The 72,089-nt window shown below is 34.2% G+C and overlaps 4 protein-coding genes and 1 long non-coding RNA gene across 30 annotated transcripts; 2 read left to right on the top strand and 3 right to left on the bottom strand.

Annotated features, from left to right (window-relative positions):
- Positions 1 to 1,739: 1,739 nt before the first annotated feature.
- On the bottom strand, positions 1,740 to 9,272 carry LOC112277227 (uncharacterized). Of its 3 annotated transcripts, none has more exons than XM_073531217.2 (8): positions 9,086 to 9,272; positions 6,336 to 6,529; positions 5,993 to 6,061; positions 5,328 to 5,468; positions 4,801 to 5,137; positions 3,789 to 4,653; positions 3,414 to 3,543; positions 1,740 to 3,283 (listed from the first exon to the last, which is right to left on the bottom strand). In XM_073531217.2, the coding sequence occupies exons 6-8, from the start codon at positions 3,922 to 3,924 to the stop codon at positions 2,089 to 2,091; spliced, it is 1,461 nt and encodes a 486-aa protein (XP_073387318.1). In that variant the 5' UTR covers positions 3,925 to 4,653; positions 4,801 to 5,137; positions 5,328 to 5,468; positions 5,993 to 6,061; positions 6,336 to 6,529; positions 9,086 to 9,272; the 3' UTR covers positions 1,740 to 2,088. The 3 variants fall into 3 exon arrangements, with proteins under 3 accessions (XP_073387318.1, XP_073387319.1, XP_024365089.1); XM_073531218.2 differs by lacking the exon at positions 9,086 to 9,272 and adding an exon at positions 6,746 to 6,959 and having other exon boundaries at positions 6,007 to 6,061; XM_024509321.3 differs by lacking the exon at positions 9,086 to 9,272 and adding an exon at positions 6,746 to 6,959.
- Positions 9,273 to 13,617: 4,345 nt separating this feature from the next.
- LOC112277423 (uncharacterized) lies at positions 13,618 to 21,875 on the bottom strand. 9 transcript variants are annotated; one of them, XM_090247680.1, is made up of 15 exons: positions 21,734 to 21,875; positions 20,536 to 21,110; positions 20,385 to 20,434; positions 19,791 to 19,982; positions 19,406 to 19,478; positions 18,972 to 19,068; positions 18,532 to 18,615; positions 18,135 to 18,275; positions 17,704 to 17,889; positions 17,287 to 17,342; positions 17,005 to 17,092; positions 16,446 to 16,554; positions 16,222 to 16,344; positions 15,361 to 15,966; positions 13,618 to 15,111 (listed from the first exon to the last, which is right to left on the bottom strand). In XM_090247680.1, the coding sequence occupies exons 2-15, from the start codon at positions 20,810 to 20,812 to the stop codon at positions 14,305 to 14,307; spliced, it is 2,889 nt and encodes a 962-aa protein (XP_090103806.1). In that variant the 5' UTR covers positions 20,813 to 21,110; positions 21,734 to 21,875; the 3' UTR covers positions 13,618 to 14,304. The 9 variants fall into 9 exon arrangements, with proteins under 9 accessions (XP_090103806.1, XP_090103805.1, XP_073387280.1 ...); XM_090247679.1 differs by having other exon boundaries at positions 17,005 to 17,095; XM_073531179.2 differs by having other exon boundaries at positions 20,364 to 20,434.
- Positions 21,876 to 22,103: 228 nt separating this feature from the next.
- LOC112277426 (BTB/POZ domain-containing protein At3g56230) lies at positions 22,104 to 24,460 on the top strand. 2 transcript variants are annotated; one of them, XM_090247695.1, is made up of 3 exons: positions 22,104 to 22,593; positions 22,907 to 23,417; positions 23,713 to 24,460. In XM_090247695.1, the coding sequence occupies exons 2-3, from the start codon at positions 23,070 to 23,072 to the stop codon at positions 24,154 to 24,156; spliced, it is 792 nt and encodes a 263-aa protein (XP_090103821.1). In that variant the 5' UTR covers positions 22,104 to 22,593; positions 22,907 to 23,069; the 3' UTR covers positions 24,157 to 24,460. The 2 variants fall into 2 exon arrangements, with proteins under 2 accessions (XP_090103821.1, XP_024365464.1); XM_024509696.3 differs by having other exon boundaries at positions 22,120 to 22,587.
- A 1,552-nt stretch (positions 24,461 to 26,012) lies between these two features.
- LOC112277425 (protein trichome birefringence-like 25) lies at positions 26,013 to 30,777 on the bottom strand. 15 transcript variants are annotated; one of them, XM_073531182.2, is made up of 8 exons: positions 30,139 to 30,777; positions 29,597 to 29,639; positions 28,578 to 28,842; positions 28,199 to 28,475; positions 27,739 to 28,016; positions 27,348 to 27,585; positions 26,888 to 27,214; positions 26,013 to 26,709 (listed from the first exon to the last, which is right to left on the bottom strand). In XM_073531182.2, exons 3-8 carry the CDS (start codon positions 28,788 to 28,790, stop codon positions 26,480 to 26,482), a joined length of 1,563 nt encoding a protein of 520 aa, XP_073387283.1. In that variant the 5' UTR covers positions 28,791 to 28,842; positions 29,597 to 29,639; positions 30,139 to 30,777; the 3' UTR covers positions 26,013 to 26,479. The 15 variants fall into 15 exon arrangements, with proteins under 15 accessions (XP_073387283.1, XP_024365453.1, XP_090103818.1 ...); XM_024509685.3 differs by having other exon boundaries at positions 28,166 to 28,475; positions 30,139 to 30,601; XM_090247692.1 differs by having other exon boundaries at positions 28,166 to 28,471; positions 28,574 to 28,842; positions 30,139 to 30,601.
- Positions 30,778 to 59,415: 28,638 nt separating this feature from the next.
- On the top strand, positions 59,416 to 63,215 carry LOC149986289 (uncharacterized). The gene is made up of 2 exons (XR_016501050.1): positions 59,416 to 60,777; positions 60,901 to 63,215. It is a non-coding gene; the product is annotated as an uncharacterized LOC149986289 (long non-coding RNA).
- The last annotated feature ends 8,874 nt before the right edge of the window (positions 63,216 to 72,089 follow it).

Raw genomic sequence — 72,089 nt, forward strand, 5'->3', positions numbered from 1 at the left:
TACAATTTTCACTATGCTTTGCAGAAATCTATTTAAGATTCTCAATAAATACATTATTTTTTGTTTAATCAACTCATTAAGATGGAATATTTCAATTGAATATCATTACAAAATATCTCATATAAAAAATCAGACCTTCATTTCACATCCATCAACTCAACCATCACTATTATTTTTCACTTTTCAAACCAGTAGAAAAAAAACATATACATATATTCAATGTATGTTATTCACAATTCAAGCATTAAGATAGTCACAATCAAACTGCTTCAAAAATATTCCATTGACAAGAGGGTTGTTAAAGTACAACAATAATTAAATAAATAAATCCCATTTGCTAATCACCCAAAAGCTGGTTTGCAAATTCTTAATGGCAGAAGAGGAAAAAAAAAAAAAAAAAAAAAAAAACTGGGGATGTCGGAATAGCTCAAACATGTACTTTCTCAAATTAAAAAATCAAAATTAAAATTAAAAATATCAACTGTTGATGGGTGGGGCAGCGCTGTCATCACGCCTGCTCCACTCCAAATATGCCACCTAAGCTCAGGAGTTCATTCATGATTTTATAATCAAATCACATCAAGTTAATAAAATATATAATTTGATCAAGAGAAATATATATATATATATATATACATATATATGCACAAAAGAATTTAAAGAGGATATAGTACACCCATACCTGTCCAAAAGAACGAATGGTGGAAGCGAATGTTGGAAAGCACTATAAAACCAAAAAACTAAAAACTAAAAACAAAAGTTGAAAAATAAATAAAAAGAATGCAACCTTTGGAGGTGACGGCAAAGTGAATTATTTTAGAATGGACAACCCAACCCACTGTCGGTATTTCCATTTATTTTATTTATTTAGTTATTTATTTATTTTGTCTCTCAGGTTCCATGTATTGTTATCTTATTGTACTTCTTCATTCCTGATATGAACGCCCAGTACCACTATTTACTACCATTCTTCTATTCGTATACATCCCTGGTAAAGGAACAATAATCCCCCATTGCTTTGAATGCCCTTTCGGTGCTTTCCACCCTTTTGTGGAGTGAGCCTGCCAGTACATCCCATTCCTGCAGCCACAGAAAATAAAACAAAGCAAAACAGGGATGAAGAAGAAGAAGAAGAAGAAGAATGAGTCCAAGTGGTGGGTACATGGGCACTGGGTGCTGTCGATGCTGTTGCTGCGTCCATGTACTCTCACTCTCTCGATGAGACACACTGCCTGCCTTCAAGGGAGCTCAGAACTCCACACATGCTTCTGTCAGAAGATAATATATATATATATATATATCTATATATCTATATACCCAATTACACATACACATACACACACCCTAATTGAGACAGACAAACACACACACATATATATATATATATATATATAAATATATATGTGTGTGTGTGTGTGAGAATGAGAGAGTGTGTATGTGTATGTGTATCTATATATCTATATATATATATATAGATATATTTACGTGCTCGAAGTGCCATGGCAGTGAAGAGGACCCACCAAGGAGGCAAGCTGCCCCGGTCAGGATCAATGAAGACAAAGCTGTTACCGAATGCAACCACCAGCATGGGACCAAAAAGATGAGGGGAAAGGATGCCACCAATAAGCGGCATCATGAATCGGTTGCAACAGGGCAATTATAACACTGTCTCACAGAAGAAGCACTAGCTCAAGCACACACATACACAGCTCATCAAAACCTGAAAACGGCACGCCGAGTGGTTTGGCAACGTTGGGTTATGATTTTTATTTTTATTTTTATTTTTTTCCGTCTAAGGAATTCGACCGAAGACTCCATGGCTGAGAAAAGTAATTACAATTGGGTGCATTTGCATGCGATGGAGAATCTCGGCGTCGTCTACTACAGTTCCCGCTGAACGGGATATGAAGGTTGTTCTACAAAAAAAATTCGACGCAGCTTTTGCATGTGACCCCAGCCTGGCCAGTCTGCCGCAGCTCAGGCTTTCGAGGGAGAAATGCATGCTGAGCTCTGTAACACTTTAGAAATCATATGTCTACGTTGGTTTTTAATTATTGTTTTATTAGGGGGAAACAGAAACTGACACATTCAAGGGATGTTGTCGCAGACTGCAGGGTCTTGCTGCATGGGCTCCTCCTCCTCCACCTCCTGACACAAGGACTCAAACTGATGGGAGAATTCGGCGGTGCTGAAGTCCATGGGGATGATTAACTCCAAACCACCTGATTCCGGAACAACTCCATCCGGGGCGACGTTGTGGATCTGCAACCTGCCGGAATCATGCTGGTCCTCGTGCCAAAATGTGTCCGGGATAGTGGACATGGGAGACTCGTCCTGGTGATCGGCGCCCCCAGGGAGGGGTGGGAAGCTGTGGAAGAAGCCATGCTGCTGGTGCAGAGCGAACTCAAAGTAGTCGGATGTGGATTCGTCAGCGCTGCCGCATGGACTGCCGGAATCGGAAGGCGTGAGATCGGAGTCAGGCCCGTGCAGGGTGCTGTTGGGGGAGAAGTAGTCCTCGGGTGCCACACCGTCGTCCAGGTCAAAGCCGTCTGACCGTGCCGCCTCTGCGGCCGCTGGGAATCCGGGAGTTGAATCCGGACTCCTTTGATGATCAATCCCTGTGAACATTATCTCCGCTAAGGACGACGACATCGCTTCACCCGAGGCACCGAACGAGTTCGACCTGGCCTGCGGGGGTGCTGCGGGCTCTACCCGAAAACTGTTCATTCTCCCCACCGAAAATTGCTTCAAGGCGTGGGTCAGTGCGAGTGCTCCCGAATTTTGCCAAAACGGGTTGGGCAGGTCGTGGCGAGGACCGAGAACGGAGTCCCAGTCTTGTAGAATCTTAGACGGTCGACTGACAGGCTTGGGAATGGGAGTTGAGCAGTTGATCCTCACAGAGGAGAAGGATTCGAGCTTCACTGGCCCGAACTGAGGCTTGAGTGTATCTTCCACCCCCGTTTTCCAGGAGCGCATGAAGTAGGCGGAGGGGTGTGTTGCAGCTGGCGTCGTGTCGGATTCCTTGGACAAGAGCTTGATTGAGGATGTCTTGGAGAGCCGTGCTTCCGCCTCCGCTAGAGCACAGTCCCACTGGGTGGTGTGAGTGAGCTGGGTCGACACCAAGGGTCTCCATGAGGACGCAAGCGCCAGCCCCGCGCTGCTTGTTTTGTGGCTGACGGGGTCGATTCCCCTGTGTGCCAAGCGTTTCTTCAAATGCGTGTTCCAATAATTTTTTATCTCGTTGTCTGTTCGCTGGGGCAGGTGGCCCGCGATTGCTGACCATCTAATCCAACCAAAAAAAACGTGCAATGCTTTCGGAATCAAATATTTTCAGAAAGAAAGTGTACTGAGAAATGTGCCACATTTGCGGGGCATGGGTAAGCTAAACTCAATTCTTCGAAAATGCTTTATACCTGTTGCCCAAAATGGCGTGAAGCTGGATAATCATCTGGTCCTCCTCGTGAGAGAATCGTCCTCGCTTGATGTCAGGTCTCAGATAGTTCGTCCACCGCAGCCTACAGCTCTTGCCGCACCTCGCAAGCCCTGAAAGAAAAAAAATGCGCACTCAGAATGGGACTGCAGACAGAAACTCTACTTTGTCGCCCTGAAACATGACTCAATTCCATTGATCTCACTGCCCATTATGGCCCACAGCGACATGATCTGCCGTTTTAGCCCTTCTTTTTCAAGAATCCAGTTGATTCAAGCGTGAATTGACCTGAACATACAACCACAAGAACGTCGCAGCCAAGCGCGGGCACACTGAGAATCAGCAGAGTGCGACGTACCAGCTTTCTCAGGGAGTGCGCGCCAGCTTCCATGACCGTGTTCCTGAATGTAAGCCACCAGCTTCTGATCCTCATCAGGTGTCCACGGCCCCTTCTTCAGGGATAGCTTCTCATCGCAGCATGGAGCCCTACCCATGGTTCTCAACTACCCAATCACACAACTTCACTACCCCAAAAAGAAATGCAGAGCCTCGGCTCCCACAAAATTCCTACCAAGTGCCCACGAAGGTCTACACAAGCTGGACAGCCGAAAAGAACGACCCCACCTCGCTCATGCGATTTCTGGCTGTGTCACCTGCAAGCTGTGCCTCGAACCCTGTGATGTTGTCCAACCAACCGCTCTCTTCACAACAACCTAGAAAATGCCTGAAACCCAAAGTAATCGATATGTGGTGTATTATCACACGGAGGCATCCGCGAAGGGGGAGCGGCAAAAAGCGGGCGACACGACGCGGGGTGAGTCAGGCGTACCAGAGAATTGGATGAGAGAGAGAGAGAGAGCATGAGAGAGAGTGAGAGAGAGAGAAGGTACTACGACGCGCTTGTGCTTGAACGTGGTGCAATGAAGGCACACAGACCCCAGAACCCTCTTGACAGAGGAGCTTTCTTTCCACAGGGATCGTGGCAAAGCGACAATGCAGAATTGTGCGTGTACCAGTCACATAAAGAAGCCGGGCTGGTTGCGGTGTTTATAACCTCCTCTAGGGCCCTTCTGCCCGGCAGGGCTGGGCAGTAGTAGTTGTAGGAGTAGCAGCAGAGCAGCTGCAGTTAATGGGGATCCGTAGTCAACTCCTGCAGCAGCAGCAGCTTCAGCAGCCTCGCAGCACGCAATTGATCGACGGCACCCACAGGGCCGTCGGGTGCCCTGACAGCCACATCCCGAGTCGCCAGTCATGCGCCCTCACAGTCTCAGAATAGCAACTTAGGGAACACACACTCCCAAATTCACAACAATCTCACACACACTCTCTCTCTCTCACACACACACTCACACACACTTCCTCGCACTTACCGGGATTGTGCTTGCGGATGCATGCTTCGCTTCCATCGATTCATTTCGTCGGGCTCAAGCAACAGAGCCAGGGCAGCTTTCCTCCATAACCAGGAAGGACTCTCTCACCGCAGACGATGATGAAGGAAAATTGTAAACGAGTTCATGTGAATGGAGATTTTTGTTTGTTTGCACTACTCAAAAGGCTTGGGTCTGTGTGTCGTTGTAAAAAGTAACAGATGGTGAAAAAACTTGAGCTGAATTGGTTCAAGTCTTGGTTGTGAAGTTTTGGAATAGAGCACCAGGAGAACTTGTGTTGTTCCATCACCATAAGGAGTTTTTTTTTTTCTTCTTCTTTCTGTGGTAATAGGTGCGTTAATATAATTTCTGATTTTGAGAAGAGTTCCATTGCATGAAGTATAAAACTGTTCTACTCCATTGAAGGAAAAAATTAACAAACTTTAAAAAGTTGGCACAGGCACCACAACTAATTGATATTACTAGTGTTTGCATAGTTTTACATGATTTGTTATAACATTAACTCTTACGTCTTTATTCTTTCTTTATTGTGTTTATGTATTTTCTTCTTATTTTTCCCTTGTCTTTTTCTTGTTTGTTTGTTTGCTTGCTTGCTTGCTTCAGTTGTATTGCAAATTGATACGTTGCTTTCATTTGTCTCATTCATGTACCTAAATATAAATTCTAGTATGTTTAGAGGAAATAAATTAAAAAGCTAAAATGTTTGCACAAGACCATATCTTAAATATAAATACCATCATTTTAGCTTATCAAATCCTCTCACACATATTTTAGATGCAAAATTGTTTTACGTAACAGACGCCTTTCCGTGGCAAACAAGTATCATGGGTTTACTTCATGTTGTCACACAACGTTACTAAAATTTTATTTTTTGGAATTCATTCAAAAATCAGAATGAAAATGACTCACACGTAAATACATATGTTATCATGCAAACTTTACAATGCAATTTCATCGATTAATGCCTAGCAATTTGACTATTAATGTAAATGACTATCTTTCAGACCTCTAATTGACCTTCAAAATATATATCTGTCTCTCTCTCTCTCTCTCTCCACATACATATAAATATATATATATATATATATATATATTATTTACTCATTCATTCATTCTGCACATCCAATCAATCCATTAATCCACCTAGAAAAATCAATCTGTGAGAAAGATTTACTTCAAAACAAATACCCGCTGCTGTGCAAAGTCAGCCTGTCCAAGCTACACATCCTCACGGTCTCTGCCTCTGAGCAGCAACCACAGCATCAATCATTTGAACATGCACTTTGCATTACTCACCTCGCAGGTAATCCCACTCTGCAAAAGATTATTATACCTCCTGCGCACTGGGTGCTTTCACCCACGCACAGATTAAAAAGTGAAAGAAAAAGGCATACACAAAGAAGGATGAAGAAGAAGGACAAAACAAACGAACAAACTGGCATTACTGTCAACCCTGAAGACATTGAAGCTTTCGGAAGCAACTGCCTGAATGCACTCGGGGAGCAGATGGTGCTTACCACGGCGCAGATCAGGGGCACCTGCAGGTGCACGAAGCTGTGTCAGTCAGGGACAGACAGCATCCATGGAGCCACCAAATGGTGGAAGCTTTGACACCGCAGTTGGGAGGAGGCTTCATCTGCCGCCGGGAGGTCGGCGTGGCCCCGCATCACGACGATCCGGTGCTACTAGCCTCGATCCAACGCTTCGCTGCCTGTGATGCAGGTATTACGACAACAACCCACAGGTTAGTCTTGTCTCGATGTACCTTTGTGCCGATCATCGGACCCCTGCTGCCAGTGCCCGCAAAACTCTCTATCTCGTTGAATGCGGCACCAGATCAACGAAATGAATGTCTGGTATTCACATCAAACCTTCACTATACACAACATATACAGACAGATAGATAGATAGATGGGGAGATGGATACATGGCTTGTTTTTATGTTTAAGATTGTGGGTGTGGTTACAAGATGTTCCGAATTAGAGCGTAAAATTGGGTTCTTGAAGAAATGTGTGGATTGAAATGTTAATACTATGTGACAAAATTGACGGCATTGAATTGTCTAGTTTGCATTTAGAAGTGTATAAGCTTGTAAACAAAAGTTAAAAAATATGAAAACCTAATTTCATTGTCACACTTGCTAATCTCTTTTTCATTTATTTTAGTTTTTTGAAAATTTATGACATGAGAGTCTTTTTGCAGTTGAGTACGGTTATTGGAATGTATTGATTTGCGTTAATAGAATTTTGCAGTGATGTATGATGAAACTAAATTTTTGATATTCTGCAATTTAAAATTGTAAATAGTAAATTAAAGTTTCAAAATGCCCAATGGTAACTTTGTGTTAAGTATTCAATATTACTCATATTAACTTTTTTCAATTCATAACATGTAATTTGTAATAGTGTTTATTTATTTTACATTCATGTTCAATTATTGTATGTTTTATGTTTGTATTTGTATATAATTTTAACAAACTGTGCAATGCTCAGAAACTAAATCTTTTTAAGATCAAATTACTTGTTTTTATGCTAAAAGAATTTTATTTTTATTTATTTTTCATTTCAGCTGTACAAGGACTTCAATTAATCATCTATATAAAATTTAACAATAAAACTTCGATTTTTTTTATATCTTTAAAAAAGCATTGTTACTGATTGGATATGTTTTGTCATAAAAACTCATGATTTAGTTGCAAGAATAATTTTAGTAATTTTTTAAATGATATAGATATCCTAACGTATAATTTCTAATTTTATAAAGTAGATGATTAAATTTATTTACAAATGTCTTATATTATATTTTTATTTTAAATCACAAATAGCTACTTTCAAAACAATGCTACTAAAGACCTCCATATGCATGCAAGCCAAAAACGTATCCATTCTCATGAAGAGCTTTTCTACCTAACAAGATAACAATAAAATAAAAATTAAATTAAATTAAAATACGAAATTTAGTTAAATTACTGTAAATTCTAAACTATTTATTTTATTATTTTACATTATTATTTCTTTCATAATTATATTAAACTATTGAAATCATATTTGTTGATATATATATATATATATATATATATTAAACAAAACTATTAATTTCTTTAAAAGATTTTTAGTGTATAGATAAATAGAAATCATCCTAAATATATATATTTTGATTTATGTTATGTATAATATTTTTTTTGTTAAAAATATTATGTGAAACGGGAATAAAAATATGCACATATTTTTTAAGTTTTTACTTATATTTATTAGTTTTCTTTTAAGTAAACTTCTCTTGTATGTATAATAATTGTTATGAATGTGATTAGATTTTTCTTTTGTAATTAATAATGTGTTTGTATATATATATATATATATATATATACATATACATATCTATATATGTAAGTTCACACTGAGTTCTACATTAAATGACATTTCATTTTTATAGTTGCTAATGGACGTTGTTTACTTGATTTTAGAAACAATTTTGCAAGGAGCACAGTAAAAAAATGAAAACATGTTGATATATCTTAATTTAAATTTAAAATTCAGGTAAATTTAAATTTATTATCAATGTAGTACTTGTAAAAATTAGTCTGTTTTTAATGATGTACGGTTAAATTAGATTACGATGGTGGAGGATTATGAAAATTTAAAGACAAACCAAGTCAAGCAATAGAACTAAAAATAGTATCAGTTGCTTAATAACAATGAATATTTTCTAATAAAACTAATATAAAACAAATGTTTAAAGGTTGAGGCATTAAAATGTGGTAATATGCTAACAAACAAGTTGATTCTGTAGCTCTCAAAAACAAAAGATGTGCTTAATTTACTTTCAAATTCTCAAAGATATTGAAACATATTCAAAACATAAATAGTTAAACAAATGAGAGTATTCCTTTCAATTTCCCCTTTATTTCTCCCCTGGTAAAATCCTCAACTTTTTTTCTCATTTAGTGCACTTGTAATCAACCAACTTTGACTCATTTGAACTTCACACCAATTTTCAGTCACCCTAACCAACTCCTGAAAAAAAAAAAAAAAAAAAAAACCTTAAAAAAACCTTTAAAAAGTATAAAATGTAAATAAATAAATAAAAATACCTACATCTCCATTTATGCCTACCTGCCCCTAACAACAACTACCACTTCTTAGGCCAAGAATGAAAGAAGAAGAGTGAAACTTGTACAACCCCAACAATCATATATATATATATATATATATATATACACACACATTTATTTAATTTTTATTTAAATGAATAATTAATTAGTGGGTACCTGAATGTGACCCTGTAAAGTGGCCTGCAAATGTGCTCTCATCCTGCTTCTGCCATGGCCTGACTCTCCCCACAAACTCCTCTTTGTCTACATTCCCCACCTTTAAAAGAACCAAAACCCTAAAAGTCATAGACAAGGAAAGAACAGCGAGCAAAAGAAAGAACATATACATGAAAGGAGAGGTGCTTTTTAAAGTGATGAATATGGAAACATAAATGAGCCACAAAGCTGCCTCTCAGCAGTTAAGATATGAGAGGAGTAGAATTAGTGTTAATGAAACTCCCAAAGAGTATCTTACTTCCAACTACATGCATTTATTATGTGTGGCTTGGAAAGTCATTCATCCACTTAGCTCCTCTTCATCCATCCATCATGACAAATAACACCAATAATAACTTACTTTCACTTGCAGTTGCCCCAAATTTAGAACCATAGTTGGGCATATGGAAAAACTCATACAAAGCTTCATGGGAGAGATATTGACTCTTGGAAGGTTTTGTATTGTGTCACAATGGACCATTTGGTTTTTGGGCCTAAGATATTATCATGGACTAACAGACCCCCCCCCACCCCAAATTTCCATGTTTCCATATGCTATTGAACTCTTCCTTGCCATGATGTGTGTATATATATATATATATATATATACATAAACATTTATTTATTTATATGATTTTTCTTCCTTTTCCTTTTTTAACCATCCTTCAATATCTATTTTCCATGTGTTTTTTTTGGTGATTTATTTTGGTTTTTGTTTTGAAGTTGTTGACACTCTTATTGAAGAGAATGAACATGTGTGTGACTTACAACCTGGTTGATTCAATAAGCACAGAAGATCTTCATACTTGTAACTCCAATTATAACAATAATAATAATAATAATAACAATAACTTGGTAAATAAAGTAAAGAAAAAATTGGGTCTGCAAAGAGGCAGCCTAATTTGAGGAACACATTGAATGAACTCCCCTAATAAGAAGGCCACAGATTTCATACCAACTTAGAATCAGCTTTATAAATTCCATGGAAAGCTTTGGAGGTTAGGGTTTTAATTCATCATCTAAGCATGAATTAAGGAGTTGACTAGTGGAGTAGAAGGAGGAGTTGACGTGGGGGCTTATACATTCTCTTTGATTTTTTTCCAAATCCATGCCTTTTGATGAATTAATGCTCAATTTCATGTACTATTGGATCTCCGTGTCATATGACCCCTTTTTTGCCAAATCACAATCCCACTTGTTGACTTATGAACATCATCTTTCTTTGCACATTTTGATGCTTCTCCTTGGGCTTGTGGAATTGACGGCTTGAGCACATGCAAATTGCACTTTGTGCAAAGATTGCAAGTTTATTTTTGGAAAGATTTTTCATAAGTGATGATAATTATTGCAAGGTGATGGTGGAAGTGAAATATTTGTGGGTAATTTGTGGCATGAATACTTTCAAACCCACCAATGGAGGTTTGTATTCTGTCTAGATTTATTCCACAAGGGGGAATAAATTAATTAATTAATTAATGGGCACTTCTAGCAAACATGAAGTATCACCTCACATGAACTATGTTGTGTACTTTGACCCTTATTTACAACAATATGAAAATTGACTAAAATTTTAACAAAAAGGTCATGATTTTAATTTTTTAATTTTTTTAAAAATTATCATGGAATTCAATTTAAGCTACATTTGAAAGTTATAAATATCTTACAAGATATGCAAGAATAAAATAACAAAAGTGTAGCTTAATAATTATATAAATAAGTTGCCTGGTTTTAGAATTAATACTTAAACATACTTACATTTTCTTTGAACAGATGGAAAATTACTTGCCATGGTTGTATATGTTTAAATCAAGGCTATGATGGATATGTGATCCATCTGTCAGTACATGAAAAGATGTTTTTTTCATTATTCGTCAAATGTTTTGTTCCAAAATACAATAGAAAATTGAAGATAATTTGGAAGCTTAGTATCAAACAACACATTATTATTTTTTTCATTTTTTTAAAATTTTTAATTGTTTTATATGAAAATCATTGTGGTTGTACATTGCAAATGATAGAAATGTATCACATAAGAATCATCAACACAACTAACATAAAGATTCCCAAAATTAGAAGGTGGTCTTATGGAGTTTTACAACCATTAATTAATCTCAAAATGGCTCTTATCATTAATGTAAAATGTTTCCACCTAATCAAGCCAAAATCTCATTATTCTTGTAAGCTATTAGTGCACAAAAATTGTGAGATAATCATTTTAGATGATCCTATAAAAACCTCATGTCAAACCTCGGCAGCCTTGTATCCAGATCATGCATCCTCCACATATTAGCAATTTTGTTTATTACTATTTGTTTAAAAATCAATAATAATGGTATCATAAATGCTGTAGTCCCTTCTATATCTACAAAATCTGTCGCATCTCTATTCACACTGAGCTGAATCTAGACACTTTTATTTTTTTATTTTTTTTATCAATGTCTGCTAATTAATAAAACCATGGAAATAATTAAAAATAGAATAATATAAGTGTTTGCAATGCCACGCTGTCATCCCTTTACAGGCAAACGATAAAGCCAATATGATAGAAATGTCTAACCCAAAAAAAATATTTTATTTTTCATTTATCAACTAACTAACTTACAAATTATTAAGCAAAAGTGGGTTTGTTAAAATATCCATATTGTTAAAACATTGGTTTGTAGAGCGGATGGGAACTTCCCGGGAACCATCTAAAAGTAATAGTACCCAAATTGGGAACTGTGTCTTTGGATTTGTTCATGATTTGGGTTATCATGTTCCCGAAGTCTTGCTTGTCATGAGATTTGCTTGTCAGATTGTTCTTATTCATGGACAAATAAAATAAATAAAAAAGAGACTTGATTTACTATTTTAGGGTTTGAAATGGTGAGATATGAGGCACAATGCAACAAACATTCTTGGAGTGATTCAAGCACACAATTGGGGAAATTCTTTGCACATTATAATTTGGACTAGAACTAAATTTGAATTTCTGATAATGTTTAGGGGAAAGTATGAGGTTTTAGGGTCAATGATACCATTCAATGTAGAATCTTATTAGTTTGATAGGAAAAGATGTTTTTGGCTATGTATAATAATAACTTGATGTTTATATATGAATGCAACATGAATACTAAGAAACAAATAAGTTTGTATAGATTGTTTTATGTTGAAAAATGGTGCATTTTGTGGTCAATTTTGAAAGAAAAGAATGCACAATCATTGTGTTTGTTTATACATTGGATGCAATTATTTTAGAAATGTTGACAATTAACTAGTACCTTAAAGTATAAAATTTAAGTTCCATGTTTTGAAAATAGCATAATATAAGACAATTTTTTAATTAGTGTTTTATAAATAAATAGGAGAAATGATCAGATTGAAGTTTGAGTTTTTTTTTTATCATAAAGACATGTTAAAAAATTAGTTAAAAAAGAAAAAATGCACATAAAATACAAAAATATTACAGCCTGAGTAGTGATTATATAGTATACAATATTATTTTATCCTATATAGCATGTGATCTAAACTAGTATATATTCTCTCAAGACTTTTAATGTTTATATGAGATCTTTTGGGAATTGGTTATAAAATATTAAAAAAATAATAATTATACACACATATAAATATAAATATAAATATTTTAAATTTCATTATCTGTTTAAAAAATTATATATATATATATATATATATATATATAAGCTATGATTACATGTACATTGACAAATGATTTGATTTTCAAAACCCATTACAAAGTTACCAAAATTATGTAAATTATTGAAGTAAATGACTTTAGCATGCTATTAAAAAAAATGTTAAACTACTAACATTTCATATATAATATTAATAATAATTTCTACTATACTTTTTTATTTAATAAATTATTATTTGTGAATTAGCAACTATTTCATTAATTAATTATTATTAATATTATATATGAAATATTTGTATGATAATTCTTTTTAACTGAATGCTTATTTCTAGTTATTAAATATTTTTAATTCTCAATAGTTGGGTAGTAATCTTATGTAGATTTCAAATTGTTGAACTGCTATCATGCAGCAAAAAAATCTTTATATATATTTTTATTAGTTCATAACGCATTTATTATAAAATAATGAATATGTGACTTTATATATGAAAACGTCATTCACATAATGTACAGACATACATACATACAAATAAAAATAAATATTGAATTTCTGTATGAGATGAACATGTATCTGTAACCATCACTCACATAACTATCACACAGATGAGATGGACTTCTGGATCACAACACTCCACACACACGTCAAATGAATGAGGATGTTGGGAACAAGCTGGTCCTCCTCACCAAAACATGTTTTGAATGAATAAAGTACAGAGTTCCAACAAAGTTGGTTATAACATCTTCTATCTGGACTTCTTCCTGCAAGCTCTAATTTGGTCTAATGAAATTTTAAAATAAAAATCCTCATGTTTTGGTTACTTTTCAAACCAAAAATCCAAACCTTGGCAAGGGACTGCTGAAATTCTGGGAGATTATCACTTTATTGCAGAAAAATGCTACAGTCCAACCCTGCCGAGCAATTGCTAAATCCAGTTTGAAAAATCTGGTTTGAAGTTTATTAGTCATTGTGGTTGGCTGTGCAATTAGCTCAATAGCGAATTCGAAGTGGTAAGTTCACAACGGACTCCACTGATTGCTATGTGCACAAAAGGTCGCTTAGCAAGGAGAAAATAGGGGCTGCAGGAATTCTGGAGCCACACGCAAGATTGTTCAGAAGGTTTCATGTCTCAGAAAGTGCTTTACAGATGTACAAATTACTAAATCAAAACTTCGCTGAGGGGTAAGCTCTGTAGGCAAAATCTTGTAGCCTGCGTGGACTGACAGTCTCAGATATGTGTACTACGATTTCCTGAGAAAAGACCAAACACAGTCCTTGTTTAAAACAGGACCTTTGTTTGACTTGGTCAAAGCACTGAAATCAAATGTGCTGCAAGCCAGAAGGCCAAGCCTGCAATCTGGCATGTCGAAGGTAGGACTTACGTTGGATACACACCACGAATTAAGTTCTGGGATTGCTGCCTCTTCTACACTAGGTTTAATACAATTCTAGGCAAAATAGTCCGGGATTTACATACTTCTGGAAAGCAAAAACTTGGAAAATTTTGCCTTGCAAATCAAAATAACACCCAAAACATGAAGAAATTGCAGGTCACCTCCTCTTGCTTTCCTTATTTCTGAGGAGAGCCTCTAGAGCATTGTTTCTTGATTGGTTCTCCGCACTCAACCCCAATCTTTGAGACATTCGAGTGCTTCTAGTCACCCTTCGACCTCCCTCTAAAGATGGCCGCTTCGCATCTTTAATTGACCTCTGTACAGACTCCCAGGCTTCGAAATCATCGGCAGAATCATCTGAGGTCAATTCTTCGATAACTTGAACCTGTCCATTATTCATAGTGAATCCATTGGATTGATGATCTTTCCGTGGAGAATCTAGATCTTTTGAATGCTTCTTAAGTCCAAAAGTAAGTGCACCCTGACCATTTAATTCGAAAATTCTGCCTGAAGGTGATGTCGTGCTCCTGCACGTCACAGATAGTCCACTAGCAAGACTAAGTCCCTCTTCCTTGAAGTAATCATCCGGCAGTGCATGCACGAACTCTGAAGATAGACCTGAAGCAGAACCCACTTCCAATGTTCCTTTGACAGGTGAGGCAACCTCAGCTTGCAAATTTGAAGTAGCACATCTTTGCTTCGCATCGAATACACTGCTCCCATGTATCTCATCGTCATTATTAGCTGGCCCAGAATTATTTCCTTCATCAGGAGATAATACGCTATCGAATTCCAACAGCGCACCATTTTTCTGCAACTTGACAGCGTCTTCATTCAACAAAGAACACGATGGATCATCACTTGATTGTGAATCATCTTGGACTCTCAAGTCTACAGTCGTGGAAGGCCTATTGTACTGCAGAACAAGTTTATCAAGCAGAACAGGGACCTGCAAAGGTTTGACCTGGAGAAAAACACAAGATCGTCATCAGATTCATCAAAATAACTAATTACGATGGAGACTTTAAAGGCATGTAGAGATCATTGAAAAAAAATGCAGCTGGCAGCAAGTAAAATCACCAAGGAATACAACCAGGGTTCAGTTCAGTGTCTCAAGAGATACAGACTTGTAATACAAGTACGAATAGGGCCAACAAACAGGGTGAAAAAACAAAGATTCTTAAACGAACACCAAAAAGAAATAGCACATTACCTGCAGAGATAAACTTGGAGCTGAGGAATTCTCGTGAATCCAAGTATCATCATTTGGAGGAATTACAGCCTCAGGACCTGACTCAAGGTCATCATCCACTACCCAAACGTGTGAATTGAGTTGAGCCGCACCAGACTTCCAGCTCACTCGAGGCCCATCATTGCCACTTTGTTCCGGACCTCCACATCTATTGTTACCTTCTAGATTGTCGGGACTAACGTCCATATGTTGCAACTCAGCACTTTCTTCTTGCCTACTAGAACTCACGGCTCCACTGAGGTCATCACACGGCTGGGCGTCATCCAACCGAGGGTAAGCGCAGTCATCAATCTGTGCCTCCTTCATTTGATGTGATGGGTCACTGCGACCTGGACTGGGTACACTTATAGACTGAGCCGTGCACTGTTCATCAGCACGCAAGGACATTGGTAATGCCACTGTTAGGTCTTCATCTGCTAAAAACACTCCATTGGGAGCATTCTCGTTTAATTCCAAGTTATCTCTGGGGCTTCCTAAGCTCCTCCCTAGTGAAAGTTCAAGAATCAACTTCTTGATTACAAGACGTTTTGCTGAAGCTTCAGATGGTTTAAACCAGTTCCTTTGAAGCTGTTAAGATACCACAACACACCACTACATTACTCAGAAAATTAAGAAGCGAGTACCAAAATCACGCATAATTGAGCAAAATTGACATTTGAAAAGCACAGTACAACATACAAGCATTCAGGTAAGCTTAATAAACCTCAAAATGAAGGTCGGAATAAATAAGTATAACAAACGAAAAAATATAACCAAAACAAAAAAAACACATGAACACGAAACAATACGCCCTAGAAGCAAATCACAGTTGCACTAACTTACGAACTGCGTTGGGAAACCTTTCTGTCTTTTCGTACGATATACTGGAGGAGCTGTTTTTAGAAAAAGTTCCACATAATGGAGCAGAAAGAGACCACAATCACAGTTATTGTCTTGTTGAGGGACCTACAAAACAAGAGACATCATTTTAGCTTCAAAGACATAATACTTTGATTACAAACAAGTTAATTGTGTGAACACAATAACCATCTTCCCAATCGTCATACCTTGGAATACCTGTACGGCATTTCTGAAAAGAACTCTTCAGCATAGGAAACCTCATAAGGATTAGTTATCTCATTAGGATTTCGCTCCTTCCATTCCTGAAAGAGATAGCTACAATCACAAAACAAATAGACCTTCAGTTTGTCAGCCCAGCACCAGCTACAGGATCTCATCCTTAAGACAGTTTTTTGAGAAACCACTCTTTCATGTTTGGCTATAAAATCTGATGATGACAAAAATCATTTCGCCGTTCCACCAGTATGGTTAAAAAAGCATAATCAAAACATCTGCAACATACGATTGTGACCGAGCTATACACAACAAAGACTATTTTTATAAAATTAACATAACTTGAATACTTATGTTCACTTTCACCCCACTCGTCACATTTATACCCAAACTTAACACAAATTAGAATCACCGAACTCAAAACAGTACTCGAAATCTAAAAGAAACACAGCAATGCATGATAAAAAAAATAACTTAAAAGGAAAAATAGATAACGCAACATTAGGATACTCAACACTCACTGCTTTATCTGAGAAGAGAATAGGTACCCACCTTTTAATGTAACGGTCCAAACCTCTATGGAAACCCTCCATGGAGTCGAGATGCAAAATGCAGGCATCCCCGACAGGTGACCCATCTGCTGCTGCAGACACATGAATAAGACTCAGCCTACTCTCAATCAATGTAGTTCTGTTTTCCTATTAATGCGTCAACAGAGAAGCAGAGAGAAGAAAGCAAAAAAAAATCAGCTAGCTAAAGAAGTTCCCAACAAGGTGCGAGTTGCCGGAAAAGTGGCTATAAGCTCAACTCGAATGATAATCAAAGAATTCTTACTTGTAACATCCCACATTTGTCCAGGGTGGCAGATGATGATCAAGCTCCAATGTAAACTGCGATAACTAAAAGATATTAGCAAATTATTCAAAGCACCAAACGGCAATAGATGCTTCTAAAGTTCAGACTACTCCAACATACTACCAACAAAAGCTTCCATTCCCGATTAATGTTTAAAGAAGAACACCTGGCTTTTTCAATCTAAATCGACAAACCTATAGCACTCCTCAAATTCAACCTCCCTGATCACGAGGCTAATAAGAGCTCCTGTAACCCAACTACCAGCCATCCGGAATATGGAGTATCAAACTCATCTTCTAAACACATACAGAATATTTTCACATCTTAAGTTTTACGGGCAAAAAATGAGAAAATGAATCTCTATAATTAATTTCAGAAGTTTAGAATCTGTCAGACCTCTGATTGACAGGTATAAAAATAAAGTCTTTCTCAAATATATTCACTTTCCTAGTCCATTTCTTTACTCTTTCAAATGCAGCTGGACCACCTATGCCATCTTCCGCTAGTTTGCTGAAGAAGAAACTGTTGAAAAAATGAAGATTCTCCAACTTCTTTGGTGCAATAGTTGTTTGTTGTAGATACCTGTCCAAGAAATGCCATGCTTTAACTCTTCTCAACTTTTCAAGCTCGGTGAAGCATGATAAAATCACTCCCGTCGATTCGAAAAACAAAAAAAGCAAAGAGCCCCAACTTCAGTGCTCCAAGAGTATGATTAACACGCCAATGAATAATTGCAAGCAGCAATTAACATATTCTTCCTAAAAAATGTTTTTCCATCAACACAGGAACAATCAGGACAGTGTTTTCAATAGTAAAACAATACTCACTTGATGTAAAAATCTATGATTGTGTCATTAAGGAACTCAAACGGATTGAGGATTTTGATGTCCTTTCGTGTGATAGTAACCGCGTCTGGGTCACCTTGGGGATAAACCAAAACCTTGAAGGCATCAATTGACTCATCGGACCTGGTCCATTCGATAAATCAAAATCGTTCTTCAACAATTCAAACTCGTTCTTCAACAATACATACAGGGAAAAGCTTGGATAATTGGAATCTGGAGACTCCACATCCTTTTCTCCAACGTCCATCATCGTTTGCATAAATAAATGCTTGATGCAAAGAATATCTAATAGTTCGTGCTATTGACTAAAACAAATTTGCTGCTAGCTCAAGTAACAAGAGCGCTCCACACAAAAGTAATCTGAAGATCTGCAGCTTACTTTTCTGAATATGTTGTAAAAAACGAGGTAGATGCCTGAGAGTTATGAGATTTAATTGAGCGCAAAGTTTTCGTCACATCTTCCCTACGTAACCAAGAATCGAATTATAAGTCAGCAAAAATTGTTTCAGTTGTAACCAAATAACTTCAGGGAAAATAACACATACAGGATAAGAAACTGCTGCAACCGACCTCATCACGGACAGTAAACTCAAAAATCAAAGCTTATAGCTACCAGAGAAGAGAGCAACTCCAACAAGACAACTCTGAACTTAGTGAGCTGACGTTAGACTAAGGCTGCGTGACTTGTCAATGAATGGTGGCCAGTCTTAGAATACATGAAATGCTGTCCACCGATTGTCAAACCTACGAGTTTGAGGCTACTACAAGTAATAAACAAGAGTTACAAAAAAAAGAGTATGGTGGATGACAACAACGTACAATTTGAGTTCCTCAATGATACCCCCAAAAATAGGTGATAATTTTAATATATCGTGAAAACTTTCCCTAAATTTAGAGAGCTCCAACAAGCATTTGTCTGCGCAATGACAGAAAAACAGTTTTGATTAAGAAATTATCCCGGTGTTTTCAGGTGTCACAAAGGTGCTTCTCCATAATTCACTTGCACAACTTTAACAGCAAAGAAGAAAAGAAAAGAAACCTATAACAAAAAAAAAAAAAAAAAAGCCAAGACTGAATCAGTAAAGATACACAGGATAAGAATTCATTTTCTATCACAATGCACTGTAAAAGACATTAGACTCTAGAGAAACAGAACACCCATTCGGAAGAAATGCACAGCACTATAAACAGAAAAGCAGAAACAACTCAAACTATTTACGACTTTATACCCAAGGGCCCACGTAAATGCTCACCAATTGCTTTGCTGGGTCCTGACAAAGGAACTAGAGGAACAGATGTCGTTACAACGATATATGCTTTTGAATCCTGCACTCAACGCAGTGAATAACCATATTCTAACATTAGCCATAAGTGAAAAGGAAACAGTTGGAATTGCCGAATCATGATGTTAAGACAGAGTAAAACACGTGACCAAGGACTGAAATGTCCAAGTTAACGTTCTGCAAACGGTTACTATCCTATTAAAAAATAAGAAAAAATAATCGTTATAGTGGGTACGGAAGCCGAATGGGTGGTCCTATACGACATCATTGATAGTGCGATGGAGGCACTTCTTGCAAAAAAAAAAAAAAAAAAAAAAAAAATGCTTATATTTGGCCACTCAAGGCCCGTACTCACCTCTTCCCAGTCAGAATGGTAACAATAACCAATTCGAGCAATTTTTTCAAGAGGCCATTCATAAATAATGCTTTCCTTGTTGTCACCTCCTCGAACCACAATGAAATGAGCTGAAATTTTGATATCTAAAGGATTGATCTTAGTGGATGGTTCGATTCTCTCGATAGAGAGCACAACTTCAGAAACATTCCCCTGCCAGTAATATTGTCGAACAAATCAATAAATTCAGACCATATTAAACCTGTTGGAGTGATTGCAATCAAAAGACTTGAACAAAAGACATCGAGTAAGCTTGCTATATAAACATAATCTGACGGACCCTATACGGAATTCGTTAAATGTAAGCCGCATTAATGTAGCTATTACTAAAGTAAAGAAGTAAACTACCGAAAGCGTTAAAATTAACATCACTGGATACCATAACCTTAAGTTGTCTACTTAGAACAGTTGATCATACTAAGATATATTGCACAAGATTGATTGCACGAATTGCAAAAGATTCAAAACGTTCAATAAGTTAATTCCGAAAATCAATTCCGCAAGATATTGAAGTGATGTGAAAGTATCTCTCACAAGATTACAACGATAGCTCACCTCCATGTGATTTTCAGGTTCAGTTTCTATAGGGCTCTCAACCTCCATGCCTGCGGACACACAACATATTGATATCAATCCAAATTTCGCACAAAAAATGAAAATAAAGTATGGAACTTCAACGAAGTCAATTGAAAATTTCGTGGCTTACATGCATCCTTGACAATAGGAGAATCTTTTGCCGAATTAGAGGATGGCAAATCATCTTCTTCCTGATTGTCCGACAGAATTTCTTGATCAGAGGAGGGGAAGTCCACCGTCTTTGGAGGACTATCTTTGCCATTTTCATTACAGGCAGACTCGAAAACGGACATGGGCAGGGATTCAGAATCGTCACCATCTTCGGTGAGGTCAAGTACGGGATGAACGTCATTGACGAGCCATTCTGGCTGTTTTCTCTTCCGCTGCGTGATCTTTGTCACGACCATCGTCCAAAGCGTCAAATCACTTCGCCAATAGCGACAACGTCATATTGTGTAGCGGAAGCTTGACGCAATGTTCTACCAAGAGATGCTTCAGCTTAGCAGATTCAGAAACCATGATCTATGTAAGCTACAAAGAGGAACGGTTTGCCTTCCTACACAACCGGTAGACTCCAAGCAGAAAGAATACGACGCATGAGATTCATCTTCCTGATTAGTGACTTTCATTTCAGGAAATGGCATCTCAACAGTTACAGCTGCGAAATAAATCAGATGCTTATCCCACCAATACAAATTCCCAACCCTGCAAATCCGATAACACACTGTCAAATCATTGTGCAATGCTCCACTGTCACTAACAAAATAAAAAAAAGAGCAGTTCCAAACATTGAAAACAACACTGTATGTACATGCTGAGAGTTGCAGATCTCAGACACTAGGTCTGCTCTGTAACGAAACCAGCTGACTACCCTAGATCAAATACCAAATTCTAGGGTTCATGGTTTCACGGTCATTGAATTGCCAAAGAAATCATATTACACTTCTATGCTCCAATTTCTTGCAGAAAAAAACACCAAGCATAAATACTGAGCTACCAAAAGTAATAGACCCACTACACAACCAGAAATGTGATTCATCAAAATTCTACAGCATTGAAACAAACTACGTACAAGAAGCGACGTGACCCTTAATCCAGATCAACAGCACTAAAGCACCCTCTAAAACATCATCTAATTCGACCTCTTACAACTCCCACTCGTCCTGAGACAACCTCCACGCAGCCTGCCGAGAATGCAATTCCACATTCTAGCACACCACCTGGAAACTACAAACCAACCAAGAACCTCTCTACAACTCGTGTGAACTTCAAAATCCTCATGAACCAGCACGACAGTAGAAAGAGAAAAAATATACAGTAAAAAACACCTCCGCAAAGCTCTGGAGATCCTCCTTCCAGCAAGTAGGGGATCATAACAATGCGCTCAAGCATCAGTAAGCAATCCCAGCGCAACACAGCGCAGGTCCTGCCATGCTCTGCCGCAAACGACGACCGTCATTGTGAGTCAGATAGGTCCACAACTCTTCCGATTCCCCTTCGTGATATCTTTCCGAGACGAATACTCAATATGTTCATATTTCGTAGATGTAGCAAGGTGAGTCGCACCGCTCAAACTTGTCGAACACGAATCGCGCATACGGTGTCCAGGTTTTTGGATTACCGAGATTCGAACACAAGACCGGTTGTAAGTGTGCATACCCTGGAGGCCGTGAATATGAGAACGAAGAGGATCTTGATCTGTTCGGTGGAATGAGGAACACCGGCGGACCCTGCAGCATGGCTATGGCGAGAGCTGGGGGCTGAGGCGACGCCGGCGCAATCATGGCGCTGTCCACGCTTGTGGCGATGCATTATTGCGGGACCGAGCTTGTGAGGATGGTGTATTGATTGCGAGGCACCTATCGGATGTCCCAGTGGTTAATATGGTACAGGATCGACGACGGTAGGCAGTTTGGAGTGGCGGAGTGAAGGGCGTGTCGGTGATGCTCCGGATACTGGCACGGGAGCGATTGCAACCGCGAATTGAGTTTCCTGGCAGCTGAAATTATGAGGCTCTGATTCTCATTTTTCGTCTGAGTTGTAGGTATGGTTCCTTCAGGGGAACGGAGTGTTCAAGAAGAGGGGAAGGGTGAGAAATAAAGGCAGGATTTGTGGTGTAGAGACCGACTTAGAGGTGGAGATGATGGTGAAGGTCTGCTGCACGTTGGACGATGGGAAGCAGGTATTGGTGAGTTTTTAGGGATCGATGTTCGGTTTTCGAATTATTGTTTTTCAGCAACTGTGTTAAGAGTTAGATATTTTTGTTAGCAGCTGCACGCAAGGATAGTGCTCAATTGAGGTTTTGGATTGTTTTGTTCACTTAAAATGCGATTTTTTCGAATATGTCTGGCTTCAGTACTTACTACCCTGTGCGTAATTTATAACCACTCGAATCAAGTCATTTGACGATTTGTTGAAGAGACCGACCGTTTGGAAGATTTTCTGTGCTTGACTTGCAAGCATGAGTGGATGTTTACTGAATCGATGGAGAGTCTTTGCAGGATTGGACAAAACTTTCCGTGATCGCACTCACTTGTTAAGCCATTGAAGAAGTTCAAGAGTTCCAGAATTGCACATTTCAGAACAGCTGCTGCAGCGCACCGTGGAGGAGGAGGGGGGGAAATAATTATAGAAAATAGAAAATTATAGAAATAGAGGTATGCAATGGATTGCTGCTTGTGTTCCTCTTTAGGGAACTCCTATCGGCCTCCACGCAACAGTTTGTGCTTGGCATGCTATGAATGTGCGAAGTCAATTATTGATCTCTGTCAGAAGTTGGAGGAACAGTCGCGCGATGATGTTGAAGATGGGGACAAAGCGAGGCAAGTACCTTCTCACGGGCTGCAGTATGCATATAACCAGATTAAGCAGCTGGAGCAGATGGAAGAAAATGTAAGTGAGAAGCTTGAGTTTCTTGAGTCACTTGTAGAGGCTTTCCAAAAGGGGATGCATACTGATGTCGAATTGATTACGAAAGATGGTGTCTCCATCCATGCCCACCGCGTTGTCATGGTTAGTTCTTTCTTCTTTCACCTTATCCTTGCTTCTTAGATTCCTATGTAGGATGTTCAATGCTCCTGCATTTCTGAACTTTACTACAAATGTCTCAATGAGGATTCTTTATACCCTCTTCTTAATTTCCACCAGTTGACTAAATGTTGAGCAGAATTGTCATAGTTAGTGCTGCAAAAACTGAAGAAATTATTCTGGGTGGAACTATGGTGCGATACCACCACGTAACATTCTTGCCTTGAAAAAAATCATCATTTTAATCACTCACGAGTGGTTTGTTGGATGCTGACCGAAGGCAACAAAGTCATCTGTATTCAGAGCAATGTTCGAATCAGATGAATTGAAGGAACCACACAAGGGAGCTGTTTACATACAGGAGTTGACTCATGATGAACTGCGGTACCTTCTTGAATTCTTGTACTGTGCTGAAATTCCCCATGACGCCATGGCGAAGCATGGTCGTGCGCTCTTGATAGCAGCTGATAAGTACGACATACCAGTACTGAGCAAGGTTTGTGAAGCTTTCATCTGTCTTACAGTGTCTTCATCTAATGTTCTGGAGGTTCTGGAGTTGGCAACTCTCACTCATGCTACTTCCTTGAAGGAGACAGCCCTGAATGTGATTCTAGAGAGCTATGAGGACGTGGTCTTCTCAAAAGAGTATGAAGACTTCGCCATGCAGAACGCTCTTCTATCAGTGGAAATAACCAAGGCCCTTATAAAGGACCTTAAGAAGTAGATCGTGATATTTTTAAGATTGTAATATTTATTCACAGATGATACCCTCAGGTCGATCCCATCTGAACGGCGTAACATAGCGAATGGAGAGTAGCACAGAGGGGTGAACTGGCAAAACAGAACCCCATGTATAGATAAATACACAACGACGCAATGGGTGCCTCGGATTGACTCTCTTGCTAACGTAGCCCACATAGGAGTTCAAGTTTTAAAACTGTGTGACAGAAAATTTATGGATCTTCTTCATTATGAAATGCAATGGAGGTGGCTGCATTCAAAGAATGCCTATTCTGCTTTTGAATTCCCATGTTTCTATTATTTTTCGTGTACGCCATGTGTTGCACAGAAAAGCCGGTCAACATGAAAACTTATTGATGTGCGGGAAGGGATTGTTCAACGGAAGAAGATCCAATAAGAAAAGGTAAGTAACTTTTGATATACCCCTCACCGCATAAAGTCCAGATACTGCCAATAGTGACACGACCAGCACCAGGGCAGCTGCCATCTTTTCCGTGGTAGTGAGAAGCCAACCCGAGATTCTGCGAAACTTTTTAGTTTTAGACTAAGTGTCGTTTCGATTTCGTAGTTGCCGACACCTTCACAACGTAATATACGCATAGGAATCACACACTGGGAGCATACTTGACTATTGCTTTTGTAATTCTCAACATCGATACAGTTTTGTAGCGCTCAATTCAGCACAGTGTGCCCTTTTCCGAGAGATTCCTGTTATTAATGAAGCATTGTTTCAATATTCGAAACAGTATATCAAACATCTTGTTTTAGTAATACTGTAAAACAAATATCAACTAAGTGTAGTATGACTAAACAGACGACTCCTACAGTAAAAATTAATTCATTTTTTCTCTAATATAAAGTTTGTTTGCTAAATGAAAAGAAATACTGTAAGATGGAATAAAAAAATCAACAAAAAGAAAAATAAAAGTTTTATTCACTTTAAACAATCGTAGGCTTTCTTGCTGTAGAATTTATATCATACATAGGAAATAAAGTAAATAAATAAATGTAGATTTCATAACATTAATAAGTAAAAATAAAAATAAAAAACTGCACCAAAATGCTTGATGAAATATTATAATGATTACATATTAAGATTATGACACTGTAGAGAAGTCTATAAAACAAACAAAAAAATCAGACCAAACACTATATTGATTTAGATCTCTTTATTACAACAATGACAAAAACTTTGTTAGAAACAAAATTAGAGTGATCTTAAAATATATTAGAAGTTTTGAAGCGTGATTTTAGCATAGAGTTGAAAATCAAAGCTAATTAGGAACAAGACTTAAAATTACTAAATGGAAATAGACGACAAAGAACTTGCAAAGAAAAACAAAAAGATTTGCTAACATTGTAATTTGTAAGTTCCTATTTCTTAAAAATCAACAAAATAGAAAAATCTATTATCTTTTAGAATCTATGTTTTAATGCTTCCAACCATGTTTCAAGTTATCTATTTCTATTTTTCTTTATTTTGCATCTAATTCCATAACTTATAATACATTTATCAGAAAATAAATGTAAAATATAGCATGTGTTGCAATATTGTTATTCTATTAAATTCTACTATAACATACAACATTTTCAATCGCTAAGCTACACACATCAATATTAAAGAATGTAAATGTGAGATAAATGACAGTCATCTAGTTAAGGTCAGAAATCCGACCACAACAAATGGCCCACACTAATTCAAAACACATCCGTAACTACAACCCCTTAAAATACCAAAAACCAAAACCTCATCCCCAAAACGATCTCATCGACTCGTAGGACTTCTCTAAGATAACTATAATTCATCCAAAAAGATTCATTCAAGTCTTACCCAATTCAAATTCGTATTCTCCCGCCTCTTATTAGATATTTTCACAAGATGACATCAGAGCGGGAGAGCTTCAGAAACTGTTTTCGACGCCGAACTAACGGCTCCTAACGCCGAACTCTCCACTATGATTTTGTGAGTGAGGAATTTCAGCTTGATCCACAACTGACCAGGGACCACGATGGAGAGAGAGAGAGAGTTATGGATTCATGTGCTGTAGGACCGCTTTTGGGTGGCGACGCCGTAAAAAGCAGAACGGATACAGTTGCTCTGGCGTGGTACGAGATGGAGAACTTTGCGCTTTATCCAATAAATCTCACGGTCTCTAAGAAATGAAGTTCTGATGCTACCCGGCTTAAACGTTACATTCTTTTACAGAAGTGGATGTCTTTATCATCCAGCTTGTCAGTCTCTGAATGTCGGGATGCAGTTCAAATACTAAGACTGGCGGAACAGTGAATGGAGACGAGGAGGAGCCCTAATAGTTGTGGATTTTATCGTGCAGAGACTCCACAAGTAGGTCGTTCCATGTATCAATGGGCCCTGGAAGGCACCAGTGAAGGCAATCTTTCTGAGGGGGTTGCTTCATCTCCTTCGAGAATGGTTGGAATTTCATGTACACGTCAGGGTGACCGTCGGCTCGGATTTGAGCAAGGTTGGTGATATCGAGTAACTTAATTCGTTGTTTTTCGGATTCACTCATCGCACCTGCAGATTGCCACCAGAGGTTAAAATGGTGCAGAGAGCAATGCCGTGATACAAACATGATACGATATCTGGTTAAGAAAGCGTTGGATCTTCAGAACTCCATGGTCGGGTTTGAGGTTTAGAAGAGTTGCTGTGCTGATAGCTGTGCCACTAATTGAATGAAACAGTAGGTTCTTACCAGTGACGTTTTGGAACTCTTCGGTTTGGATCTCGTACATCCAGTTAGTCAGACTGCTGATGGAAACACCCCCGGGAGTTGTGCGCACACATCTACCCCCGCTGTCCCATGCTCCTCCCTCAAAATGATCAGGGGCAAAACTGCGGAGAATAGTAGTGCCAGTGTACCCAGGTATGGACAAACTGTTCTTTAGAAGAGAATGGATAGCCAATCGATAAGGATCTGCAAATCCAATTTCCTTCTCGCACTCTTTCCATCCGTCACATATGTGGCCGCCCATAGGTTTGTTGCCTTTCAGGAACAGCCCCCGTTTAAACCACCATTGCCCTAAAAATCAAGCAGGCGGTATGACAAAGTGAGCTAGACAACAAGACGAGCTTCTGAGGGAACGTTATAAACATAAACCTACGTGAAGGAGCTCGATCGAAGAAAACATACATGGCGGTGGTTTGATCAAGACCTGTAGAGATTTGTAGAATGTCGACGCCAGAGATACGATCCGTCCATGCTCTGTCGAGTTTATCTACATGTATGTGTGCTACACTCTGCGTTTTGTTGTCAGGCCATGTGATGTCTTTGTCTTCTACGTGCACAAGGTATGGAGACCAGTAGATTGCAACTGTGAAGTCGTAGGTACGAAAGACATAGATATTGTCTCTATCATCTGGCGCGTTATATGTGTGATCCGGCACTTCAACCTGCACCATGCAGAACCGTTGTCACATTAAAATCATGAACCTTTGGTCATCAACAAGAGATGGAAAGATGTCCCCACATCCGAATTCCCCGTAGTACAGGGGTCCTGTGACAAAACCCAACAGTGGCTTATATGAAATGAGCGGAGGAAATACCTGTGAAAGAATGCACAGAAGAGACTGAAACTGATTGCGGGCAATGGAATCTCCGGCAAATGTCATGGAACGGTTACGCATGGCGATCAAGAAGGCTTGCGCGTCAATTCTAGGTAAGTCGCACTGCTGTGGTTGCCACTTCCAATACATAAACCCTGTGTCTGGCCGTCCATTCTTCATGCAATTCTGGTGCCCTTGAATATACCTGCACGAGGAGTTGGTATACTGAGGTGGACGCGGGTCTGGCACCCAACTGCCTTTCACCAAATCACAGTATTCTGGAGTCCATACAGAACGAATATTTGATCATGCTACATCGTTTCGTGAGGGTAGACTAACATACGGAAGGATGAATTCGGTCAAAGGTCAATCACATAAAACCAAAGAGAAATTCCTTTGCAACAGATGAATGACACAAAACAATCACCTCTTTTGCTAGAGTTTGCGGTATTGGTGGGACCTTGTCTCTTCATGACTATGCTAGAGGTATTTTCCTCCAGAGTGGTCTCCTCATGTGGTTTAGAGTCATTTACACCCAGAGATGTGGAATTCTCCACGTCTACTGATGTTTCAATCGTGCGTTCTACATCCTCATCAGTTGCCTCTGGTTCGGGTGAATTCCTACTACTTTCTTCTTGGTTTGTGTCTGTAGTGATCTCAGTGTCCCCGTTACTCGGCTCTACACCAGTGTTACTTGAGCTTGTAGCACTGATGAATGAAGGGACGTTCTTGCCTCCCTGTAGACAATCCCATAATCATTACATCTTGTCGAACAGGACCTGCATTTCAGCAACTTGAAATCAAGTGTGTAAATTACCCTACTGGGAACAAGAACATGCCTTGGGTTTATGAAAGAAAAGCATAGCTGCTGTTGAAGCATCAGGGGTGGTGTAGTAGAAGAAGGAGCTAGTGATGACGACGGGAAGGAAGGCTGCAAATAGAACTACTGTTAGGAGCCTTCTGGAGTTAAACAGGCTCCGAATCTCTGTCCCCGGGATGCTCCCAACTGATTTCTCAACGTCATAAATGCCTATTTGTTGATCACGCCCCATCTTGACACAAATGGAGCAACCCAAAGCACGCTGTTCACCAGACGCCTGTTATCTGATTGATACATGTTCGTAAAGGAGGCGTGGAATGTTAACAACTGAGATCGGCTAAAATTGTTCGATGACAGAAAATCAGAGGATATTCTTTTCTTGGATACAATTATAGAGAGATCTCTGCCGTAAGAAAGAAATATAACAGGATTACCCCGACCGAGTGAGAAGTGAACAGTTTCAATTCACAATCTGACCAGATTTAAACATAGAGGATTCTTTGTTTGACGCGCGTTGTTACTGTACATTATGCAGTAAGATCTAAATGAAACCCTTTCGGCGGCAAAGCTCGCAGCAAGGTTATATCCCTTTGCCCCGGTTCGGAGCTTAGCCTGCTTTTCTGAAGCCACGAATGAATCATAAAACTCTATACTCGTCTTCCACACAGGTTGAAAAGCCAAGGTCACGATCTGAATAGTGCCGAAGCACCGACTGAACCACAGCCTTAAGTTATGCCGACACCGTGGTGGTACAATCTTCCGTATTCCCTCCAGTGAGTATTAGACCTCAATCACATGCATTCATTCACCTAAGTCAGCAATCGTGTAAGCCTGTGCATGTCCATTGAGGGTTTTACCATTATGCTCAAATTCACCTCGTGAAATACAACTAGTCGAAGGGCTGGGAATGAACGACACATGGATACAAGGTTCTACGATGCAAGCTTCAGGTTTCTCTCCGGATGCGAGAAGGTGGGACATTGATTAACCAGGTGCAATCTGAAAGGTAGGAGCGCACTGTAGCGGTTGAAGACTTACCTCCAAAATGCCCGAGTTCCGTTCATGATCGCATTGAGGGACTCTGCGAACACCACCAGACGACACAGAATGTAAGCCAGGCAGTTCAGCAGCGCAATCTCAACAACCCACAGTATTCTGGTAATGATTCATCAAAGACATCCATCCTGACATTTGCTGCACAGTACGAGACGACGTATGGAGCTTGCGCACAAATTCAGCATCAGTTACAGAAAGCTTGGATCCTCTCCACCAAATGGAAATGGCTGGTTTGCAAACAAGATCATTCGAGAGTCTCCTTCGATTGTTCCAGGTAAAACGACCATCGATCTAACTACTCCCACGGAATTTCACAAGTCACGTCTAGGGACACTTAGTTCTATTACTTACATCTGCAAAGGAGTAGTGATGCGCGACCCCAGAGACACACTGCTCGAGGCAGAGAAAAATGGACTACAAACGGGATGGATATGGGTGTGTGTATGTGTCCGGAGTGGCTCTAGTAAATGCCAGAGGATTGCATGTGATACAGTACTTCTGCAGATGAAAGCGAGGAGGCTTACGACTTCTTATCGATTGTGTGACAGCTGCGCCGTTTGAATCCCAATGCACACAGACGCTCTGGTTGTGAACAGCTAGCTCAATCCGATGTATTCTCACGTTCAAAAATGTGGGAAGGGGCAAACTTGTAGAGATCAGTGTCAGAACAGCATGATTGACGTGTGGGCTCTGAGCGGCGCCATTGACAGCAATCGTAGGTGGAGTCCACACCCCTAGGTATAAAACATTATTCAGGACCACAGGTCACGCACCGGCAAACCTCACCAGGGAGATTTTGAAAAGGTTTGATTTCGATTTCATTTATTGGGACTACGGAGAAATGCCTTCTGTCCTGCTTGGGCAATCGCATTGTGTTGTAATTGAAGCATCGATTTCAGCAAAGCCACGCAAGAAACTCCGCGGGTTACTCCACCTAGTGGACGCTGGTATCGGGCTGACATTCATCTAAAAACAACAACAAAACACCAAGACGACCGAACGGCCAGGCTATATTTGGGTCTCGTCTTCTTTTTTACACCTCCTTCTGGGTGATAATAGAACTCGCCAGATATTACTGCCACATCACCACTATCCCTGCCATCAACCATTAGCACCTAAAAGCAGGAGAATCCGGACAAATCATCCCTAGTAATGTTCCTCTCTCCCAGGAGCGCACTTGCTTAGGCGGTAGCTGTAGCTCTTAAAGCCATGTCCAACGCATGCCAGATTGGTATCACCGCATCCCAGGTCCATCCACCCTCGTCGTCTTGAGAAATGCGCCGATGAAGTTTCCAACCAGATGCACTGCGTTTCCACAACCTGAGCAATCCACGGAATAAGATCCAATTGCGATTGAAAAAAGGGATACATGACAAGAATTCTGAGTGAGAAACGCACGAGAACCAAAAGTTTTACCGCCCACTCAGAACATCATGCAGTTGACCACCATCATGAAATCGGATCTGTACCCATCGACAGGGAACATATTCTACGCAGAAAGCAAGCTCATCAAGTTGCTCTGACCCCAATCCATCGAGTTACATAGAACAGCTGCATGAGAATCATTGGAACTCTGCATCCACAAGGTTGCTTTATAACCAGTTCAGGCGAATGCAAGCCAATTCGTCCCCACCCTCACCGTTGAATTATTCCAACGACCACGAGGGGGGCTATTCGTCGCGAGTATCGACGAATCTGAGGTACGTATCCCAAAGACTTCACTTTAAAGATGGCTTTAACCAAAAGCCATTCGTTTTTGGGCGGATCCGGAAATCATAGCACTGTGTTTGGACGATATATTGTCGGAGAGTGTCGCATCAAGACGGAAAGTGGAGGTTGTACCATGGCATTCTAAACTAATAATGCCCGCATGGACGAGGTCGCCACACGTCTGATATGCTCATCTCGGTCGATGCCAGAGTGGCATTGACCTTCATCGCCAGCGGTTGAACGTTGGCCTCGGACTGAAACCGGAGGCATTCCATTCGCATGTCAATCCCACCCCCGAAATTGGTGCTCGCAAAGTGGTCGCAGGTGGGTTGTGGTCAGTCTTCGATGCTTCTGGGCCCAATTTGGCAATTGCCGAGCTTGCACTGGATCAGTGATCCTCGACTGTGGACCCATACTGGCATGATTCACCGACGACGGCGATGGTTCTTCGCTTCTCGAGTTGAAGAGTGAACGGTGTGTGCTCCCATTCTCAAGACCGACGATGAGCCGTTTTGTCCGATTGGATGAATGAACCAAGTCTTCTTCCTCATTCAATGTACGTTCATCTGATGCGATTATTGTGTTCCTCGTGTTGGTACTTCAAAACGTAAATTTTAGTATTTCTGCATGCGTGTTTTATAATTATCCGTTTTGGTACAGTTTAAATTTCTTGACTTATAATTGAGTGGTTATTTCAAAGGTGGTTTTTGAATGGTAGAGCATATTGCATGCATCAGCTACAAAAACCTGGTTCGGGCAATTTGAACTCCAAAAATAAACTGAGGTAGAAGTACAATTGCACATTGCTTGTCCTTGAATCATTCTGAAGGTCAATGTGGATAAATCAAGTAACACGCAAACAATGTTTAGCTTGATATTTGAATGATTTTAATCATCAGATTTGCATGTGGGCTAAAAATCTCGCAGCTATTTTCATCAGTGCTATAAATGATTGTTATATATATATATATATATATATATATATTTTTTAATCAACTGATAATGGTTTACACTCAGTTTTAGATCTATACATTTATTACTAGGATTAATAATGAAGTGTAGGACAATAAAAGAAACTTTTTTGGAGTCGTATTAAACTCCTTATTTCCTTTTTATTATTTGAAATACAAACTCCATGGCAACTAAAGGTGTCATTCCAGGAACACTGTCTTTGTCAACTGAGTTGACTAAGATTTCAAGGATCTTCAATCAATCTACTTTTTGCCACAGCAAAAGTATGTTTTCTCACTGATTTCTGTGTGATTTGCAAATACCAGCACATTTGCATGTACTCTTATGTATCAAATTGTGTAAAGTACATAACTGTTGGTGATTGCAATGTTATCATGTTTATTTTGTTTTTGTTTTCTTGCTTGTTGAAGCAATTCTCATTTATATAATATTCTTCTGGTATCCTTCTGATTGATAAAATCACAATATGTCTATGTATGTGTGGATATATATATATATATATATATACACACTCATATAGAAAAGAATAATTTGAGAATTGAACAAAGAAAATAAAAAAATGTAATCCTGCACTGTCTTGGTCATATTGATGGCTCTTTTTCAAGCTGTAAATGGCTAATTCATGAATTGACAATTAGCATATCAACTACTATGTATTTTAATTTTAGTTTTTTGAAATTCTGCTAAATACTTATGTAATTTCAACATAAAATAATAATAAACAAGTAGTAACATACTCAATGACTTTAAAAAATTGAGTATTTATTTACAATAGTTGAAAGAAGGCTGATAGGTACTTAAATCAAAGCTACTTTTTCATGTAATTGGGAAACAAATAAAAACTTACCAATTAATAAATAAAGAATAAAATCATGAGAATTGGAATGTTCGTTTGGAATGTTTCTTAGAGCACTTCATTGAATCATTTTTATGACTATGATGCCACTGTTGTTGGAGTGGCCATTTGAGAAGGGTCAGTTAAAGCCACATGGAGGGAAGGCAATAAAGAGCTCATACAATAGATGATGGTCCAATGATACACACATTGGCCCACACTATTTGCCATTGAAAAATGAAGATGAAGATGAGTTCCCTATCCTTGGAGACTCTTTTGGCAGTGTTCCCCACCAAAACACATCATATGAGATGTTCCCAATGTTCCCAATGGTTCCCAATGCACCCACATGTCCATTCATACACATCCCATTTGCACATGACATTGAAATTTTAAGTTGAAGTGATGGGATTTTAATAAGCATTGAGCACAGAGTAGACCATGTCCATCCTACAAAAGGAAGGTTGGACGTCATGGACAGTAAAGAAGGTTCTTAATTGTCTTCTAAATTAGACGGTGGTACAATAATAGTTATTGTTCTATGTTTTTCATGGAGCTGTTCAAGTTATGCAACATGTCATTCAGGTTTCTGAAGCTTTTAGAAGTGCACAATAGAGTCAACTGAGAAAAAAAAAAAAAAAACAAAACAACAACAAAAATATATATATATATATATATGCTATCCAAAAGTGGTTGTAGAATAAATTTTCTGAACAACTGATCGGATTAACTTGTATGTTAGTTTGAAACTAAAAGCAAAAAAGTCAATCCAGCCACCATCTCAAATATTTAAAAAAACATTAATCACTACGTGAAGTATAGATTAGGCTTATAGAGTAGAAATTTAGCATCAAGAAATTATTGTGAATTTTGCTAACTATTTAAGAAAAATGTGTTTTGCCACTAGCATTATGTTTTTGTGATTACATTAAAGTCTTTACAAAACTACTTAAAAAAAATACTAAGGAATAATTTTGTATTATCTTTATTATAAGCAAGATAATTTTAGGTTTTAATTTCATAACAATTAGCTTGGTTGCTTTAAAGTGTGTTGGCAAGATGAAAAAAATAGATTGGTTGACATAATAGCATTAAAAGATGGACTTATGATTATTTAAAAACTTTAGAATCAAAATGATTGAAAAGACATTTATAACATAGACTATATAAGATTATTTTTTTGTATGTAGATTAAGAAAATTTACAATTTTATTTTTAACAATAATAAGATTTTCATTGCTTTTATGTTTGATGTGAATTTTTAGTTGTTATTTTTTTTTCATTATTCTATTTCAAATTGACCAAATGCTTTAAATCAAATAATTGGAAGGATATAAAGCTTATAAAGAATTGTTGTTTATACCAACATAGATGGCTTACACTATCTATTGTTTTACATTGTTAGAAAGACTTAAAATCCTTCTTACATCAAAAATATCAATTATGATAAAATTGATGCAAATTACTGCATAACTGCTAAATTATAGATAAAAATTATTCTTTTTTTAGAATAATTGAATTGATTTAACTATTCTATAGTAAGGCAAGAAATTCTTCTATTAATGGATAAATATTTTACATATTTTTGCTTAGAATTGTTGCCACAATTATCAAAATTCCTTATTTATTATTTGGCTCCAACCACCACATAAATAATTTAACTATTCAATATACAAATCGTTTAGAATATAAAAATATTTTGTAGAAAATGCTTCAATTAAAAGATTATTTGTACTTTAGAAAAAATAAGAAGATTGAATAATATTGAAGATGTGAAAAAATTAAAAAATGAAGATATATTTTATGCAATGCTTGTATATATTGCAATATGGTATAAAGTAACAATTAAAAAAAAATTCAAATTGCTTTAATCATTATCAATTCCAAATATCAAATATAAACATTATCCTTCCTAAGACAACTATTGAACCTTGGATTGAAGTGATTCAAGATTTTTGGTCTCAAATCCAAAGGTTCTACTATACTAATTCAATAGACATATAAAAAAATTTTAACTTTCAAGAGAAAAAAAGAAATTACTTACACTTATGATATTGATAAGAATAAAGATTCCATAATGGTGGAGCATGTTATGATTGAAAGAGAAAGATGTCAAGGTGATGGATAAAATTTGGATGATAAAAAAGATGTGGTTATAATAAAGTCATATGAAGTATTAGATCTAATTAATTGATTTGAGATAGTTTTTTTGTAATATAAAAGAAATCATGTAGCTGTTTTTAAATTTTTTGTAATTTGACTTCAATTGCATAAGAATTACAAATTGATCAATCAAAAGATTTTACATAAAATATATTCTTCTCTTAATTTTTAATTTTTAATTTTTAATTTATTTTTATCCATGATGTATTATTTTACACATCCTTGTCTACTTGTATTGAGACCATGAAATATATTAATAATATAATATTAAGAATATATCATTTTTGTATTAAGTTCTAAATTTAAAATAACTAAAAATTATTATTTAAAATTTTAAAATTTTATTATATAAGATAATATTTTATATAGATTTTATTTTATATAGACTTTATTATATATATATATAAATGAATATCAAAAGAAGAATTTAAGTAGATAAAATTATTTTAAAAATCATAAAAAATATAGAATATAATAAATTTATAAGATAATAAAAAATAAGCTAAATTTACATCTTCATAGATACAACTTTGATTTTACATGAGTTTGTAATTAATTAAAAATTTAAAAACTTGGCCAACAAGTTAGCAACATATTGCATGTATTAATAGCTTATAGTATAAGCTAATTACATGGCACTCATATAAAAAACTTGTCTTGCAAGTTAAGATAAATGTCTTATGATTTGGACACATATTAGAAATTCTATAGAACAATGTTACGTAGCTTCTAGTCAGATAGTATATATGGAGGCAAGAATGAAGTCTAAACTTAGTCTTATTTATACTCCATATATATAGTATATTAGTATATACAGAAGAAAGAATGAAGTCTAAACTTAGTCTTATTTATACTCCATATATATAGTATATTAGTATATACAGAAGAAAGAATGAAGTCTAAACTTAGTCTTATTTATACTCCATATATATAGTATATTAGTATATACAGAAGAAAGAATGAAGTCTAAACTTTGTTTTATTTATGCTCCATATATATAATATATTAGTATATATGGAGGCAAGAATTAATGCCTTTTTACTCTTTAGTCTTATTTAAAGACTTTTTAGTCTTTTAATCTTTGGAAAGCTCATGAAGGATATGAATTTTAAAAGAAGAAAATCTCAATATGCTCTTGCATCACAAGAAAAGACTAAAAAATCACTCAAAGATGGTAATGTATTAAACTAGAATGGCTATTATCAAAGATAAGAAGACTAGAAAGACTTGAAACAAGATTAAGGGCTAGAAATGCATTCACAAGAATAAAAAAGGCTTCACGCTTGCCTCTATATATATATTATCTAACTAAGAATTATATAGCAATATTCTATAGGACCTTGAATATATATCCAATTTACAAGACATATGTTTTAACTTGCAAAACAAGTTTCTTATATGTGTGCTATATTGTTAATTTGTACCACAAGTTAATCACACGTGCAATAGATGGCTAACTTGTTGTTAAAGTTTTTAACTTATTTATCAATTATAAACATGTATAAAGACAAATATACATTTATAAAGCTTTTAAGAAGCTTTGCCACAAGATAATATTAAAACTACCTTCATTTATTTTTCATCTAATATTTTTTATTTAATTAAATATGTATATTTATAAAATATTTTTAGAATCAAATTTCATATACTTCCAACATAAACTATGGAGGTACTATTTCTATGCCTATAAAAAAAATTAATACTAAGGTTCAAATTCTATGCTAAGATGTTGTATAAATTAGAGAAGCAAATAGATCAAATTTATAATTAAATAAAAGAATTCTTGGTTCTCCAAGTATGAAGAAGACAAAGATAAGTATTTTGAAGAAATTTGATGGAACAAAGTCAAAGTTTTGAGGATTTTTTTAATAAATAAAGCTCAATATAAAGTTGCATCCTTCTCGATACCATGATAGATTTACTCAATTTAGATATATAGATGTATATTTATTTAATAGTATTTTTTTTGATTTGCATATTTGATAGAAAAAAATTCACAATTCTTTTATAATTTGAATTCATTTTTAGAAGTCTTTATAGCCACATTTGAAGAAAGTGATAAAAAATGGATAGGAGAGACAAAACTCATATCTTTACAGTAAGGATCATGTTTAACTTCTATATATACTACAAAATTCTAAAATCTTGCTTGCAATATAGATTAAAATGACAGAGCTCTTATTAATCAATTTCAATTTAGATTAAAAGATAATATCAAAGATTTACTACTAATGATGTTAAAAGCAAGTTCATTAAAGCAATTTATTATTTAAGTCATTTTGTGCGACAATTGATTCTTTGAAAGAGATTAAGAACAAAGATTTGGTTAAAGAAATATAAATCAGGCCATAACAACAATATTTAAGTTTGTAAAAGCTTATTCATTAAGGCTAAAATTTACACAAATTGACATTTTACTTTTTAAGTTATAATTAAGTAAGAAAAGATTTGATGTTGTCATATTACAATTGCTTATAGTATGTAAAAATTAATTAAAACATATAATATGTTTATGAGTCTTAATGTATATTAGAATAGTTAGTAGGTTCATTTAAAGAGAGTTGATGTAAGAAAATTTATTTTGAAGTTTATTTATTTTGATTATAGTATTTAAATTATATTAGATTTAGATATTTAATATAAATTTTTAGAAAAGATAGGAATTCAAAGATGACGATTCAAACTACTAAGAAGCTTATTTGGAAGGATGAAAGTAAGATATGGGTAGATGAAGGCAAGGGATGAAGGTCTTCATCTCTATTGATCAAACACTATATCCAAAAGGCTTTCAATAAGCTCCTTGTGACCATAATAAGGATTTTGGCGACTTCAAAAGAATTATTTGTAAATTTGAATAAAAAATTATAATATTCATAATTTGGACTACAATTTGTGTAAACAATTTAGAAAATTTGGAGTTAAGATGAAGAAGTTATAGCCATTTGAAGTTAAGATGTCTTTTAAGATATACTATTGCTCTTTTGAGGATATAAGAAATTGTACAATAGCTTTTAGAAATCAAAAAGTGCAACTATAAGGATGATTTCAAGATCTACGTCTTTTATAAAAAAATTACTATATTTGAAGTTTACATAAATGAGTAATATAATATTGAAGATAATAAATATAATTTAAAGGCAATAAGTGAATTGTTTTGTTGATACTAATAGTTGGAGCTATATCTTGAGTTTTAGGATGAATTTTTGGCTCAAAATTTCCAAAAGTGTGAATTATTAGATTAAAAAGCTATATATTAAAATTATATAGTATTTAAATATTTAATTTGTGACATATGAAGAAAATTGCATACAAGTATATATAAGTAAGAGTTTGAAGCTACTATAAGAATTTTGGCAATACTTCAAGATCCATAATAAATTTGTATTTGAAATTTGTTTTATTAGTTTTTTAAAATATATCAATATTTTGTATAAAATTTTAATTTATTTGAATAGTTAAATTATGAAGTTTGAAGAAAATTTATTTTTAAAATATATAAAGATTTAGAATATTTTTATCATATTTTAGGTGTTCTTTGGTACTTAGGGCTTATGTATTGATGTAATCACCTCTATAGAGACAATTATATATATAGACTTCATACTTTCTTAATTTGAAACTTAATTGAGTAATTAGTTAAAATTCAAAGCCTAGCCCTTTTTTAAGGCAACTCTTTCTTTTTTGATAATATTATTAATAAGGTATATACTTATATTGTAGAGAATCTAAGTACATTGTTCAATATTATCAAAAGAAGCAATGCAACTATAAAATAAAGAATATAATAATGAAAGAAGATGATGTATTAGAAAACAAATTAATCTAGCTATAATAGGAATTAAGGGAGTAGAATCTTACATAACATCTTGTAAAGGTCTTATTTTCTCCTCAAATTCTTCACCTTATTTTACAATAGAAGTTTGTTTAGGATAAATAAATTATAAAATCTTTATCTTATTAGATTAAAAAGTCTTAGCTTATTTTATAAACAAAGCCTTTGTTAAAAAATAAGAAATATCTTTAGTTAAGAAAATCAAACTTGTACATGTAAGAATCATAAACGATCATTTTTTGTCCTTTAAAGACATTATCTATGTAATACTTCTTTTAAATATAGCAATTAAAGAACATAATAGGTTAATATTATTTAATACTATTAGATCACCCTCTAACTTAGTCATTTTAAGATTATTGTGGCTAGAGAAGTATAACCTTGTGTTACAGATATATACATTTACCTCAATAATTATTTAGATAATTATGTAGAAGTAGATAAATATAGATTAATTTCATAAAGTCTTTTAGAGTAGCTTTCTAGAAGCTTCAAAGATATCATTTTGACTTTAGATGTGTTTGTAGGTGTGATTGCTTGTTTTACTTATTTTAAATTAATCTAATGGGAATAAACCCGTATAAGGGGATTCGAACAGGGAGAATGACTAGTTGCTTAAGCGTTCATGTTAGGATCACACAATCAATTACCTATTGAATGTATGGTCTCTATTTCTAATATCTGAACACACAAGGAAACTATAATCTCCTCCTTCAGCTTATCGGTCTCTTCCTTATAGTAATTCAATCATACCAATAATTACTATTTCTACCAATATATTCACCTTCATAATTTCCAACTGTAATACTGCGCACTCACAGCTTTCAACACACAATTATCCTTATTCCAATCACTAGAATTCTTCACACAGAATTGTCATTCATATTACAGTGTTTCATCCAAATATAGACTCATTCTCTCTGCTAAACTACAATTAAATTTCAGCAATCAATCTTTCTTTTTCTCAAATAATACCAATCACATTTCCATTCCATAATTCACTTCACAATATTCAGAAAATCTCAATCCTCTTATTCAAAGAAAATAACAAACAAAAGAAAAGAGGTAGCATCAAGCTTACCCTGGCTCACAACTATCACAGCGATGGCATCCTAATTAACTTCTACAACTCCTATATACTTTCCCCTGATTTTCCAGATTCTAACCATAATTTTGTAATTAATCACTTTTAAGAATTAAATCACTCATCCATCTTTCTGAATTTCCTATTATATGGACTATTAATATATTTTACCAATATCTTTCAAAAACGAGTTAATATCTATTCTATATAGCCCCACTCCTATCTGTGCAACGTCCTCGCAAACACTCAATTGATACCTATCTAAAAACTACTTAACAAATCTCCACAAAGTTACTAGTTCCTCTGGCCCACCTAATTAATCATTTGTTACATTATCAAATGTAGGTTCGACCAAATCTAGTTCCAATTGCACATCTTCTTCTTCTTCCTCCAATCCATTGACTCCTTTCTCAACTAGTTTGATAGATCTTCATTATATTCACCTAGTACATGGACTTGAGTATCTAGTTTCAAGATCTGGACATCCCGAAGTTCCAATTGTTGTTGCTGCTGATTCATTCATTTTGGAATATCTTCAATCGACAATTGTAATTGGCTCCTCACTGTTAACTCTTAACTAGAACTACTAATCTCAAAAATACAAGAAATACAAGAAAATAGCACTCTAGTCAACCCAAAATAATACCACAAAATGACTTTAATTGGTGCCCCACTCCTATTCTATTACTGCTTGGTGATAATGACAATACGTTACCCATACTATCCGTGAAAGGTAATGTGAAGTAATCTTTCTTGATGGCCGCATTAAGTTTCAGAAAATCCTAACATATCCTGATTTTTTCATTCTTCTTCAGTACCATCATGGTTGGTGATATCCATGCACTATACCAAACAGAATAAATAAAATCCATGTTGAGAAGTTTATCCAATTCTTCTTTTACTAAAAAGAAATATTTTGAATTGAGCCGGTGTTGTCTTTGATGAACTCGTGTAACACCATCTTCCAAAATAATCTGATGCTCACACACGTCCACTGGAATCCTTTTCAAATCCGCATACGACCACGCAAAGGTAGATTTGTGATGGACAAAAAATTGTTTCCAAGCATCCAATTCTGTACCAATAATACCGACATATATTTTAATTAGCTGTGGCATTTCATTGGTGCCCAGGTTAATGGATTGACACACAGGGTCTTCAACAACCTCTGATTTAATTGTCTTCTCCTGATCTGAATATCTTGTATTATTTGACATATGCAAACCACCCAAATTTGGTTCCAATGTGTTGACTCTATTGATTGTGGAATTGTTCATCCATTCGGCAATAGCATGATCCAAGTTAGTCGCATCTTCCTAATGTAGTAAATATTCATCAGGACTTCCACATTGGTAGACTCTTGCCTTGGTTGTTGAAGTGTTTTGTCCTACGCCAAATTACGATGAACCTATAGCATCGTCACCTACCTCAATCGATTGACTCTCATTGTTTGATGTAAATTTTGATTCTGGCAATTGAGATTCTCCATGATATTGTATCGAGTGCATCTGTAAAACAATCTGGTCACGGCCTTTTTCAATTGTCAATGTGCTTTGGTTCCAATCGTTCTTAGCTTTGGCTTAATAAAGCCAAGGTCTGCCCAATAAAATGGGATAAGATAATGTAGAACTCTGTAATTGGAATATAATATAATCAATTTTGTATGTCAATTCCACGATTTCAGTGACAATATTTTGTAAGATTGTTATTGGCTTTACCCGACTATGATGTGTTATTCGCAAGACGAATGTTGTAGGTAGCAATTGCTTTAGATCCAAGTCCTCTATTGTATCCGCGTTTATTAAATTCACACTGGAGCCACCATCGACTTGTACCTCTGGAATTAAAATGCCATACATCGATTGTTGGTGCTCCCGGATCTGGGTTTAAGCTAACTTCATGAATTTCTTTAGTGCGGGATCTTCGTCGTATTAGCACTAAATTTAATGTAGATCGACATTCCGATGCTACAGCCAAAAGTTGCTTCATTGTAATTGAAGGTTGAATAACATCCAAATCCTTCAGAATGTCATAGGGTTCCATATTGAGAGTAATTCTCAATGTTCTTTTGCGTTTGATTGGTTTCAATTTTACTCCATTTGGCATCAATTCCTTGGGATTACCGATGGTAACTTCACCAACTTTTCTACCACTAAAGGTTCCTTTAATGCGTAAGATCTTTTATTGGACTATACAAATATTGGTAGTTGGTTAGTTGAGATCGTTCTAAATGGTCCCAAAAAATTGGCATGTGGAACCGAATTGGATTCCTCAATCTGTTGAGGTCTCAATATTGAGATACGTTTCAATACTAATATTGGTTTGTTTAGCCCTATGGACGACACTACTTGCTCTCCTACGATTAGTTCATCCAGGTCCTAAATTGGATTCTTATCTTTTTGTTGACCTCTAGTAAGCACTGCATTCACCACCTTGACACGATGTATTGGTGAGTCTCGTTGAACAGGGCCTTTGTCCTCCGTCGGTTGGCTTGTTTGTATTTGCTAGTCCTAGTTATTATAATTAAAGGGCGCATTGCATGCTGATAAGTGTGACCAGATTGCTTCTAATTTCCACACATTGGAGCATAGTCATCATTGGCCCTTAGATTAAGACATTCACTCACATAATGTCCGATTTGTCTGCAGTGATAGCAACGAAGTGGTCTCCTGCCAACTCCTTCATGGATATTGTGTGTCACTATTGGTATATAACGGCTAGGTGTGTTCCATGTCGGATGAGTAAAGAATTCTGATTGACCCATTGTTACTGTAGACTTTGGCATTGGCTTCGTCATGGATAGATATTGATGGTATCTTGGTTGGTTCATCGCCAATTTGTGAGTATTGGATATACCTTCTTGGTGAAATTCAGAGTTTAGAAAATTGGAATAATTCTTATTTTCTTTATTTGCTTGATTTCCATTCTAACCAAACCTATTATTCGTTTGTACTTGATTGACATCCTACGAAGTTGGTTGAGTCATTATCTGATTACTGACTTATTGTTGCTTCCATAAATTCCAACAATTGGTAGTAATATGCTTGCCCCCGCAAAAAGTATATTGTACAATCATTTGAGGTGGTGAAGAACATTTTGTTACTAAATGACCTTGCCCCTTACAATTGCTGCACCAAATATTGGGATGCATATTGGTTGGTTTATACCTTTTTTCTTTATCTTTGGCCAGATTCACAGCCAATTCATCCATTTTTTTATCAATGTTAACAACAATGATTCATTGGGATCCCTTGATACCAATACATTTGGTAATTCCTTCATAGGTATTGATTTTTGATACGTAAAATAAGGTGCATACAGGTGTGATGATGATGGTGGTACAGCCTGCAATAGAACGACATCTACGATTCCCTGTGGAATTGTATCATAATCATTCCTTCCCAAATAACCTTCCGATGTGTCATTTCAATTTGTCAATTGATAACCTCCTTGAGAGGGAATCATCGTGGCTCCAACTGCTAAGTTCTAGTCATAGTGACATTCCTTCCATACTTTTGCTCGCTTAAGAGATGATACAATGGTGGTTGATTGGGCCTCCTTTACAAACATCTTCAATTCTGGTGGGTGTAGTCCATTAACCAATATGGACAACACAAACGATTCTGGCATTTGATTATTTGGCCATTTTCAAAGTATATCTGCTACGTGACCATAATATGACTGTACCACTTTCCTTGGTATCATTCTACTCTTTAATAATTTTTCTTTAAGACGTTCTTCAAAACCAATTGGTCGAAAATGGGCTAAAAATGCATTTTTCAATGCCTCCCAATTGATAAATTGTCCCACAGGTTGGCAGTTATATCACTCAAATGTTGTGTCTTTCAATGTCGTTGGCAGCCATTGCAACCAAATATCTTCAGTTTTTCTATTATTAGCTATACATACTGTAAGAAACTGAGATAAATAGTGATCGGGATCCCCACCCAAAAATCCTCAAAAAGTAGATAGTGGTACGACACTAGTCATTCGATCGCCCACTGTATCCATTTGAACTGCAATCAAAACTGTTGGTCCTTCGGATGCCATTAAAGATGCCGATGTTCTGCTCAACTCCTTATTAAAATAAAAATTGTCTCCCACAAAAGTCTTTTTTGGACTTCCAGGCCATCTCGATTGACTATTATTATCCCCAAATAATTTTACTAGTTGAATATAAGGTAAAAATGACAGGTTTTGATATACTTTGAATTGGTCTTTATTGACAAGTGATTTATGTCGATCTTCAAAACCAGTCTTGTATGAATTGGACGTATCTCTAATTGGGAAAATACCCAATGGGGTACCTAATTCTTCTATACCTTCCTCGCTTTCCGTTAATGGCTTCGAGAGGTATGCTGGACTATTAGCAGCACTTCTCACGAGTGCTCTTGGCAATTTCTTTAACGGTACGTACTTCTAAAATATTAGAGGTCGATCGTCTTCTGGGTACAATTGAATATGCCGACAAGCATGCAACCATGGCTTAATCCAACTTTGTCGATGCTTCTTTTTTAATTTCTGATCTCGCTCATTACGTAACAATTTTTTTGCTTACGATCTCATTGTTCTTTCCTTTGAATGCTTTATTCTCTTTGGTGTTAAATTCTCATTCTTAATAATCATAATCTTACTTCAAAGACTACTAAAATCGTCTTCTATTGCCAATTTTCTCACACGTTGGGTAATTAATTCCTAACACTTAAAGCTATTATCACTCCTCGGCAATGGTGCCAAAATGTGATTGCTCGTTTCACTTATTTCAAATTAATCTAATGGGAATAAACCTGTGTAGGGGGATTCGAACACGAGGAATGACTAGTTGCTTAAGCATTCACATTAAGGTCACACAATCAATTATCTCCTAAATGTATCGTCTCTATTTCCAATATCTGTACACACAAGGAAACTATAATCTCCTCCTTCACCTTATCGGTCTCTTCCTTACAACAATTCAGTCATATCAATAACTGCTATTTCCACCAATATATTCACCCTCATAATCTCCAACTGTAATACTACGCACTCACAGCTTTCAGCACACAATTATCTTTATTCCAATCACTAGAATTCTTCACACAGAATTTTCATTCACATTACGGTGTTTCATACAAACACAGACTCATTCTCTCTACTGAATTACAATCAGATTTCAACATTCAATCTTTCTTCTTCTCAAATAATACCAATCACATTTCCATTCCATAATTCACTTCACAATATTCAAAAAATCTCAATCCTCTTATTCAAAGAAAATAACAAACAAAAGAAAAGAGGTAGCATCAAGCTTACCTCGGCTCACAACTATCACAGCAATGGCACCCTAATTAACTTCTTTAACTCCTATATATTTTCCCCTGATTCTCCAGATTCTAATCGTAATTTTGTAATTAATCACTTTTAAGAACTAAATCACTCATCTGTCCTTCTGAATTTCCTATTATATGGACTATTAATATATTTTACCAATATCTTTCAAAAATGAGTTAATATCTATTCTATAGTAGGTTAGAAACTTGGCCAACAAGCTAACCACATTTTGGTAGCTTGTGGAACAAGTTAACTCTACATAATAGCTTATAAAACAAACTAACTATGTGGCGCATACATATATAACTTGCCTTGTAAGTTAAGACACATTGTTAGCAAAGTTAACATGATTTGGAAGTCCTATAGGACATTGCCACATAGCTTCTAGTTATAAGTATATAAAGAGGCAAAAGTGAAGCCTTCTTCACTCTTGTCAATGCCGTTCTATTCTTTAGTCTTGTTTTAAGACTTTCTAGTCTTCTTGTTTTTGGCAATAGCCATTCTAGTTAATATTACATTATCTTTTGAGTGACTTTCTAGTTGTCTTCAATGACATAAGAGTGTATCGAGGATTCTCTTTCTTTGAGATTCATGTCCTTGACAGTTTGATAAGAGTATTAACATACTATTTTTGTCTTATTTTAGAAGTGAATAAATTATTTCACTTCTATTATTGTATTTTGAAGATTGTGGACTACTCATCTTTTAAACAAAAAAAAATCTAGTTTCCTAACAATGATCTTTTCTTAATAAGAGTTGATTATCCCTCTTGGTTAAAAATTTTATTAGTAGTGGCAGATTATCCTCCTCCAATTTAACTTTTTAGATTTGTTTGAGTTGCCTATGGAAGAAAAGATTATAGACACTACACTTAGAGGAAGTGATAATAGATTTGTAACTATTAAAAATCTTAATGAGCTTATCAATACTCTTAGAGTAAAATCTCATGAATTTCTAACCTAAATCGTGGAAGTACTATATCTATAACTATGGAAGAAGTTCAGAGTCTATAGCAAGAAGTTGTGCAATTGATGGAAGCAAGTAACTCAACCTTGCAACCAAATCTAAAGAGTTTTGTTGCTACAAGTATGATAAAGACAAGGATTAGCATGCATGAGAAGTTTGATAGAACAAGATCAAAATTTCAAGGATTTTTGCAATAAGTCAAGCTTTAGGTACGATTTCATCATTTTCAATATCTTAATGGATTTATTCAAGTTGGATTTATAGGCACACTTCTATTAGAAAGTGCTCTGACTTCGTTCCACCTTTAATGGAAAAAGATTCATGACTCTTATATGATTTGAATTCATTCTTATAAGTGTGTATGATGACATTTATAGAAAGTCATTGAGAATGAGTAATAGAGACCAAACTCTTATATTTATGACAAAGATTATAATCAGCCACCACATATGCTGCTGAATTCCAAAACCTTACTTGCGATGTGGATTAGAATGACAAAGTACTCATCAATCAATATCAATATAGATTAAAGGAAAGTATCAAAGATTTATTATTAATAATGTCAAATATAGAATCTTTAAAATAATTTATTGCTCAAGCTATTATATGCGATAATCAATTATTTGAAAGGTGTCAAGAACAAAGATTTGGCTGAAGAGGAATAAATCAAGTAATGGTGGTTGCTTCCAAGTTTTCTGAAATGTATTCATCCAGGCCAGAACTAATACAAATTGATACGATACATTTTAAAACTCTCACAAAGCAAGAAAAGACTTGATGTCACTAAGAGGATTTATATTTATACTATAGAGAAGCTAAGCATATAGCTCAATAGTGTCCAAAGAAGCAATATAATTACAAAATAAGGAGCACAATTACCAAAGAAGATAATATATCAAAAAATGAGTTTTTCTGACTACAATAGAGATTGTGTGGCTGGAATCATGTACAATACCTAATAAAGGTCCTATTTTCTCTTGAGACTCTCATCTTATTTTATAATAGATAAGTAGAGGACCTAAAAATCACAAAGTCCTTGCTTTATTAGATTTGGAAGCCTTAGTCTGTTTTATAGATGAAGATTTTTGTCTAAAATCAAAAAATACCTTTAGTCAAAAAAACTAAATCCATAGATGTAGAAGTCATAGATGGTCATTTGCTGTCTTTTGATAATGTTATCCAAGAGATTATTCTTTTAGATATAAAAATTAAAAATCAAAAAAGTATAATAGTATTTAATGTAATAAGATCTTTTTTTAATCCAATTATTTTAGGATTATTGTGGCTAGGAAAATATAACCTTCAAATAGATTGGATTTCTCATAACCTTAATTTTTTTAGTCGTATAATCGAAGATCAAATTAATAAAGTAGAAGTATAAAAGTCTAGTACTTCCAAACCTTTATTGGTAGGTCTGAGAGCTTTTATGCATGCTATAAAAGAAGGATCATCTTTTGCTATATATGCTATGCCTATTTCTAGTGATGGAAAATATCAAGTGGTATTCATAGTCAATATCAAGAATTCCAAGAATTTTTTGAAAAAAAAAATAGAGATATTTTTCTAGAGCATTGACCCTATAATTGTTCAATTCATTTGTAAGAAAAACTCAACCATTATTTGAATCAATCTATAGCTTATCGCAAAATGAGTTGGTTGCATTAAAAGAATACATTGATGAAAACTTGATAAAGAACTTCATATGCCATTCTAAATCTCCAATCAGGGCTTCTCTCTTATTTATGAAGAAGATAGAGGGACCTCTATGGATGTGTATAGATTATCAAGGACTCAATAAGATCACCATCAAGAATAGGTATTTGACTTTGATTTCAGGACTTCTTGACCAACTTAATCAAGCAAAGATCTATACCAAAATAGATCTACAAGGAGCATATAACTTAGTTTGTATCAAAGAAGGAGATGAATCAAAGTCTGCTTTTCCAACTAGGTACAGACATTTTGAATATAAGGTCATGACCTTTGGACTCACAAATGCATTGGTCACTTTTCAACATCTTATGAATGATATTTTTTGTGACTTTTTAGATGATTTTATCATTTATTATATAAATAATATTCTAATCTATTCTAAAAATATAAAAAAATATGAATTTTATGTTTGTCATGTATTACAAAAACTTAGAGATATAGATTTATGTACTAAGTTGGAAAAGTGTATATTCTATATTATTTAAGTTGACTTTTTAGAATACATCATTTCCAACAAAGGCCTTATGATGGATCTGTCAAGGACAAGAACTTGATAAAAACAAATAAATAAGTGAGACTTTTTTCAAAGAAAGTTGAAAAAATAGAAATAACTAAATATGTATATTAAGAAAGAAACTGGAATGACTATTGCCAAAAGACCAAAAAACTAGAGACCCTTGAAACTAGACTAGAAGCAAGAAAGGAGTTGACAAGAATGAAGAAGGCTTTACTCTTGCCTCTATATATACTATCTACCTAGGAGCAAAGTGGCGATGTTCTATAGGATCTCCAAAAACATGTTGACTTTGCACAACATGTATTTTAACTTCCAAAGCAAGTTTTCTATGTATATACCACATAGTTAGCTTATTCCATAAGCTATTAATATGTGTGGTACATGGTTAACTTGTTGACTAAGTTTCTAACCTATCAATCAAGTATAAATACATATAAAATCAAAGCAACATATATGATGCTTCTAGAAAGCTTTTCTATAAGATATTATGAAATTAATTTATTTTTACCTATTTCTATCTATTCCTATTACTTAAGTAAGAATTAAAGTAAATATATGTCCGTGACATTACCCCCCCTTCAAAAGATAAGTTGCACAAGGAATGGTGATCACATGTCGAAGAAGTCTAAAATGCGACAAATTATTTTTGCCACACACTCTAATCTTTGTTCTCTTCTAAGATGATTGATAGGGCCTCTCAATCATCAATAATGTCCTGTAGCAAGGCAGAAAGACCACCTAGTTATTTGATCGTTGTTGACGCCTTCATAACCTCTTTCAAATAAAATATTTAGAACATTGTCAAGAGTTGTTCCCACTTTTAGTAAAATCACCAAACATTAGGAGTCTATTCCAAGGTCGTGATACCAAATGTGTTGTATCTTGTCATCTATTCGAGGAAGAACATGTTATTCTTGAGGATCTTCATCTCGATTGCATCATCTTAAAAGTTGTGAGAATCATAATATCTTGTTCAAAGGCTCTTGAGTCAAATCCATTGATTGTTGGTTTTCCATCTCTTTACCATCACAACTACAAAAAAACAACAAAAAAGAATTGATTGTAGAATGTTATCTTGCCTAGATCTTGTTTCTTTTATAAGAAAGGTTTTTATCTTGATTTTGATAGATATCGTCAATGAAAAGCCTCTACCACCTTTACTGCATTTGCAAGATTCTTTACTGGTTCCCATGTGCATTCATTCATATCATATTTGTGCCAATGGATAAGATATTCTAATTTATTTCAATGTTGCCTTGAATCTAGGACTTCTTCCACTTCAAACTCTTCATTATTGTCCACTTCTATAGGAGGAAGTAGAGCTTGTCTTCTTCTTGGCATGTCCACTATCTTAAATGCTTCAAGAAGAAATATGTAGAATAGTAGATGGATTTTTATTGACTCTGGGAGGTATAAATGATATACAACTAGATTGATTTATACAAAAATAGAAAATAGTCCAAGCCTTCGATAGTCCAACTTGGCACAAGAATGAGTAGTCTTGATATTGCAACAAAGAAATTATACCTTTTCACCCATGTGGAATGGTGGTTGTTCTTTTTGATAGACATCCACATTAATCTTTTGTTATTCTTGAGCTTCTTTTAACTGCACCTTTATTCTTGCATGTAGCTCTGACAAATGATTTACCAAATCTTTTGCCACAGGATTATCAGCTTTTGAAAATCAAAAGTATCAAGTTGTAGATGATAACCATAATTGGTAAAGAAAGATATTTGTTTTGTAGAAGAATGTTTTGTGTTATTGTGAGCGAACTCTGCCAATGGCAAAAGAGTTGTTCAATCATCTTGTTGGTACTTAATAGTACATCTTAAATATTGCTCCAAAACTTGATTAACACTCTCCGTTTGTCCATCAGTTTGAGGATGGAATGCTGAAGATAGTTTTATATCCACTTTTAGAATCTTAAAAGAGTCTGTCAAAATCTTGATACTAATTGAATTCTCCTATTTGATATAATATCCTTGCATAATCTATGATAGCGATAGATATTGTGAAGAAAGAGCTTAACTATTTTTTCACCTGTGATAGATTTTGTACATGGTTTAAAATATGCCATCTTAGTAAAACAATCTACTATCACAAATATAGAGTTATAAAAACCTGAGATTGAAAGATCCATGATGAAATCCATAGAGACAAAAGACCATGGTTTTTCTGGAATGGATAATGGCTAAAGAAGTCTGTAAGGTTTATGACAAGGAGTTTTTGATCTTGAGCAAATATCACAAGATTGTACATAATCTTTGATTGCCTTCCACATTTGAGGCCACCAAAAATCCTTGAATATTAGTTCTAAAGTTTTATTGTATCCAAAATATCATGTTGTTGGAAAGTCATGACGAGCTTGAAGAACACGTAATTGAGCTTCACCATCTAGAACATATAGGTTTCCATCACAGTATAGTAGATTGTTATTGAACTCAAACTTAGAAGTAATATGAGACTTTGAAGGGTTTTTCTTAATATCACAAATAAGAGGATCAAAAGACATATTTGACTAAACTTGCTTAATGAAAGTTCAATTAACAGTTAGTATTGATTTCATTGCTCAAAAGTGAAGATGCTCTTGCTTCAAGAGAATTATTTGTTGCTGATCAAAAGCAGAATCACCTTCCTTTTGTACAAAGTAAGATTATCTAGAGAGTGCATCTCACAAACCTTATTATTTTTCTAGTTGATAAGTGAACTTGAATTCGAATCTTGGCAAAGATATACTTCAACAAGCTTGGCAATGATTCAAAACATGTGTTAATATAAAATATTCAAGGTTCTTGTAATTCATATATATGTTGACTGAATTAGAAGCACCTTCTAGATAATGGCACTTTTCTTGAAACAAATCTACGATTACAAGAAGTTCTTTGTCATGGATCTTCTAGTTGATCTTGGCTGCTAAAATTTTTTTGGAATAAAAAGCTATTAGATGAAGTTTATCATATGATCCCATTTGTGATAATATAAAATACAAAACAAAGTTTGATGTGTCTATTTCCATAAAGAATGGTTCAAAAAAATTAACACAATATAAGATTGGTGCAGAAACAAAGGTTGTCTTCAAAGCTTCAAATACTACTTTCGCTTCTTGATTCCATTGAAGTTTGTCTTTACAAGTCAAACATGTAAGTGGAGCTGCAACTTGAGAGAAGTCTTTGATGAAGATTCGATAGTAGTTGGCAAATCCTAAAAAGTATTGGACATCTCTTACCATTTTTGGGATCTTCCAATCCATAATAGTTTGACTTTTCTTAAGATCCATCATAAATACATCATTTGAAATGATATATCCTAAGAAGTCGACTTGAGTAGTGTAAAATAAACACTTTTTTATCTTAACATAGAGTTCTGTATCTCTTAGTTTTTGTAACACATGACGAACATGAAGTTCATATTCTTCTATGTTCTTAAAATAGATTAAGATGTTATCTAGGTAATAAACAATAAAATCATCTAAAAACTCTCAAAAGATATTATTTATTAGATATTGGAATGTTGCTGGTGCATTTATAAGTCTAAAAGGCATGACGTTGTATTCAAAATGTCCATACCTTGTTCGAATCCCAGTCTTCCATTCATCTCCTTCTTTGATGCATACTAGATTTTATGCTCTTTGTAGATTTATTTTTGTATAGATCTTAGCTTGATTCAACTGATCAAGAAGTCCAGATATCAAAGGTAGTGGATACCTATTCTTGATGGTGATTTTGTTGAGTCTTCGATAATTGACACACATCTACAATGATCCATCTTTTTTCTATACAAATAAAATTCGAGCTCGTGCTAGAAGTTTGGAATGGCATATGAAGTTCTTGGCCAGATTCTCTTCAATATACTCTTTGAGTTCAATTAATTCATTTTGAAATAAACTGTAAATTGGTCCAAATCACGGTTGTACTCCTTCTTGAAGGTCAATTGAATAGTCATAGGATTGAAGTTCTGAAAGAGTATTTACATTCTTCTTTTAAAATATATCTTAAAAATCTTAATATTGGCTTGGAATGCTATTTGAAGTCTTTCCACCAATAGAAACAGGTGCGACATAAATGATACAAGGTGATCCTTCTTTTGTAGTATGTAAGAAAGCTTTTGCACCTACAAATACAAGTTTAATTGTACTAAACTTATGACTTTTTACTTAATTAACTATGCTCTTAGTTATACTTTTAAAAAAATCAAGACTACAAGAAGTCCAATCTATTTTAGGATTACATTTTTTTAGCCATGATAAACTTTAAATGACTTGATTAAAAGGAGATCTAATGATATTAAATATTACAAATCTACTATGACAATTAGTTGCTACTTCTATAGTAAAGATTTCATGAGTAACATCTCTTCAAGACAATGGACGACCATCTATGACTTCTACATGAACAAATTTAGTTTTCTTCATTAAAAGTATGCTATATCTTTTAGCAAAATTCTTCATCTAAGAAACATGTTGAGGCTCCTGAATCTAACAAGGTAGTAGCTTTGTGATATTTAGGTCCTAAAATAGTATTTCTTATAAAATAATGAAAGAATTTTGAGGAGAGAATAGGACCTTTACTAGGTGTTATACAAGGTTCTAGCTGCACAATCCCTATTGTAGTGGGACAAATTTGTTTTTGGACATACTATCTTTTTTGATAGCTGTACTTCTCATTTTATGGTTGCGTCATTTCTTTGGATAATATTGAGCAATGTGCTTAGGTTCTCAACAATATAAATACAATCCTTCCTGACGACAATGAGTCTATTCTTGCTTAGTAAGAGGTTTGAAATGTACTGCATCAATTTGCATATCCTCTACTTCTGAATATATGTGTTGAAGGGATGTTGGTGTTGCCATTAAATTATAATAACGTTGAGGTCTATTTTTATGATTTTCAGATTGAAATTCAAAAAGATGATTGTTGCACTTCATAGAAAAGTCTTTTGCTTGACTCAATGTTTAAGGATCAAGTAAGTTGAGTATTAATTTTTTTTACTTCATATTGTAATCTATAGAAAAATTGGCATACAAATGCAGCATCATCCCACCTGATATCAGTTGCAAGTTTTTGAAACTATGAAGCGTACAACGTTACTAATCAATTACCTTATCACAAAATATGGATCTTGTTGGTTGCAACACAAATTGCATCATGTTTTCCATACATGGATCAAAACTCTGCCAAAAAAGCCTCTAGATTATTCAATATTAGATCTCGTCGTTCAAGAAAAGATGAAAATCATGATAATGTTGAACCTGAAAGAAGCATACTGATGAATCTAACTTCGATCTTGGAGTTAGATAGCTTTGGAGTTGAATTTCAATCACAAGTTGTACTTGATTGATAAATCTTCTAAACTTTGATCTGGTACCATCAAACTTCTTGGATAGGATAATTTTTGGTTCTCGAATATTGGAAGGATATTCCATCATAGGAAAAAGAAAATGATTTGATGCAGATGTTGAAGCAACTCCAATCATTTCTATATCTTTACTTCCTGCCAATCTTGTTGCTCCTTGTGATGGTAAATTGAGTTGATGCATCGCAAGCATTAACTCCCTCAATTGTTCTTGCATTTGTGCCATTGTACTCTTTATTTCAACAAATTTTGCCATGATAACATTTAAAAAAGAGAAGATGTTTAATATTGCTTAAGACAAATAGAAGAGAGGAGTTGTGAACAAAGAAAATACTAAGAACAATATTAGTTTAGAAGAGGGTAATCTACAACTTCTAATACACTTATGTCTTATCAAGAGAAAAGAATAATCCCTTCTTAATAAAGATTAGACAAAGCTCTGATATTGTTAGTGCACTCTAGTCAATCTGTCAAGGATAAGAACATGATAAAGACAAATAAATAAATGAGTCTTTTTTTAAAGAAAGATGAAAAAATAAAAATAACTAATTATGTATATTAAAAAAGAAACTGAAATGGCTATTACTAAAAGACAAGAAAACTAAAAATCCTTGAAACTAGACTAGAAGCAAGAAAGGAGTTGACAAGAGTGAAGAGGCTTCACTCTTGCATCTATATATACTATCTACCTAGGAGCTATGTGGTGACATTCCATAGGACCTCCAAAAATGTATTGACTTTGTACAACAAGTATTTTAACTTGCAAGGCAAGTTTTTTATGTCAATGCTATATAGTTAGCTTGTTTTATAAGCTATCAATATGAGTGGTACATGGTTAATTTATTGATCAAGTTTCTAACCTATTAATCAGGTATAAATAGATGTAAAGTCAAAGCAGCATTTATGAAGCTTCTAGAAAGCTTTTCTATAAGATATTATGAAATTAATCTATTTTTACCTACTTCTATCTATTCATATTTCCTATGTAACAATTACAATAAATATATGTCTATGACATGATCCTGAGAAGGTCCTTACTATCATAGATTGGAAAATTTCATGAAGAATATGAGATGTGCAATACTTTTTAGACTTTGCTAATTCTTATTGAAGCTTCATCAAAAACTTTTTTCTAATTATAGCTTCACTTACACATTTGACTTGTAAAGAAAAATTTGAGTGGAATAAAGAAGTAGAAGCATCATTTGATGCTTTAAAGAAAGAATTTATTTTTGCACCAATTTTGTATTACGTCAAGTATTTTAAGGTATTTTTTTATGAAAATAGGCACGTCACACTTTGCTATGTCACAAATGGGAACAAATGATAAATTCTACATAATATCTTTTCATTCAAGGAAATTTTCAGCAACCAAAATTAATTATGAGATCTATGACAAAGTGTTCTTTCTAATTGTGGATTCATTTTAAGAATGGCATCATGATCTAGAAGGTGCTGCAAATTAAATTACTATGTATACGGATTATAAGAATCTCGAGTACTTCATGTCAAAACGTATTTTTAAATCGTCATCAAGTCCATTGGAACATGTCTATATTCAGATTCAATTTGAAGATCACTTATTAATTTAGAAAACAAGAAGGTCTAACAGATGCCCTTTTTAGATGTTTTTATCTTGCATTAAAAGAAGGAGATGCTTCTTTTTATCAACAAAAAAAAAAATTCTTGAAGCTCAAGCATTTTCATCTTTGAGCAATAAAATCAATATTGACTGTTGATTCAACCTTTATCAAACAAATCTAATTAATTATGTCCTTTGATCTTCTTATTCATGATATGAAGAATCTTTCTTCTAAGTCTCATAATATTTTAAAGTTTGAGTTTAAGAACAACCTTCTGTATTTTGAAGGATGCCTATATGTTCCAGATAGAGAAGCATGTTTACATGTTCTTCAAGCATGTCATATCTTTCCAACAGTAGAACATTTTGGATATAATAAGACTTTAGAACTTATATCTAGAGATTTTTGGTGGTCGTTAATGTGGAAGGTGATAAAAGACTTTGTACAATCATGTGATACTAGTTCAAGATCCAAAACTCTTTGTTATGGATGTTATGGACTACTTCAACCATTACCAATACTAGAACAATCAGTCTCTTCCGTTTTTATGGATTTTATCACAGATCTTTTAATCTCAAGTTCATAAGAATCCATATTTGTAATAATAGATTGCTTCATTAAAATGGTACATTTTATATCATGTACTAAATTTATTTTAGGTAAAGAAATAATTAAGCTTTTTTTTGACAATTTCTATCGCTATTATGGATTGCTAAAGGATATTATATTGGATAGAAAGATTGAGTTTGTATCAAGATTTTAGAGAATTTTATTCAAGATTATAAAAATAGATATAAATTATTTTTCAACTTTTCATCTTTAAATTGATAGGCAAACAAAATAAGTGAATTAAAATTTTGGAGCAATATTTCAGGTGTATCATCAACTATCAATAAGATGATTAGACAACTCTTTTGCCATTGGCAACCTTTGCATACGATAATTTGATACATTCTTCTATTTATTAAATATATTTCTTTGCCAATTATAGTTATCATCTACAACTTAATACTCTTAATTTTTCAAAAGTTGATAATCCTGCGGCAAAAGATTTAGCAAATCATTTGTCAAAGCTACATGCAATAATGAAGATACAGTTAGAAGAATCTCATGAATGGCAAAAGACCAATACGGATGCCTATCGCTAAGAGCAACCACAATTCAACGTATGTGACAAGATATGGTTACTTTATTAAAATATCAAGACTACTCGTCATTGTGATAAGTTGGACTATTATAGGCTGAGAACTTTTTGTATTTGTGAACAAATCAATCTTGTGTCACAGACATACATATAATTACCTATATGAATAGATAAAAGTATGTAAAAGTAGATAAAAGTAGGTTTATTGTGTAATATCTTCTAGAGAAGCTTCTTAGAAGCTTCATAGACGTTGCTTTGACTTTATAGGAGTCTATAGTTGACTTTTAGGTTAGAAACTTGGTCAACAAGTTAGCCATGTGCCACACATGTTGGAAGCTTAAAGAACAAGCTAACTACGTGGTCCATCCATAGAAAACTTGCCTTGCAAGCAAAGGCATGTGGCCTAGAAAGTCAACATATATTGGAGGTCTTATAGAACATCGCCACGTGGCTTCTAATTAGATAGTATATATAGAGGCAAGAGTGAAGCCCTCTTCACTCTTGTCAACTCCTTTCTTGCTTCTAGTCTAGTTTCAAGGGTCTCTAGTTTTCTTGTATTTTGGCAATAGCCATTCCAGTTTCTTTCTTAATATACATATTTCTATTTTGTCCTATTTCTTTTTGAGAAAAGTCTCACTTACTCTTTAGCTTTCATCGAGTTCTTGTCCTTGACAGATTGACAGGAGTACACTTACAATATCAGAGCTTTATCTTTTCTTGATTAAGAGTGGATTACCCCTTTTTCTTGATAAGACATAAGCGCATTAGAAGTTGCGGATTACCCTCTTTTAAACTGATATTGTTCTTAGTATTTTCTTTGTTATCAATTCCTCTCTTCTATTTGTTTTGAGCGTTATTAGACATCTTCTCTTTTCTAAGTGCTACTATGGCAGAGCTTGTTGAAATGAAGAGTGCAATGGCACAGATGCAAGAACAATTGAGGGAGTTAATGCTTGCGATGCATCAACTCAATTTACCACCACAAGGAGCAACAAGAATGGTAGGAAGTGAAGATATAGAGATGATTGGGGCTGCTTCAACATCTGCACCAAACCATGTCCCTTCTCCCAGAATGGAACACCCTTCGAGTGTTAGAGAACCGAGAGTTGCCTTGCCCGAGAAGTTTGATGGTACCAGATCCAAGTTTCGAGGATTCATCAATCAGGTCCAACTAGTGATTGAACTTCAACCCCAGAGCTATCCAACTCCAGGGTCACAAGTTAGATTCATTGGTACACTTCTTTCAGGTTCAGCATTGTCATGGTTTTCATCTTTTCTTGAACGACGAGATCCAATATTGGATAATCTGGAGGCTTTTTTGGCGGAGTTTCGATCCATGTTTGGAGAACATGATGCAATTCGTGTTGCAACCAACAAGATCCGTATTTTGCGACAAGGCAATCGATCAGTAACATTATATGCTTCGCAATTTCGACAACTTACAACTGATATCAAGTGGGATGATGCCGCATTTGTAGGTCAATTTCTCTACGGATTACAATATGAGGTAAAGAAATTGATGCTTAATTTACCTGATCCTCAAACATTGAGTCAAGCAATTGACTTTGCTGTGAAGTGCGACAATCGACTTTTTGAATTTCGATCCGAGAGTCGCACAAGTGAGCCTCAACGTTACTACAATTCAATGGCAACACCGACGTCTCCTCAACACATACCTTCAAAAGTAGAGGATATGCAAATTGATGCGGTACGTTTCAAACCGCTTACTGAGCAAGAAAAGTCTCGTCGTCGACAAGAAGGATTGTGCTTATATTATGGAGAACCTAAGCACACTGCTCAACATTGTCCAAAGAAGCGACGTAACTACAAAATGAGGAGTACGGCTGTCAAAGAAGACAGTATGTCGGAAAACGAGTACGTCCAGCTACAATAGGGACCGTGCGGCTGGAATCTTGTACAACTTCTAATGAAGGTCCTATCCTCTCCTCAGAACCATCTCCTTGTTTTATAATAGATGTGCGTTTAGGACCTAATAATTACAAAGCCTCTGCCTTGATAGATTCAGGAGCCTCATCTTGTTTTTTAGATGAAGAATTTGCTAGATGTCATAGAATATCATTAATACAAAAAACTAAACCTGTACACGTAGAAGTCATAGATGGTCGTCCGTTGTCTTCTGGAGATGTAACTCACGAAACACTTCCTGTAGATGTAGTAATAAATGGTCATAGTAGTTGCGTAATTTTTAATATAATTAGATCTCCCTCTAATCCAGTAATTTTAGGCTTATCATGGTTAGAAAAGTATAATCCTCGAATAGATTGGATTTCTCGTAAACTTGATTTTCCTCAGAGCATTAGTAACAGTTCTATTAATCAAGTAAAAAACCATGAGTCTAGTATAGTAAAACTCGCACTTATAGGTGCAAAAGCATTTATACACGCAGCAAAAGAAGGATCAACTTTTGCTATTTATGCTGCACCTATTTTTGAAAACGTAAAGACTTCAAGTGGCATTCCAAGTCAATATCAGGATTATCAAGACGTTTTTGAGAAAAAGAATGCAGATATTCTTCCTGAGCATTGCCCATACGATTGTTCAATCGATCTCAAGGAAGGAACTCTGCCACCATTTGGACCAATTTACAGTTTATCGCAAGATGAGTTGGCTGAACTCAAGACATATATTGACGAGAATTTAGCGAAGAATTTCATACGCCATTCAAAATCTCCAGCAGGAGCTCCAATTTTATTCGTAAAGAAAAAAGATGGATCTTTACGAATGTGTGTTGACTATCGAGGACTCAACAAGATCACAATCAAGAACAGGTATCCATTACCTTTGATATCAGGACTCCTTGACCAGTTAAATCAAGCTAAGATCTATACAAAAATAGATCTAAGAGGAGCATATAATCTAGTACGGATCAAAGAAGGAGATGAATGGAAGACTGCATTTCGAACCAGGTACGGGCATTTTGAATATAATGTCATGCCTTTTGGACTCACGAATGCACCAGCTGCTTTTCAACATCTCATGAATGATGTATTTCGTGAATTCTTAGACAATTTTGTCGTCTGCTACCTAGACGATATCTTGATTTATTCTAAGAATGTTGAAGAACATGAAATACATGTTCGTCAAGTATTACAAAAACTCAGAGATGCAGGATTGTACGCCAAGATGGAAAAGTGTGTATTTCACACTACTCAAGTTGACTTTTTAGGATACATCATTTCAAATGATGGTCTTATGATGGATTCTAAGAAAGTCCAAACAATCATGGATTGGAAGATTCCAAAGACTGTAAGAGATGTCCAATGTTTCTTGGGATTTGCCAATTACTATCGGATCTTCATCAAAGACTTCTCACGAGTTGCAGCTCCACTTACACGCTTGACTAGTAAAGATAAATTCCAATGGAATCAAGAAGCGGAAGCAGCATTTGAAGCCTTGAAGACATCGTTTGTCTCTGCACCAGTCTTATATCGTGTTGACTTTTCCAAGGTATTTTTTATGGAAACAGACGCATCGGATTTTGCCTTGGGTGCAGTTTTATCACAAATGGGAACAGATGACAAACTTCATCCGATAGCTTTTCATTCAAGAAAATTCTCAGCAGCCGAGATCAATTATGAGATCCATGATAAAGAACTTCTTGCGATCGTGGATTCCTTTCAAGAATGGCGTCATTATCTAGAAGGCGCTTCTAGTCTAGTCACTGTGTATACAGATCACAAGAACCTCGAGTATTTCATGTCAGCACGCGTGTTGAATCGTCGTCAAGCTCGTTGGAGTATGTCTTTGTCAAGATTCGACTTCATTATCACTTATCGGCCAGGAAAACAACAAGGTTTGTCCGATGTCCTGTCTAGACGTTCTTATTTTGCACCAAAAGAAGGAGATGCAGCTTTTGAGCAACAAAGAACGGTCCTCTTGAAACCGGAGCAATTTCATCTCCGAGCAGTGAAATCAACATTGACTGTTGATTCAACTTTTCTCAAGCAAATCCAGTCCAGTATGTCCTCAGACCCTCTTGTTCATGATATCGAGAATAATTCTTCCAAGTCTCATGATTCTTCTAAGTTCGAGTTCAAGAATAATCTATTATATTTTGAAGGACGCCTATATGTTCCAGAAGGAAAAGCACGTTTGCGTGTTCTTCAAGCACGTCATGACTTTCCAGCAGCAGGGCACTTTGGATATAATAAGACTCTGGAACTCATATCAAGAGATTTTTGGTGGCCACAAATGTGGAAGTCAGTCAAAGACTTTGTACAATCATGTGATATTTGTTCAAGATCAAAAATTCCTCGACATCGACCTTACGGACTTCTTCAGCCATTACCTATACCAGAACAACCATGGTCTTCTGTTTCTATGGATTTCATCACAGATCTTCCAAACTCAAGATCTTATGATTCTATATTTGTGATAGTAGATCGTTTCACCAAGATGGCACATTTTATGCCATGTACAAAATCTATCACAGGTGAAGAAATAGCTAAGCTTTTCATTGATAATATCTATCGCTATCATGGATTACCTAAAGATATCATATCGGATAGGGGAACTCAATTTGTGTCGAGATTCTGGAGGACTCTTTTCAAGATTTTAAAAGTGGACATAAAGCTATCTTCAGCTTTCCATCCTCAAACTGATGGACAAACAGAGCGCGTAAACCAAGTCTTGGAACAGTATTTAAGGTGTACCATCAACTACCAAGAAGATGATTGGACAAACCTTCTGCCATTGGCAGAGTTTGCTTATAATAATACGGTACATTCCTCCACGCAACAAACACCTTTCTTTGCCAATTATGGCTATCATCCACGACTTGATACTTTTGATTTTTCAAAAGTTGATAATCCTGCAGCAGAAGATATGGCAAATCGGTTGTCAGAGTTACATGCAATAATGAAGACGCAGTTGAAGAAAGCTCAAGAACGACAAAAGATAAATGCAGATGTATATCGTAAAGAGCAACCACAACTCAACGTGGGTGATAAGGTATGACTACTTCGTCGCAATATCAAGACCACTCGACCTTGTGACAAATTGGACTATCGTAGGTTTGGCCCCTTTTCTGTTTCTGAACAGATCAACCCAGTTGCATATCGGTTACATCTACCGGAGTCAATGAAGATCCATCATGTATTCCACGTGTCTCTTCTTGAACCATATAAGACAGTGGATATACAAGGAAGAAGACAAATGCCACCGCCTCCTATAGAAGTAGATAATAATGAAGAATTTGAGGTGGAAGAGATATTAGACTCAAGGCGGCGCCGAAATAAGCTGGAATATCTTGTTCATTGGTGCGGATATGATATTAGTGAGCGCACATGGGAGCCATCCAGGAATCTAGCAAATGCATCAGCTAAAGTCAAAGTTTTTCATCAACGACATCCATCAAAACCAAGATGAAAACCTCTCTTATAAAAGAGACAAGATTGAGGCAAGATAACATTCAATTTCCTATCCATGTTTGTAACTTCTTTACATTTTGTGACGCTAATTAGATGGAGAGCCAACAACCAGCGGATTCAACTCAAGAACCTTCGTTTGCTGACTTACCGGATGAGACATTGCTATTGTCACAACCTTCAAGACGACGCAACCGAGATGAAGACCCTCAAGAACGACATGTTCTTCCTCGAATAGATGGTGAGATACAACGCGTTTGGTATCACGACCTTGGAAGAGATTCTCGATGTTTGGTGATATTATTGGAGATAGGAACGACTCCTGATGGTGTTTCAAATGTATTATTTGAAGGAAGTTATGAAGGCCTCAACAGTGATCAAATAACAGGGTGGTCTTCTCGCCCTGGAATGGGACACTATCGATGGCTAAGAGGACCCATCAACTATCTTCGAAGAGAACGAAGATCAGAGTATGTAGCAAATACAATTCGCCGCATATTAGATTTTCTCAATATATAATCACCGCTCCTCGTGGAACTCGTCTCTAGAAGGGGGGGTAATGTCACGGACATACATATAATTACCTATATGAATAGATAAAAGTATGTAAAAGTAGGTTAATTGTGTAATATCTTCTAGAGAAGCTTTTTAGAAGCTTTATAGACGCTGCTTTGACTTTATAGGAGTCTATAGTTGACTTTTAGGTTAGAAACTTGGTCAACAAGTTAGCCATGTGCCACGCATGTTGGAAGCTTAAAGAACAAGCTAACTACGTGGTCCATCCATAGAAAACTTGCCTTGCAAGCAAAGGCATGTGGCCTAGAAAGTCAACATATATTGGAGGTCTTATAGAACATCGCCACGTGGCTTCTAGTTAGATAGTATATATAGAGGCAAGAGTGAAGCCCTCTTCACTCTTGTCAACTCCTTTCTTGCTTCTAGTCTAGTTTCAAGGGTCTCTAGTTTTCTTGTATTTTGGCAATAGCCATTCCAGTTTCTTTCTTAATATACATATTTCTATTTTGTCCTATTTCTTTTTGAGAAAAGTCTCACTTACTCTTTAGCTTTCATCGAGTTCTTGTCCTTGACATCTTGTTGCTTATCGATTACATCTACCAAACTCTATGAAGATCCACCTTGTATTTCACGTGTCTCTTCTTAAGTCATATAAAATAGTGAATATCTTGAGAAAAAGATAAATGCCACCTCCTCTTATAGAAGTAGATAATAATCAAGAATTTGAGGTGGAAGAAAATTTAGATTCAAGGCGACATCGAAATAGATTGGAATATCTTATTCATTAGTGTGGATATGATCAAAGCGAATGCACATGAGAGCTAGCAAAGAATCTTGCAAATTCAAGGAAGAAGGTTGAGGCCTTTCATCAATGACATTCATCAAAATGAAGATAAAAAATTACAAAGATTCATAAAAGATGATGACTGCTCATTGTCGAACTCGACCTTAGAAGAAAGAGTAATGTCAGAGGCATATACGTTTATTTCAATAGTTACTTATATGATTAAGTAAAAGTAAGTAAATATAGATTAATTTTATAAAGTCTTCTAGAGCAACTTCTTAGAAGCTTCATGGATGTGGTTTTGACTTTAGATGTATTTGTAGGTTATTAACTTGGCTAACAAGCTAAGCAAGTATTGGTAGCTTGTGGAAAAAATTAATTCTATGTAATAGCTTGTAGAATAAGCCAATTATATGGCGCAAACATTGATAACTTTTCTTGCAAATTAAGACATGTGGTTAGCAAAGTCAACATATTTTGGAGGTCCTATAGGACATCACCATGTAGCTTCTAGTTATAAGTATATAAGGAGGAAAGAATGAAGCCTTCTTCATTCTTATCAACACTATTCTAGTCCTTAATCTTGTTTCAAGACTTTCTAGTCTTCTTATTTTTGGCAATAGCCCTTCTAATTCATATTACATTACCTTTTGAGTAACTTTTTAGTTCTTTTTAGTAACACAAGAGTGTATTGAGGATTCTCTTTCTTTGAAATTCATGTCTCTCACACCTTCAAATAGACTAGACTTTTTCTAACCTTGATTTTTTCCATAGTTTAGCTTATAATTCTATTAGAGAAGTAAAAACCTATAAGTCTAATACAACCAAATTCTTATTAATAAATACAAGAGCTTTCATGCATGTTATAAAAAAAGGGTAAGCTTTTTCTATACTTACTACATCTACCTTTGATAGAAAAAGACTTCAAGTGGCATTGAAAGCTAATATTAAGATTATTTAAATATTTATAAAAAAAAGATTACAAATATTCTTCTATAGCATTGTCTCTATAAATGTTCTATTGATCTTCAAGGTCGAGCTCAACCACCATTTGGATCAATCCATACTATATTACAAAATAGAATTGGATGCAATTAAGAAATATATTCACAGCAACTTGGCTAAAAACTTTATATTATAGAAACAATTTAAAATTCAACAAGTTGATGATTAAAAAGATATCAAATCACTACTTGTTTTAAGAAAAAAAAGATGTATTTAGAATACTTAAAATCATAATATATAGTAAATAGTAAAAATATCCTTAGACAAATAAAAAATTAGAATGTTAATTGTAGAAATAGAATCTTAGTAAGTCTTGGAAGTAATTATCTTAGTTGATTTAGTATTTTTGTATTTATTATTGAATATTAAGCTTTATTTATTAAGGTCAATATTTATATTAGCCTTCTATCTATATGTATTATTTATAAAATATTATAAATATTTATTAGTATCTAAAAAAAACATAAAAAGAACCTCATATCTTTTTAATTATTTCTAAAAAAATAGGATTTATATTGGATTTAAATTAATTATATTATTATTAGAAATTACCAAAATAGGAGATTATAGCCTTAAACTGATATTAGCATTATAAAATCATTATAATATTTTTTTAGAATTTATTTTGAAAAATTAGAATTTTTTTTAAAACTTTGATAATAATAAATTTTATTACTTTGGGAGCCATTATGAAGAAATAGAGTAAGATTTGAAGGCCAAAAGAGGTTTTCAAGCTAATTAGATATTTTTAAATACCATGGTGAAGTCAAAATCATAAAAATATTGGATTTATTAGTAGAAAATAGGAGGACCAACATCTAGTATAGTCCTTGTAAGAAGGGAGGTACACAAGTCTCATATGGATTGTAGCACCTTTAAGGTAGTTAGGAGGATAAGACTAAGGCCTCATGGCCTTTCTTAGATACTCTTATATACTATATGTGAGCCTTGGTGAGAATCAAATCTTTGATCTATAAGCAAATTATCCTTGAGATAAAATATTTTTACTTAATTTTTTATTATTTACTAATTATTTTTAAACCACCATAAGTTATCCATAATAATTCGGATTTACATATTTCTTATATCATTGGAAAGATAAAAAAAAATATTTTTTATTTTTTATTGAATAAAAACTTAGTGAATAGATTGAATCAAGTTTTAGATTGTGTAATTGCTTGATTTCATTTATTTTAATTATTTTATATTTGTTCTGCTTTTATTCTTATTATTTATTTTCTATACTTCACACCACCTATTACAAGCAATACTTAATTGAAGCCATCTTATAACTTGAATTAAGGAATAAATTTTATACTCATATTTTGGTGTGTTTGTTTTCAATATATAATAAATGATTTTGTTACCTATTATTTAAAAGATATTTTAATCTACTCTAAAAATATTAAATTATATAATATTTATATTTTTTTATATTACAAAAATTAAGAGATATAAGGTTATATGCCAAAATCATAAAATTATATATTTCACATTACTGAAGTAGATTTTTTAAGATATATTGTTTCAAACAATGTTCTTATGATAGATTTTAATAAGATTCAAACTATCATGGATTAAAAACTCTCAAAAATAATTAAAAATGTGTAATATTTTTTAAATTTTTTTAAATTATAATTAGATCTTTATCAAGACCTTTTGTCAAGTTATGGCTCTTCTTGTACGCTATTGTAATGTAACACGACTATATGATGAAAATATAATCAAAAATAAAATTTTAATTATTTTTTAATTATCTTGGTTCAATAGTAATTCAAGATATTTAAATATGGTTTTTATAAAAGCCTCTTAGTTTATTTTTTTTCTTAATAGTTAATAAGTTAAAGGTTGGTTAGTAATTTTTTCTTCTAGCCAATAGAGACTCTTTTATTGATTTAGAAAGACCATAAATTAGTAAGATTATATTAGAAGAAGTAAAAAATTGACATGGTTGATACTACAATTAAGTGAAGGTAAGTTTGGACTAGAAATTTCGTATGATAGATTAAATTGATACTCAAGGGTCGACCATTTGTGAGATAGGATCAAAATCAAATCTTTAGTGACTAAAATGACTACGTAGGACAAAATAGAGAGGGCATTTGAAGATCAATAGTTAAAGTTGGAAAGCTAATTTAGAGCTTGTTCTAGACATATAAGGCTTTTTTTCATGGAATTTGAAAATGATTTTACAATTGTTGTTCAAAGTCAAGGTTTATATCGATGATTTGGGATTCATACAATCAATTAGGATTAGTATTCTTGGATAGTTTATACAATTAATTTCACATCTATAGTTCAAAATTTAATAATACTTAATTGATTGAATATACTAAGTGTTTGTAAAATTTTGTATTAATCTAATGGTCCAATTGAGAGATATCTGAGTTTTGATACAAGAAGGTATTAAAAGGTGGTAGTTTGGAATTGGATAGAGTTTTTATAATATTTAAAGATCTATTATTTTGAACAAAGTAAAATTTTGTATGGTATTAGAAGACTTTAAGATCAACCTACATACTAATTTTGAATTGAAGTTAATAGTTGAAAAATGAAAAATATCTACTATGATGTTTGCATCAACTTTCAAGTTGGCAGCGAAGTAATATAGTATGATTTTTGAGCTTTTTTTTACGATTTGTAAGCTGGATTGGAGTGAATTTTTTTTGAACACATAAAAGACTTGTAGTGGCATTTGTGTAGAAAAATTTGCTTCAAGTGGATGGTTAGATTGGAAGCTACAACTCTCTAAAGCTTGTTGATAAGGATTAAGCTTACAAAGAAAATCCAAAAATATCTAATTATAGAAGTAATAAGATAATTGGAGTTTGTGTATGGTTGAAATTACTAAAAAGAGTGTTTTAGAGTCTTTTATATTAGATTTAATCACTTTTGAATTAAAATTCAAATTACATTTTTTTTTATAAAGGTGAAACATTTTAGGATTCTTAAATACTTGTAAAATACAATCTTACCTTCTACAGCCATATGTCAAGTGCATTTCCAAATAGGATAAGACATAATATATCAATACTTGACATTTAAAGACAAACTTGAATAAAAAAAAGAAGATGAAGCATCTTTTTTCCATCAAACTTGTATTGCATCAAGTTTTCTAAAGCATTCATTATAGAAAAAGATGCATTAAATTTTGTTATGGATGCATTATTATCATAAATAGAAGCATATGGTAAGTTCCACTTGATAATTTTTTATTTTATTAAGTTTTTAGCAACTAATATTAATTATTAAATCCACAATAAAGAGCTTCTTGTAATTATTGACTCATTTCAAGAATGACATTATTAACTAAAAGGTGCTTTTAGTTTAATTGTTATATCTATGGAACATAAGAAACTCAAATATTTTATAGCAACATGTGTTTTGAGTTGTCACTAAGTCCATTGGAGTGTGTCTTTATGAAGATTTAATTTTAAGATCACTTATCAACTCAAAAATTAACAAAATTTGTCAAACACCTTATTTAAACTTTTTTATCCAGCACATAAATTAAGAGATGCATCTTTTAATCAATAAAAAAGAATTCTTTTGAAACCAAAGCATTTTCATCATTGAGCAATGTAATCAACATTAACTATCAATTTAACTTTTTTCAAGGTAGTGAAATTAAATATGCCCTCTAATCCTCTTACTTATGATAACAAGAATGATTTTTTTAAGTTTCATAAAGCTTTTAAGCTCAAGTTCAAGAGTAACTTATTCTATTTCAAGAAAAAACTATATATTCTAAAAAATAAAACTTGTTTATATGTTCTTTAAGCTCATCATGACTTTTTAGCAACTGTTATTAAAGATATGAGTCTTGAAGAAAGAAATCCTCAATATACTCCTGAGTCATTCAAAAAGACTAGAAAATCACTCAAAGATGGTAATATATTGAACTAAAATAACTATTTATAAAGAAAAAAAGACTAAAAAGTCTTAAAATAAGACTAAGGATTAGAAAAGTATTGACAAGAGTGAAAAAGGCTTCATTATTGCCTCTATATATACTCTTAACTAAGAGTTATGTGGTCATGTCTTATATGTCCTCTAAAATGTATTAACTTTGCAAGACATGTATCTTAACTTACAAGGAAAGTTTTTTATATGTACGCCATATAAATATTTTATTCCACAAGCTATTAATATGTAATTAATTTATTGACCAAGTTTCTATCCTATCAATCAAATTCAAATACATATAAGGTCAACGCAATATCTATAAAGCTTCTAAAAAACTTCTTTAAAAAATATTATGAAATAATTATATATATTTTTAATTCTACTTAATTATGTAAAAAAATACTAGAGTAAATATATGTATTTGTGACAACTTATCATTTTAGATATAAAAAGATTATGAAATTAATATCTAGAGATTTTTGATGGCCTCAAATGTGGAAGATAGTCAAAGACTTTGTACAGTCATGTGATACTTATTCAAGATCAAAAACTCTTTATTATCAACTTTATGGACTTCTTCAACTATTATCTATTCTAAAACAACCATAGTCTTTTGTTTTTATAGATTTTATTATGGATCTTTTAAATTCAATTTTTTATAATTCTATATTTATAATAATAGATTTTTTTAACAAATTGGCATATTTTGTATCATGTATATAATCTATCACATGTGATAAAAAAACTAATCTTTTCATTGGCAATATTTATTACTATCATGAATTATTTAAAGATATTATATTTTCATCCTCAAATCAATTGATAAATGGAGTCCATGAATGAAGTTTTGGAGTAATATTTAAAGTGTACTATCAAACATCTAAAAGATGATTAGATAATTCTTTTATTATTAATAAAGTTTTTTTATTTTAACATAGTACATTCTTCTATGCAACAAACATCTTTCTTTACTAGTTATGGTTGTCATCCATGACATGATGCTTTAGACTTCTTAAAAGTTCATTATTCTATTGTATAAGATTTACAAATTTTATATTTGAGCTATATATAATAATTAAGGCATAATTAAAAATAGTTCAAGAATGACAAAAGATCAATGTGAATGCTTGTCACAAACAACAGCCTTAGTTCTACATTGGCAACAACATATAGTTACTTTGTTCTATTATCAAGACTATCTGGCCTTGTAATAAGTTAGTTTACTATAAATTTAGACCATGTCCTATTTGTGAACAAATCAATCATATTACATATTAATTATATCTACTAAAGTCTATGAAGATCTATTTGATATTTATTATATCTCTTTTATGCTATAAAAGATTGTGAATTTTTTAAGAAACAGACAAATATTACTTCCTTTAAAAAAAAAAGTTGATAATAATCAAGAATATGAGATCAAATATGTCTTAGACTCAAGAAAATGCTAAAATATGTTAGAATATCTTATTCATTGGTACGATGTCATGATATAAAATTTCTAATAGGTGAAAAGATAAAGAAAATATCATATTTTTGAAGATCTTATTTTAAATATATTGTAACAAATTGTCTTATAAAAATAGATAATAGTCAAGGAGTAGAAAAATTAAAGGTGCTAATGTTGCCTTTTTATAAAATTAGCTTCTATTCACTTTGTAAGACCACAAATAAAGCAAAATAAGGTAAATTAGAAAAATAAACAATATAGGTACTTTTAAAAAGAAGTTAAGAATATTTTGTAGCAAATATTATTTGAGAAATTCAAGAGATGATATCCGAAGATGATCAGTTATGAATTTGGATCGAAATCAAACTCCATGGCACAAAACTGAGCTTCTATGGCAATTCAAGGATTCTTTTAGAAATTAAAGAATAAAATCTAGGAGCAGACTTGATAGAATTTCTTTAAGCATTAATTTTGGGTGATTTGAGTATATATTGACTTTATAAGAGCTTTGCAAAGTTAGAGTTTGTTTTGGATGACTCTAAATTTGTAAAATAAAATGGATGATACTTTTTGGAGAATTTTGTAAGTTTGGCAGTACATCTAGAAGTGAAATTTTTTGGATTTGTAGGTGTAGTTGTGCTTGATGTGTGTTGTGAATTTGGATTTGATTGAATGGTTAGATTGAAAAGCATAAAGATTTTTGTAGATTATGATTTTGGAATTTAGGATTTTGAGATAAGTGAGGTTTTTTTAGATATTTGTCAATGTATTAATTAAATTGAGTTAATTTTCTTTTATAAAGGTAGTCAACTTGATTTCTAACAAGTATATGAAGTTTGAAAGCAAAATAATGGTTCAATCAAGAGTTATTGGCTTTGGAAGATTGGCACCAAGGTTGGAAAAAGAGGCCGACTAATACTTGAGCACAATTTTGAGGTTATTGTCTATTTGGCAATTTCGATCATTTTTAATTTTTTTTATACTTATTGTCAATTTAATTGTTAAGAGGTATGCAAAACTTAGATTAAAATCAACAGTTCATTCATTAGTTATTGAGGTTTAAATTTGCTATAAGAATTACTTAAGATTGATTAGGATTTGGTTTAGGGTTAGGGTTTTAGATTGATTTAAGGTTTGATTAGGATTATAATTAGGATTTTGGATTTGATGTAAGATTTGATTAGAATTAAGATTTGGTTTAGATTAAGATTTGATTAGGATTTATTTAGGATTTTTTTAAGATTCGATTAGGATTTGACCCAAGGTTTGATTAGGATTTGATTAAGATTTATTTAGGATTTGATTAAGATTTATTTAGAATTTTATTAGGATTTATTTAGAATTTGACTAGAATTTATTTAGGATTTGACTAGGATTTATTTCGAATTTTATTAAGATTTAATTAAGATTTATTTATGATTGATTAGAATTTTATTAGAATTTTATTAGGATTTGACTAGGATTTGATTAGAATTTGACTAGAATTTGTGTAGGATTTGATTAGAGCTTATTTAGGGATTGACTAAGATTTGACAAAGATTTGACTAAGATTTGACTAAGATTTTATTAAGATTTGAGTAGATTTTGATTAGAATTTAATTAAAGTTTTTATTTTAATATTTTATTAAGATTTCTATTTTAGTATATATTTTTTGAATTTCTATGTTATTTCTTTATGATTTCTTTAAAAGGTCTTTAAGAATTTTTTGTATTTTTTATATAATTTCTTTGAAATTTTAATTATATTTGATTGATATTTGATTATATTTGCTAATCTTTAATTATAATTTATATAAAAATCTATTAGAGTTGTTAGGACTTATTGTTGCAATTTTCTTTTTATCTTCCAAAGCTAGGTGTTTGGTGCATTCTTAAGCAAAATGCCATGTAGTATGACAACAAGTATGATATTAATGAATGCACATGAGACCTAGGTAAAAATCTTGCAAATTTAGTAAAGAAGATTGATGTATTTATTAATAATATTCATGAGAATCAAGATAAAGAATAATAAATCTTTGCTATAAACAAAATATGGTTCAAAAATAATTGTATTTTAATTTTTATCTTTATTAGTAGTCTATATGTATTTGTGGCACTAAAGAAATGGTAAACTAAGAACCAACAAGTTTAATCTAAGAACTATCATTTGTTGACTTATTGAACAAGATATAGTTTTTTTTCAACCTTTAAGACAATGTAATAGAAATGAAGATCTTCAAGAGTAATATTTTTTTCTTGAA

The sequence above is a fragment of the Physcomitrium patens genome, chromosome 25, assembly GCF_059467195.1.
Source record: "Physcomitrium patens ecotype Gransden chromosome 25, ASM5946719v1, whole genome shotgun sequence".
Classification (NCBI taxonomy): domain Eukaryota; kingdom Viridiplantae; phylum Streptophyta; class Bryopsida; order Funariales; family Funariaceae; genus Physcomitrium; species Physcomitrium patens.

Excerpts from the sequence above, each read along its gene's own strand:
- LOC112277227 (XM_073531217.2), bottom strand. The coding sequence starts at position 3,924 with ATGGGTAGGGCTCCATGCTGCGATGAGAAGCTATCCCTGAAGAAGGGG. Across the intron at positions 3,544-3,788 it reads CGCACTCCCTGAGAAAGCTG|GGCTTGCGAGGTGCGGCAAG; the intron begins GTACGTCGCACT and ends TTTTTCTTTCAG. Across the intron at positions 3,284-3,413 it reads CACGCCATTTTGGGCAACAG|ATGGTCAGCAATCGCGGGCC; the intron begins GTATAAAGCATT and ends TGGTTGGATTAG.
- LOC112277423 (XM_073531178.2), bottom strand. The coding sequence starts at position 20,812 with ATGGTCGTGACAAAGATCACGCAGCGGAAGAGAAAACAGCCAGAATGG. Across the intron at positions 16,555-17,004 it reads TTGGACCGTTACATTAAAAG|CTATCTCTTTCAGGAATGGA; the intron begins GTGGGTACCTAT and ends TTGTGATTGTAG. Across the intron at positions 16,345-16,445 it reads TGCCGTACAGGTATTCCAAG|GTCCCTCAACAAGACAATAA; the intron begins GTATGACGATTG and ends CTTGTTTTGTAG.
- LOC112277426 (XM_090247695.1), top strand. The coding sequence starts at position 23,070 with ATGGATTGCTGCTTGTGTTCCTCTTTAGGGAACTCCTATCGGCCTCCA. Across the intron at positions 23,418-23,712 it reads ATGCCCACCGCGTTGTCATG|GCAACAAAGTCATCTGTATT; the intron begins GTTAGTTCTTTC and ends TGCTGACCGAAG.
- LOC112277425 (XM_024509685.3), bottom strand. The coding sequence starts at position 28,790 with ATGGGGCGTGATCAACAAATAGGCATTTATGACGTTGAGAAATCAGTT. Across the intron at positions 27,586-27,738 it reads TTCTGTGCATTCTTTCACAG|GTTGAAGTGCCGGATCACAC; the intron begins GTATTTCCTCCG and ends TGCATGGTGCAG. Across the intron at positions 27,215-27,347 it reads CATTCTACAAATCTCTACAG|GGCAATGGTGGTTTAAACGG; the intron begins GTCTTGATCAAA and ends CTTGATTTTTAG.